This window comes from Triticum aestivum, chromosome 3A (assembly GCF_018294505.1).
Source record: "Triticum aestivum cultivar Chinese Spring chromosome 3A, IWGSC CS RefSeq v2.1, whole genome shotgun sequence".
In the NCBI taxonomy this organism is placed as follows: Eukaryota; Viridiplantae; Streptophyta; class Magnoliopsida; order Poales; family Poaceae; genus Triticum; species Triticum aestivum.
Genome location: NC_057800.1, coordinates 727,130,125 through 727,202,213, shown reverse-complemented (window position 1 = coordinate 727,202,213; position 72,089 = coordinate 727,130,125). Strand labels below are relative to the sequence as shown.

The 72,089-nt window shown below is 45.8% G+C and overlaps 1 protein-coding gene across 1 annotated transcript; it reads left to right on the top strand.

The window, feature by feature from the left end:
• The first annotated feature begins 20,488 nt into the window (after nucleotides 1–20,488).
• On the top strand, nucleotides 20,489–50,286 carry LOC123057283 (polyubiquitin-like). Its single transcript, XM_044480351.1, has 3 exons — nucleotides 20,489–21,155; nucleotides 41,526–41,531; nucleotides 49,616–50,286. Exons 1-3 carry the CDS (start codon nucleotides 20,489–20,491, stop codon nucleotides 50,284–50,286), a joined length of 1,344 nt encoding a protein of 447 aa, XP_044336286.1.
• The last annotated feature ends 21,803 nt before the right edge of the window (nucleotides 50,287–72,089 follow it).

Below are 72,089 nucleotides of genomic sequence, written 5' to 3'. Positions count from 1 at the left end.
ACTCCGCCTCCACCGCCTCCTCCTCCAGCGAGTGACGATCAGGGCCCTCGGCCGGCTCCTTCTCCGGCGCGTGGCGGCACTCCGCCCCCTTCTTCGCCTGTGCCGACGCGCCCGAGCAGCCAGCCTCCTCCTTCTCCGCCTCGTCAGCAAGGGCGGAAGAGACCTGCCGCCGCTCCAGCTGCTCCGGCGCGTCGTAGTCCTTCTCCTCCGCCTCTTAAGCAAGTAAAGAAGACAACCGCTCCGTCTGCTCGGTCGGCGTCTAGCAGTACAACCAGAGGCGGGAGGACATACAGATTCGGTCCTTCTCTGAAGACTCCAGAGAAGTTACCATATGAGAGGACCCTGGAGGAGAACGCCGAGATCGCGCGAGAAGAAGTGAGGAACTTCTTTGAAGGGGTGAAAGCAAAGAAACATCCACCTCCGGAGGAGAAGGTAGATCGGGTGAAAGTGAAGCGCACTCTGGCTGCCCTGACAAAACCACCGAAGTCTGATCCGCTAAAAGGAAACTATGACCGCATTATTGGAAAGGAATTTGCCGAGCGGAGCGGTCAGGAAGTATTGTCAGTGATCAAAGGCTGAAAGAACGACGAGCTGGGAAACAAATTGCCTAGCTCGGCGAACAAGCGAAGCAATCGTGCCCCCCGCTCAAGGTGCCTAGCCACAACGTCGCTAATGATCCGAGGATGGTGCCCGGTTATAGCAATCTTGCAGATTACCTGCCTGCCGAAGTACATTATGAACCCATGGACATCCAGATACAAAGATACGAGTACGGGAAGCCTCTCGTCAAAGATGAAAGATCTCTATCAACGATGATGCGAAGATTGCATGATTGGTACTTGAAAATCTGCAGAGACTCTGGGGGGAGGAGTACTTTGTATGTGAAAGTTAAAAAGGAGCATGACCTCGTTGGAATTGATCTATTGCCGGTTCCATTTGAGGAGTTCTATCAGTTTTTCAATCAATTGGCCCTCGATAAAACAACGGTCGCCTGCTACTGTCTGTAAGTAGTACTACTTCTGTCATTAAGTTTCTCTATATAGCTTAGCTCTTTCATTGCATGTATTTATAATCATCCTCACTATATTATGCAGATTGAAGATCGCCGAATTGAAGAAAAGACAAGTCGGTGATATTGGGTTCATTAACACATATCTCATAGATGCAACTCAGGTTAAACTTCATGCTGCAGCTACCGAGGCCAACTTGCTACGATGGTTCGTAATAAATCAAAACAAAGATATAATACTCTTTCCTTACAACTTCAGGTGAGCGGGGCGGGTACTCTAACAAACAATCTGAAGTACGTAAATAACAACATTCACAATTTTATTTTATTACCATCATTTGTGTTGAGTTTCATTCATTCATATATATATGTATTGACCCCCTTCTTCAAATTAGATGTTTCGGAAGCGGGATGAACTCCTAGCACCAGCTCGCATGCGAGCAATTCAAGAGGAATTGGCGGCATTCTTTCTTGACCACGTGATCCCTGAAGACGGAGAATACTATGTGGACCCTGAGTCCGTATGATTATATTTGTAAGAGATAATTATTGTATATATGTAGCCGGTAGTGTCAGATAGATATACGAGAACTTGTTGTTCGACCAATCTCTCGGAGAAGGAGAGGTGGTCGATATCACTTCTCTCTGTATGCATATATGTTCAAGACGATCTTCTGTTTCCTTCGTTTGCTTACTAGCTAGCCAGCGTGTCTAGTCCTCTCTATACGTATGTATAGTACGTAGCGTCGACCAAGCACAGACATAAGAGAGGTCACTTCTCTCTATTAATTATAGCTAGCTAACACAATATATGAAACACCTAAATTAACCCCCCAAAACCCCCAACCCCCCTCCCTTTCAAAAAAACAAAAACCCCAGCCACAGAAATGCTGATGCGTGGATGCCTATTGGTCCCGGTTGGTGCCACCAACCGGGACCAAAGGGTCTCCTGACTGGGCTCTGCGCACTGCCCACGTGGAGGCCCATCAGTCCCGGTTCTGGATTGAACCGGGACTAAAGGGTCGGGGCATTAGTACCGATACTTTAGTCCCGGTTCAGGAACCGAAACTAAAGGCCCTTACGAACCGGGACTATAGGCCCTTTTTCTACCACTGCAAGGACACTAGCCTAAATATGAGGCAAAAGAAGAAGAGGAAGGCGGCAGCAAACTTAGCCGCGGTGTCATTGCCGTCTCTCTTCCAAAAGTGGAGCGAGTTGGGGCCAGATGTCCGGAAGAGACCAGGGCCGGACGGGGCTGCTGAGAAGATGACACTACTAGGGAAAAGCCTATACACAGAATTTTACCAGTAGCGCTATACAAAATCAAGCGCTGCTGCTACTTAGTAGCAGCGCGCGTAAATAAACCGCGCTACTGCTATGACTTTAATTAGCAGTAGCGCGTACTAGCGAAAAGCGCTGCTGCTATGTTTGAACTGGGCGCACATGGCTAGCCCAACCTAGCAGTAGCGTGTATAATGGCCCAGCGCTACTGCTAATCTCCTTAGCTGCAGCGTGTATTCCAGAACGCGCTGTAGCTAACGTAGCAGTAGCGCCCTTTCTGGAACACGCTGCTGGTACTTCTGACTTAACCACGTGGTTCGTCCTTCCTCGGCCACTTCATCCTCCAAATCAACTCCACGCTCGCCGCCGCCGTCGCCCCTCGGCCGCCGCACGCTCTCCCCACGCCGCCACCGACCCCAGATTCAACGCCAGCCCCGCCCCCGACCTCAACGCCGCCCGGGACGCCGCCCCTGACCCCGACCTCAACGCCGCCCCGGACGCCGCTCCTGCCCCCCCCCCCGACCTCAACGCCGCCCCAGAGCCCCGACCACGACCTCGACGCCGCCTGCCCCTCCCTCGTCACAGGCACCCGAGGTGAGCACGCCTACTCCTCCCTCTCCCCTACCTCTGCCTAGGGTTTGTACCTCCATCAAATTAGTTAGGGTTTCTACCACTTTCCACCCCTATAGGTTCATCAAATTAGATGGTAATTAGGGCAGTAGTTCTTAGGTACTAATTAGTTAGTAAGAACTAGGTACTAATTAGGTACTAGAATATTTTTATTTATCATAAGTTTATTTTTAGTAAGAACTAGTTGAGTTAATAGAACTAGTTAGTAAGAACTTGTTGCTATTTTTTTAGTTAAAGCAGTTTTCCCGCATCGACATGGACGATGCCTATCCTGCATCCTCGTCGTCGAGTCGGCGGAGGACGACACCTGCTTGACCAGATGGGCCATGTCCGGGACTGGGCACCGCCGGGGTGGTACTGGGAGGCGCTACCTACCGGGGGGCGCAGGTTGGTGAGGAGCCAGCCTGTCGTTGACCCGAACCTTCTTTGGTGGCGGTTGCGTGGGCCAGTAATGGTCCAGAGGCTCGAGGACTCCGCGGAGGTGGTGCGTCACCGTGTCAGTGAGGAGGACGCGCACGTCCGTCGCTACTTGTTTGCGTTGGAGCACAGGTTCTCCAATACCTGGCAGGTTCTCCAGAGATCTCACTGGAGCTATGATCCCGTGATGGTTCCTTCTCTGTGGGTGTCCACCGCCCGCGCCGATACCCATCGTGTGCTAGGGTTTTAGTTGTACTAGTGATTTTATATGTATGACACTATTCGGGATGTATTTGTGATAATATTCGACGATATACGGACGCATGAGATGATTTACTTTTGCTTATCGAAATCATGCTAATTTGAGTCTTATAAGATATTTTAAAATGTATATCTTGTGTTGCTCAATATCCAAATGGCCGGTCATGTTTGCAGGTTACACCTCCGAGTGGCCTATGCTTTGCCGGAGTGTTGATTCATTTCCGTTTCGGCAAATTTCAGGCGCTCGATATATCCTATTTTAGCAAAGGTCATGCCGGATTTTTCCGTGAATTTTGACATGACTTTTGCCAGAATATGTAGGAAATATCGAGTGCCCCGGATTTGTGTGTTGAGTATCCTGGTAGTTGTCTTTTATCGATTTTCAATTAATGTTTTAACTATGAACATAGAAAATGTCTGACGACAAAAAGGATTTCGGTATTTGCAAATACTGCGAAGACGAGCGCGGCCTGTGCGACGGAATCTTCCTAGATGATGATAGGCGCTTCAGCATCAAGCTGGACGAGAACTTCGAAGTGGATACAGTAAGTCACAACGACAAGTCTTTTTTCGTAATTAAGCATGACATCTGCTTCATTTGCTTCAACTTATATTTTTTTTACTATTCTACTAGCGTATCCTCTGCCATGCAAGAGTTGTTGTATTGGATACGATAGGTCTCAGTCATACTATGGAGGTAAAGAAAGTTTATTTGAAGACCGAGCATGGTTATATTTTCCACGCAAAATTATACAATTCAGACGACTACACCTATTTTGGATGCAAAACATGGTGAGCACTATGCAAGACTTATGCATTTGAGCCTGATATGGTTATCACCTTTGATATTCGTTCGAAAGATGATATTGAAGGTAATACCGACATCTTGGTCGATGTGCAGACGCCTCCAGTTACACCAAAATGTAAGTTTCTCAACCATATTTATGTCTTTGATATTGTTTATTCAAAAATAGTTGACAACTAATTTGTATTGTCAGCTTATTTCGGTGCAAGCAAACATGTCCAGCACTTGGTAGACAGGACCTACTACTGTTCCGGGGCTGAACTAAACTGCGAGGAGCTAAGTCATTATGTTTCATGGCTTGAGGATCTTGATACCGTCAAGACAAATTTTCTTTCTCGACTTAGAAATCTTAGTACTGAAAACGTGCGACCAATAGTATTCGTCATGAACTATGGTCACATCTATTTAGGAAGGATGGTAAGATTTTTACTATTTGTCCTCAGTGCATCTTTTCCATACATTATTTGTGAAGCTAAAATTCATTACTAAGTATGTGACCATACGATGTTCTTCAACAGGGACTCCCGATGAATGTTGTGCCTTATGGGATCGAGACTAAAGGTACCATGAATATTATTAGCTTACGGCCAAAATATCCTACATGTTACTTTAGTGCATTCAAGATCAGCGATGAATGCTTAATAATGCAAGACTGGACCAGATATGTGATGTGGGAGCGCAGACAAGTACTAGGGGGCAGCAAACAGATGTGCTACCCAAAATTAGGAGACAGGTTCATCTGCATGCTCCAACTTGATCAAGGAGGAGAGCTACACATATTTTATGTTGTTTTACCTAAGAGAGAGCAGCAGGAGTGATTAGCTAGAAATGAGTTTGAGGATGATGATGTGCTACACTATTACTATGATGATAAAATAGCTAGTGTTGGTGGTAATGACTGATGATTATTATTAGCTAGTGTTAGTGGTGATTAAATAAATATGGTTGGTGCTAATGATTATGATGATGATTAAATAGCTTGTGCTGGTGGATTAGATTCAAGTGGAGGCAACATGTGATGCACATCGAAAGTACTACTAGTCCAAACTAGATCAAGTTTGGATTAGTAGTATACTTTTGACATGCACCACATATTGCCTCCACTTGAACCTAATCCATCTTCATTTAACACACTGTTATGGACATGATGATGTAACCTCATAACTGGTATTGTACCAATATTTGTACGATAGCGCATAAATACACTAAAAATAAAAAAATAGAAAAATAGAAAAACAATACTAGTAGCGATGGAAAGAAAACACGCTACCAGTAGTTACATTAGCAGCAGCGTGGGAGTAAACAAGCGCTGCAGCTATTTGTCCTAGCAGTAGCGCGTGCGGCACGCGTTACTGCTAAGCAATAGCTGTAGCGCCTTATTAGTAGCGTGCCTACCCGCGCTACTAGTGAGCACAAAACCAGCGCTACTGCTAGGGTTTTCCCTAGTAGTGAAGCCCTTATGCTTAGGCATCCGGAAGATTGGCTTGCCGGTGGAGCCCGGGTTCCTGCTGGTTCTGACCCAAACTTGCTCCTCGTACACTAAAGGTGCTGCCTACTCCCATTATTTTAGCACGTATTTTATTTTAATAAATTATTACTTTGGATTGTACTCCCTCCGTCCCATAATATAAGAGCGTTTTTGACATTATATTATGGGACAGAAGGAGTACTTACTTTTGTGTACACAAATCACATGATCATTCTGGCGTACGCCCTCTCACTCTGGCGTACGATCCTCGTCGCTCAACGTGCCGACTTTGTCGCTCCGCACTTCGCCGCACCAATCTTATCACACAGCAACCTCGCTATACTGGCCTCGTCGCTACGTCGACTTCAAACACAGTCGACCGACTCCAGATGCAACACGACTGATGTCGACTTGGCCATCACTAACTATGTGTTCTCCGCGGCCGACTCCTCCGAGGACTCCGCTTCGTCGTGTCGTCGCTTCACAACTCGAACCACACCACCAACGCACAGGCATGAAACAGCTAAGTCAATTTTCGTGATTAAACTGCATATTTACTTCTTAGCGAGTTTGTTTTTTTGTCACTTCCGAGTGTCACTCGGGAGTTGCTCCCCACCCGCACCCGAGTCAAAATCGATGAAATAAAATTTATTAGTTCCTCAACTATATTATTTTCGTTAATTTATGACCGGTCTATCTTTGAGCGTTGCAGTACAGTAGTACACTCGGGGGCTACTCCACACGGGAGGGCATTACCTGCGAGAGTTGCCGCTCATTCGAAATTGCATTTACTTTTTTGTTTGGTTTTCTATCTTTTTTGCAAGACGTCTAAATAAATACGCTCGATACCTAACGCCCACTCTTCATCTCCAAAACCGGTCGCAACCTGATTGTCTGGTCACGAAGAGCACAAGCTAATGGTCTGCCAACTCACGAAAAAGCTTCCCGCCTAAATATATTTCAAAAAGGAGTTTTTACATGCGAGTTATGGGGCATGAGAAGACATGTAATCACGCCACAACCCGGCGTGATCCCTCACAATACCAAGCTTCAACCTATGGGACGAAAGGGTGAGGTCCAACTTTTGTTTTAATAGCCATTGTGAAGTTATGGCACCCACTGCGCGCCGACGTGCTAACTTGACTCTCTGAGGTCATACCCGGGCTACATCATCTCTTATCTCCTTGAGACATCACCCAGGGGCTGCATCGAAGCAATTTAAATTAATTAAACATGCATAGTAATGTTTACTCGACATCGCAAGCACTTGGTGAGATGTAGTAGAAAATTTTACTATGTTCTCTTTGCCTAACAACCATTGTCCAACGGAAGTCCTAGGAATATCACCGAGATCCTCCATCAGACTCACACAGTCTGTTAGAGGCTCGGGGACTACACCCACTAGGTGCACTGATCGGACTTCCAGTGGCCATGAAGAATTTGAACCTTTGGCAGACTTATACAGTCTGACAGAGGCTCGAAGACTACACGCATTGGATGCATTGATCGGACTCCCGGTGGCCAAGAAGAAGAAGAACTTGAACCTCATGTATGTTGCATTTCACTTGAGGAGATGTTCCGTGTTCAGTCACGATGAAATCCAAATGACTTAACTCGAGCATATATTCCGTGTTCTGGCACGATGAAATTCAGAGCGACTTGGCAAGCACCTTAACAAGGTTTGCCAGATTGCTCGGCAACACCCTTGACAAGCGCAAAAAAGAAAAATATGGATGGTAATTACTATTGGCAGTTGTTTCCTTTCCCCACAAAAAACCTCTCCTCTCTTTTCCCTTAAAAAAACCCCTCTGCTCTCCTCTTTTTCTTCCCTATATACTCCTCCTCCTCCTCCGCCACCCTTGACATAGGAGTATATTATAAAAGGGGCGTGCTAGGCGTCTGCCGGCTGATCTTTTCAAAAGATCAGCCGGGTCGCGAGCCATCAGATCTGTGATCTATGCCGCATCGAGCGCTTGGACGTGCCTTCATTATTGCAACCCAGGCCTTGTTGCAGGATTATTTCTGCAACACAGGTCTTGTTGCAGGATTATTTCTGCAACATAGGTCTTGTTGCAGGATTTTTCTGCAACATAGGTCTTGTTGCAGAATTTTTCTGCAACAATTGTTTTGTTGCATTTTTTGCAACTGATTGTTTGTTGCAATTTTTTTTCAACCGAGGTCTTGTTGTAGAAAAAAATTCATACGAGATATTTTATTACAAAACGTAGACTTGTCATAGACCATTGCAACGCTATATATGTTTCGGAAACATAGCTTCTGTTGCAGAAGCGCGTTCGACAGAGGATAGTGTGTGGAATCTCACTGGGACACGTGTGAGGCAGGGGAGGCGGCGGGCGTGGACACCGCGATCCGCCGGGGATCGCCGGGTGATGGTAAGAGTTTCCCATTATAAAATAAAGAAGAAAACCCTCTCTCGCTTCGACCGCTCTCCTTCCTCCTCCTCCTCCGCCGTCGCTGCAGCGCCGTGCGCACGCAGTTCCTACCGGATTCCAGCGAAGATCTTCCTCCTCTCCTCTCCTCTCAGTAAGCCCTAATATGCTCCATCTCCCTTCCATCTTCTTCGCCTGCACCGTGAAATTTTGAATCCACATCCTTCCCCGAGCTGAGCAACCCGTCGCCAAAACCCTACGTACCCGCCTGACCTAGCTCCGAGTCTGATGACGAGAGAGACGGTGATCTTGAGAGCCCCTGCTGCTCTTGTCTAGTGTAGGCTATCGTGATGCATCCGCCCCTCCCCTGCTCTTGCATCTGCGTTTGCTGCGATGGCTCCAACCCCCTGCCGGTGTTTCCTCAAAAACAGCCTTGCTGCTTTGGTTGCGGTGCCCTGTGTTCCTGCTAATAATTAATCGTCTCCTGTTGCTATTGTGGTTTGCACAACTGTATGATCGATGATGTGTAGTGTGGCAATCTTTTCATGATTGTCCTCTGCCACCGCTCAATTACTCGCTTATGGATTGGGTGAATTTGAGTTTTTTTTCTTATTCACACACAATGCTCCATAAACTGTATTGTTGTATAACAAATTTAACTGCCCCCATCCCCCCCCCCCCACATCGAATCTACCACCGCGTAATCGCACATGGATTGGGTGAATTCTACCCCTCTATTGAGCCTTCTGTCAGTGTCCCATAGATAGGAGCAGTGGCGGATCTACAGGGTGGCCAGGGTGGGCCGCGGCCCACCCTGGGATTTTGAGACAGCCTATATACATATGGATTCAAAATGGACCAGAAAAAAAAAACCAGCCCAATAAACAGACCAAGGGATTCTGAGTCCAGTCCAGTCCAGTCCTCCCTGCCTCCTGTCGTGGTTCTAAGTCTGACAGTAAGAGAGGGGTATGAGAACGGAGCATGATCTATCGAGATGCATATGGGTGACACGGTGGTTTTAGCGAGTTCGGGCCTCTCACGGTGGAGATAACAACCCTACGTCTCGTGCTCCGGAGAGGCTTTGTTTTATCTGAGTATATATCCGGAGATTACAATATGTGTGTGAGAGAGAGGAACGGATCCCCATGCCTGAGCTAAGTCCTGAGACTAATGGTGAAAAGAGAGAGAGGTGGAAGAAGAAGCCCCCTTGTCTAGTGGTGGGGGTGGCTTATATAGAGTGCGCCACCCCCTCACCTCCTATGTTACAAAGTGGGGTATGAATGCCATAATGCCAGCCCGCTATTAAGCCCTCACTATTAGAAAGATGCCGACTGCCTTGCTGCCTGCTGGTCTTCGTATATCCGAGTGAGTCGTACGGTCGAGTGGTGAACCGTCATCCGAGTGGATGGTATGTTGCTTGGTCGAGTGGATAGTATGCTGCTTGTCCGAGTGGATAGTGTGTCTGTATGAAATTGACCTGGACCCACATGTTGTGTGGGCCCCATGCTTCATGATATTTCGACCATTCGTGGGCCTACCTGTTATGTATATCCCCAACATTAGCCCCCGAATCGATTGCGATTTTGCAGAACGAGTTGGTGTAAGACACAGTTTGGTCCGAGTGATTACAGAAATACTCGGTACATGTCGCCGCGCTTTCAGACAACCAAGGTTTGAACAAAATCTCAATGGATTCCGGCACCATGCTTCCCGACTAATCGAGGTAAGCGTCTGTGAGGAGCAACTTGGTGACATTCGTTCATCTCTCGGGAGAGGTTTAACTCGTGATCTGAGTATGGGCGTGTCATTAAATCCGTGCAACCAGATTGACACATGGACTGCTCTTTTAGAGAGATGCCATTCTTATCCCGGAGGAACGCCAATACGAGTCGGTTTCAGATCCACACTTGTGAGTTTCACGCTTTGAGTCCTAGAAGAAGGTTCAAAACAGGTCCATGGAGGAGCGTTAAACTCGCCTTATAGAATTTTTTGGAGTGATTTGGAGCTGGGCCTACATCGAGTAACTGATTACTCGGAATTTCTTCACGCCTGGAACGTGTCTTTTTTGTTGTTTGGCCGTCACTCGGGTTGGGCGGACCGTTCCGAGTGGATACCATTCCAGTGGGGGCACGCTGAGTGCACCCACTGGGTGTAGTCCCCGAGACTGCTGTCGACTGCGGGCAGTCGGCGGGAGTCTTAGAGCCTGTCTTTTTGTTGTTGTTTGGCCGTCACTCGGGTTGGGCGGACCGTTCCGAGTGGATACCATTCCAGTGGGGGCACGCTGAGTGCACCCACTGGGTGTAGTCCCCGAGACTGCTGTCGACTGCGGGCAGTCGGCGGGAGTCTTAGAGCCTGTCTTTTTGTTGTTGTTTGGCCGTCACTCGGGTTGGGCGGACCGTTCCGAGTGGATACCATTCCAGTGGGGGCACGCTGAGTGCACCCACTGGGTGTAGTCCCCGAGACTGCTGTCGACTGCGGGCAGTCGGCGGGAGTATGAGAGAACTAAAACTCTTCTTAGCTGGTACTGATCGAACTTGTTCTTCTCTGACTCGGAGGTCGAGTAATACTGGAGATAGGTTTGCATCGAGCAAAATGTTTCTTTCTGAGTCCTCTTCCAGTGGGGGCACGCTGAGTGCACCCACTGGGTGTAGTCCCCGAGCCTCTGTCGGACTAGATGAGTCTGGCAGAGGGTTTAAGTCTCTCGGTAAACCTCCATGCAGTTGGCATGGCAAATATCTTTGTCTGGAATTGAATCAATCGGATGGATGCGTAACGAGGTGGTTGTACGAACGATGAGTAAGGTCGCCTGTACGATTCAGCGATGGCGCTTCATTTTTACCCTTTTGCATGAAAAGGGGTATTTATCCAAGTGGACGTGCTTCACTTATAGATCTTCGGCGAACCGAGCATGTATGGTCAGAAGAATATCTTGATGTGATCAACAGGTTGACCAAATGGGCGTAACCCCTGAGGGTGACATGGCCAACTGCCGCGCGTAGCCCCCGAGTGATGCTCGAAGGAGGTAAGCTTGCTACAGAGTGTGATATGAGGTTTGACCATATGAGTAACTTAGCCGTTCCCGTGCTGGGGGTGTAGAGGTAAAGACATGTCCAACTGATGGTGACGCGCGGGGCGGCCGAGGGGCGAGGACGTGTATAACCGAGTGGCGACGCGCGGGGCGGCCGAGGGGCGAGGACGTGTATAACCGAGTGGCGACGCGCGGGACGGCCGAGTGGTGAAGACGTGCAAAACCGAGTGGCGCCGCGCGGGGCGGGCGAGTGGTGAAGACGTGCAGAACCAAGTGGCGATGCGCGGGGCGGCCGAGTGGTGAAGACGCACACAACCGAGTGGAGACGCGCGGGGCGGACGAGTGATGAAGACGTGCGCAACCGAGTGGCGACGCGCGGGGCGGCCGAGTGGTGAAGACGTGCAAAACCGAGTGGCGCCGCGCGGGGCGGGCGAGTGGTGAAGATGTGCTGAACCAAGTGGCGATGCGCGGGGCGGCCGAGTGGTGAAGACGCACACAACCGAGTGGAGACGCACGGGGCGGACGAGTGATGAAGACGTGCGCAGCCGAGTGGCGACGCGCGGGGCGGCCGAGTGGTGAAGACGTGCAAAACCGAGTGGCGCCGCGCGGGGCGGCCGAGTGGTGAAGACGCGCACAACCGAGTGGCGACGCGCGGGGCGGCCGAGTGAAGGACTAAGTGTCCAGCTGAGTGGCAAAAATGGTCCTTGAAGGAGTTAGCCAGATGCTTTTGAAGCTGATGTAGCGACAAGGTCGGTGTAGTGTGGCTGTGGCGCAACAAGACCGGTGCGACAACTGAATTTGAGTAGGAACGAAGATGGCACGCAGAGTGTCTGGGTGATTATGAAATTTGTCAAAGTGACGGATCGAATGTACTTGTTGAAGTGAAGGGTCTGATTGGTGATGAAGTACTCGACCACTTAGGAGAGTGTCATTCCAAATGAGATGCAGCCCCCGAGTGCGGCGTAGCCCCCGAGCATACTACAGGCTTCGACAACGGACATGTCGGAATATGAGAAATATAGTTTTGAATGGATGATTTGTAATTCATCGAGTCGGATTTGGGTAAAGATGAGGAGAAGCTTCCGAGTGATGCTCGGAAGAAGCAAACTCGCAAAAGAGTGAAGTGTGAAGTTTAATTATGAAAGGGACTTATCTGTCTCATGCCCGACGAGGTCTATATCATTGATACGATGAAGAGAATTCCATAGAGGGGTTGGCCGGACGTGTTTGAAATCAACAGGGCGACAAAGTCAGTGTTGTGGTGCGCTAGGACCAGTATGGAGACCGAGTCCGAGCAGCGATGAAGTTGGCGCGTAGGACCGTCGAGTGATCGCGGTAACTTGTGTAAAAAATGGCACAAGTCAACACAATAATTTCTTGAGGAAATTTGATGTGTGCTGAAATGATTTGTGTGAATAACACCCATAGACACCCGCTGGGAGTGCAAGGGGCTTGCTGGTTGACCAGCAAAAGTTTAAAAGAGCGAAGGATTCGTTCGCACTTGTCGAAGCGAGAAATCCTACTGAACTTGTTGGAATACTGGCTAAAATAAAACGGAAGTGTAGTGTTTTGACTGAGTTGCAGCCCCGGAGGACCGATGCAAACTCGAAATGAAGAACGACACATGGCGTTCGTGAATGATATATGCGAAAAAAAGGAAGTTGGACTTCGGAGTCACATAACCAGTACTAAGCAAGTATGTGAAAATAAGCAGTCGAGCGTAGAGGTACACTCGGTGGTGTGGCCTCCGAGTGAACCTGATGTGTGAATTATGGAATACTCGGGAAGACGAAAATAACAGAATGTAAAATGACTTAGCTGTCTGAAGGCGCGCAGGGCGGTCGAATGGTGATGAGGTGACCAACCGATTGGCGACGCGCGGGGCGGCCGAGTGCTGATGAGGTGATCAACCGATGGCGATGCGCGGGGCGGCCGAGTGGTTATGAGGTGACCAACCGATGGCGACGCGCGGGGGTGACCAACCGAGTGGCGACGCGCGGAGCGGCCGAGTGGTTATGAGGTGACCAGCCTGTGGCGACGCGCGGGGCGGCCGAGTGGTGATGAGGTGACCACCGAGTGGCGACGCGCGGAGCGGCCGAGTGGTGATGAGGTGACCAACCGAGTGGCGACGCGCGGAGCGGCCGAGTGGTGATGAGGTGACCAACTGAGTGGCGACGCGCGGAGCGGCCGAGTGGTGATGAGGTGACCAACCGAGTGGCGACGCGCGGAGCGGCCGAGTGGTGATGAGGTGACCACCGAGTGGCGACGCGCGGAGCGGCCGAGTGGTGATGAGGTGACCAACCGAGTGGCGACGCGCGGAGCGGCCGAGTGGTGATGAGGTGACCAACCGAGTGGCGACGCGCGGAGCGGCCGAGTGGTGATGAGGTGACCAACCGAGTGGCGACGCGCGGAGCGGCCGAGTGGTGATGAGGTGACCAACCGAGTGGCGACGCGCGGAGCGGCCGAGTGGTGATGAGGTGACCAACCGAGTGGCGACGCGCGGAGCGGCCGAGTGGTGATGAGGTGACCAACCGAGTGGCGACGCGCGGGGCGGCCGAGTGGTGATGAGGTGACCAACCGAGTGGCGACGCGCGGGGCGGCCGAGTGGTGATGAGGTGACCAACCAAGTGGCGACGCGCGGGGCGGCCGAGTGGTGATGAGGTGACCAACCGAGTGGCGACGCGCGGGGCGGCCGAGTGGTGATGAGGTGACCAACCGAGTGGCGACGCGCGGGGCGGCCGGGTGGTGATGAGGTGACCAACCGAGTGGCGACGCGCGGAGCGGCCGAGTGGTGATGAGGTGACCAACCGAGTGGCGACGCGCGGAGCGGCCGAGTGGTGATGAGGTGACCAACCGAGTGGCGACGCGCGGGGCGGCCGAGTGGTGATGAGGTGACCAACCGAGTGGCGACGCGCGGGGCGGCCGAGTGGTGATAAGGTGACCAACCGAGTGGCGACGCGCGGAGCGGCCGAGTGGTGATGAGGTGACCAACCGAGTGGCGACGCGCGGAGCGGCCGAGTGGTGATGAGGTGACCAACCGAGTGGCGACGCGCGGAGCGGCCGAGTGGTGATGAGGTGACCAACCGAGTGGCGACGCGCGGAGCGGTCGAGTGGTGATGAGGTGACCAACCGAGTGGCGACGCGCGGAGCGGCCGAGTGGTGATGAGGTGACCAACCGAGTGGCGACGCGCGGAGCGGCCGAGTGGTGATGAGGTGACCAACCGATTGACGAGGCCCGGAGCGGCCGAGTGAAATAGACGCGTCCCGCAGAGTGACGATGCACGGGGCGTTCCGCGGAGTTACCATGTGCGGGGCGTCCGAATGAATGTAGAAGTTCCCGTCCAACAGAATCAGTCGTCGATCAGAAGAACCTCTCCATCTGCCGAGTAACCTTCGCCGGTGAGAGGAGTGTGTCCCAACGCCGGAATCCGATGCGTGTGCGCTGTGGAGGCCGCCGTGTCTGGGACGCGGATCGGCGCCCGCGCTCGTGGTACGTTCGGTCTGCACTTCACCGCGGAGGGAATCATCACACGCTGTCGACTGCTGGAGCCGCCGCCTGTGGGGGCATGGCCAGTGCTGGCACTCCGCCACGGAGACCGCGGTTGAGCAGTTGGGTGGAGAAAAGAGCCGCCGTGTGCTCACGCGGCATCGGGCAGTCGACGCCTGAGGGAGAGGTCGCCGAGTGGGTCGCGCCCTGCAGTCGACCCCGGTAGATGGAGCAGCATTGCCGGCTGCTACGCTTCGTTGCTCTGTGGAGCCGGGTTGTAGGCTAGTTTCACGGACGCTCAGCCCACGGCCAAGTGCTGATGTCGATAGGGGAGTAGCACTGCTGGTTGCCGTGCCTCGTCGAGCCCGCGACTCTACCATGGGGGCCGTCGCCAGTCCGCGACCGAGTATCTGTGCAGGAGAGACGAACTGCCGCGCGTGCGGGGATACGGCTAGCCTCCGCTTCCATCACATCACGGGAATCACTGCAGAGCCTCACTCAATCGGACGCGTCTCCGCGGCCGGAGCCGTTGATCAGCTGACTCGGCGGAGGAATCCCACGCTGTCGATTGCTGCGTGTCTCCGCTCGAGGAGCCGGACCGCCGACCGAGGCTACAAGAAAGACAAAGAAGACATTAGGATGCATTGATGGAGTTGCCCACGTCTAGGACACGTCCGTGCATGCAGGAGTGGTTAGTTAGCGGTAATTAAGCAAGATGCTTTACCGTTCGTGCATGTGAAGGAAGTTTCCTTCTTCCACAGGCCATTTATCTCCCTGCCGGTTTATTGCCAGATCGTGGGAGGTCCACTGCCCGTTTAAATCCAGCGATGTGGACCAGGCGACGTTGGTGGAGATCACATGCAGTCGATTGCCTTCGTCTAGTATTTGTGCGCACAATCTGCATGAAAGAGGTATTAGTGCTAATTGAAAATAATTAAATACGATCCTGCATGTAATGGGAGTTTCCTTTTCCCAGGGATTGTTTCTCCCACTGCATGCAGGGGCAGCCAGAGGAGAGCTTCGCTGCGGTGTAAACTGCCGGTCTGGCCGGAATCGGTTGGCAGCCGAGAGGTGGCGACGAGGTCGACGAGCGATTGACTGTGGCCCACCGGAGATGCAGGCCGGTGCTGCGAAGGGCGAGACTGACGCGAGCACTGGTGGCCGCGTTTTACTGCTCAAGGAGCTGGAGTTGTGTGCCGGTCAGAGCCGCGCTTGGACGCCCGCGGAGCCGGGCCGAGTGCAGGCAGCCGTGCCTCACCGTCCGAGGAACCGGGCCGAGCGTTGGTCGCCGGGCTCTGCAGCCCGAGCACAGGACGGGCGTTAGCAGCTGAGCGTGTGTGGACGCTGGGTGACGACATCGCAGTTAAAGCTGGAGATGACGCCGGGCCGGACCGCGACGGGACCGTGCGTGGAGGCGCGGTTAGCTTCTTGCTCCAACGCCGGGACCGAGCGGGTGCCTCCACGGGAGAGAATTCTGCCATATGACCAGCGTCGGAGGGAGGAGGTGCCGCTCGTGGGGACGTCGCAGACGAGGCCAAAGACGACGCGGTGGACCGCGCCGGAGGGCGTTTGTACGAGCTCGCTGACAGGTCGTAGACGAGGACGGAGATGACAGGACGACCCGCGCCAGTGGCAGTTTGTGGTGGTTGCCATTGATGATGATCCCGTGAGAAGGCAAAAAAGATGGAACGACTTGTTCTTTTCTCTTCTCCTCTGCTTCACGACCGATCATGCATGGGTGTGTCTGATCCTACAGGAGAAAAAGACAAACTCATTGTTAGACAATTTATTGTAAAAAGACTAGATCGAATGAATACTTCCCTGATCCTTTTGTTTGTACGAATGGCATGATGGCCAGAACTTCAGCGACCAATTTCTCTGACGATGGTAGTTGATCCGCTGTCGAAGATTGAAGAAAAACCATTTGCACCATGGCTCGATAGACGCCATGCCCCACGGTGGGCGCCAACTGTCGTGGTTCTAAGTCTGACAGTAAGAGAGGGGTATGAGAACGGAGCATGATCTATCGAGATGCATATGGGTGACACGGTGGTTTTAGCGAGTTCGGGCCTCTCACGGTGGAGATAACAACCCTACGTCTCGTGCTCCGGAGAGGCTTTGTTTTATCTGAGTATATATCCGGAGATTACAATATGTGTGTGAGAGAGAGGAACGGATCCCCATGCCTGAGCTAAGTCCTGAGACTAAGGGTGAAAAGAGAGAGAGGTGGAAGAAGAAGCCCCCTTGTCTAGTGGTGGGGGGTGGCTTATATAGAGTGCGCCACCCCCTCACCTCCTATGTTACAAAGTGGGGTATGAACGCCATAATGCCAGCCCGCTATTAAGCCCTCACTATTAGAAAGATGCCGACTGCCTTGCTGCCTGCTGGTCTTCGTATATCCGAGTGAGTCATACGGTCGAGTGGTGAACCGTCATCCGAGTGGATGGTATGTTGCTTGGTGGAGTGGATAGTATGCTGCTTGTCCGAGTGGATAGTGTGTCTCTATGAAATTGACCTGGACCCACATGTTGTGTGGGCCCCATGCTTCATGATATTTCGACCCTTCGTGGGCCTACCTGTTATGTATATCCCCAACACCTCCCTCGCACAGTCGCACTACCAGATCGGTTGACCCCGATAGCCGCCTCGTTCCCTCGTCTCCTCGCTATTCCTCACCGTCGCTGCCGTTCGCGCCCTGCACCCCTGCCGTCGTCCAGCCACCGAGGAAGCTCTCGCCTATTCTCCTGTTCTCCAACCCGCCCGTCCGGCCCTCTCTAGGCGCGTCTCCCTGCGCGCGCGGCGAGCCCCTGTCTCAGGCTCCGCGTGGCTGCGCCTCTGCGGCTCTGCCCTGCCGGAGCGCCGGTTGCCTGCGCCCCTGCCGCCGCTCGCCGGGCGGCCCTGCCCTCGTCCCCCTCCAAATCCGGCTGCAGTACTGGACCCAGTGAGGTACCCCAAATTTGTGATCTAGGGTTTGCTTTTTTGCACTATGTACATAATTCTGCACTCATTTTGGCCTCAATTAGAATCATTGTGATCTAGGGTACATAATTCTGTACAAAATTCTGCACTCATTCCAAAGTAGTATTCTTGCAGAATTATTGAAGAATGAAGAGGGCAACATACATTGGTTCTCTTTTCCAAAGATAAGCTATGAAGATAGGGAAGAAGAAGAAGCCAGAAAATATGCCGGATGTGGCTGAAGTGCAGACCCGCGAAGTTGTGTGTATGCCGGTTGTGATCGAAGAGCAAATTGAAGAACCAACATTGTCTATGTCAAATGTGACCATAGAGCAAACTGAAGATGTGTCACCGCCATCACCACCGGTTTATGATCTTAGTCGTCTTAAACATGATCCTGGGGAAAGGCTACCCATTGCAAGTTATCCTATCAATGATCAAGACGCAGTTCGAAGAGCATATATTCTTAAAAAGCCATTCAAACCTTATGCACATGACTTTTAAAAAAGAACAATTGGGAGTAGAGATCGTTCATTCAATCATTTGTGGCTTCATAATCATAGTTGGCTTGAATATAGTATCAAGAAGGAATCTGCATTTTGCTTTGTATGTTACTTATTCAAAGAGAAAAAGCTAGTGGTAAGGGAACTAATGCATTTACTGATGGTGGTTGGAGTAATTGGAATAGAGAGGATGCTCTTCTTAAGCATGTTGGTTGCGTATCAAGTGTGCATAATGCAGCTCAAGAGAGATATGAGTTATTTGGGAATCCTCGTGCAGCGATTGATGATATTTTTGTGAAGGTGAACAGTGAGGATTTACGTCTTTCCAAGATGAGGTTGAAGTATTCACTTAGATGCTTGCAGTTTCTTCTTCATCAAAGATACCCATTTACTATGTAGGCTTTTTTATGCAAAACTGAGATTTAATTGAGATTTTTACTGTGTTTGTAAGACCATATTGATCTATTTCTATGTGCTATTGGTAATTAGTTAGAATGTTCACATGTCATATTAGTTATCAATTTTTTTTAGAGAGGACCACCCTGATGTCATATGCTAGCTCCGCCACTGGATAGGAGGAATATATTACATCAGAGGATTGCCTGGCCTCATGGAATTTGTTGCTAACCTCATCATCCTCTGCTAGATCTTAGGATTATAATTGTTAATCATGAAACTCTTTATCTGGAGATCGATGGAGCATATATCAGGTACACCTGATCGAGTTCTTGTTATATGTATGTATGTCCTCGCCACTGAATCTAATAAGCTAGATACTTCATATTTTTATAATTTTTTGTTTTGCTTTATATACATAAATAATAAATGAAATGGTAATAAGTCAATAAACAAGATAAACAGCAAAGATAGTCCAAAATCGTTATGTGTTGTGACTATACATCTCTCTTGATGCTTCTATGACCTTACCTGTTGCAAACGTTAACGTTTTTTGTGTGTAAATAAAGGCTGGACCGCTGGACTTCGGCATCTGCATGCTGTTAATTTTTATTAGTTAGTAAGGATGCATATTCTATTTTCTTTTTGTTAAGATTGATGCTTTGTAGGGTAGTAACTCTGAAGGGTGCTCTAGCTAGCTAGCTTGTGTAACGGTGAGTCTTGTTGGCTGATTTGGCATTCGCCTGACACCGTTGATACCAATTCTACCCCTCCCCTCAACCCAGCATGCCACACCCCTATCGTGCCTTGATTAACATGAAAAAAAATCCAGTACCAATTGCTGCTAGGCTGACGTCCGCGTGGGCTCCCGGGTCAGCCTACCACCAGTAAACCTGTGTTCATGTTGTCAAAGGTTATGTGGAGACGCCATGCTCTCATGGCAAATATCATTCACGAATCACGACCATCCAGCCCATGTAAGCTCTTCTGATTAGGTTCCTTCCATAATAGGCCACCATCGTCTGGATTGGGAACCTCTTTCAAGTGTCCGCAAATTTCTTGGTCATGAATTGTCCTGTCGTGCTCTCAGTATCTAATTGATTGTACTGTTGCTATCCTGACCCCCATGACTCGGATAGCTCTTAAGCTGGTGCCTTAAATCTCTTTTGTGCATTCATTTCTCTTATCCACCTGATTATGCACAATTTACCTTTCATCAGCTGTCTTTGTAAATCTTTACCCGGTACTGAAATTCAGAGCTGTTTCAGTGAATCTTTCCTCGCTACTAAAATTCATAAGCTCACACATAGATTGTTGTTCTTTAAGTTATATAGTGCTAGTGATATAAAATGAAACTAGAAATTTATATTTATCAAAAAACAGCAGCAATATTCTCCTTTAGTGCATCACTAAGTTTGCGCAGGGTATAATACAATTTGGCGAGTATATATACTGATTTGATTAGGGAAAGTAGAAAAAACGGCAACGTTTGTTGCTACCCGGTGAAAAATTGCACTTGACAGGCATGTTCATAAAATAGAAGCATCACTTGATTGATAATACCATATATTGTGTTTTATTCCTAGCAACTCACGGGCACCTAACTAGTCTCTTCAATTTACAGAATTGAGTGAACCGTGCATGTATATTATTAATGATTGCTCAAGACTTAACTTTGCAAGCTAGCTTTAGTGTGGCACTTTTTTTCTGTATAAACGAAGTATTTATGCAGTAGATTTCTTTTCTTGCTTCTACTGTTTTAATAATGGGCCCTTTCTACGTTCTTCTGTATTGTTCTACAGCCTAAATATATTGTCTAACAATTGTTGATGTTTGTGTCTGTAGCTCATCCAGAATGCATATCTTTGTCAAGAACCCCACCGGCAGGACAATTCGGATCAAGGTCCACTCATCAGACACCTTGTACACCGTCAAGGCAAAGATCCAGCAGCAGTACCACCTCGTCTTTGGTGGGTTGCAGCTAGAAGACAACCGTACATTGGCCGATTATGGCATCGAGCATGACTCTACGATTGACCTCCAGGAAAAGATGCAAATTTTCGTTACGGAGACGCTGTCAGGCAGGACCATCGCCCTCGAGGTCGACAGCCTAGACACTATTAGCAACGTGAAGTCCAAGATCCAGGACATGGAGGGCTTTCCCAAGGGCCAGCAGTGCGTCATCTTCGCCAGCAAACAGCTGGAGGACGACAACCGCACCTTGGCTGACCACAACATCTGGAAGGAGTCCACCCTCCTCCTTGTCCTCCGCCCATGTAGGCCAGGAGAAAGTAGGATGATGCACCTCTTTGTCAGGACCCTTGATGGGAGGACCCTGGACCTTGACGTCAGGAGCTCGGACACCATCAACACTGTCAAGGTGAAGATCTACGAGAAGGATGGCACTCCCCCTATACAGCAGCGCATCATCTTTGCTGGCAAGCGGCTGGAGGATGGCCGCACCCTGGCGGACTACAAGATTGAGAGCGAGTCTACCGTTGATCTGGTGCTCCGCCTTTGTGGTTGCTGAGCTGGATGGCCTGCCATTCAACAACTAGTTTTATTCTGCAGGAGCCTTCCTTCCAGTAGTGGTGCGTTATCAGTAAACTATCATTCTAGTACTGTACGTTAGGAAAATCCATCCTATCACCCGGTGGTAGTTACCCCACATGTCTCATATACTACCATGTGGTACTATATATACTATTTTATTATTTTAAATATGTTCATATACTATATCTAAGATATTTCAAAGCAAGTTAAATGAAAAAATTGCATATGAGCCCATAGTTTTTGTTATATTTGTAAAATACATACATATTTGTATGTAAAAATGAGCATACTCAAAAAATTGTACATACTACCTAAAAATTAGTATATATACTACATAATCATTGTTATGTACTACATACTACACGTACATACTCTCGGTTCCGACAGATACTACATACAACATACAAAACGCAAGGTGGTGGTAACTACCACTGCTTGTAGGAAACATTTGTCCGTTATATATATATATATATATATATATATATATATATATATATATATATATATATATATATATATATATATATATATCCTCCGGTATTGTTCCTTCACAGTATAAGTGTGGAGTGTTATCATCAAAACTACGTACTAGCGGTATCATTTAGCAGTTTGTTATAGTTTGTTAGTGTGTTGAGTCTGTTTATCCATCTGTCATGCCGAACTACTATTAAGAGTCCCTGGATCTGTATTGTCATCAGTTGATTGAGAATAACAGTCTGTATGCAGTTTGACCGACAAATAGCCTCCTTTCTTTACTCATTTATTTCCTTTCTACATACCCAAATATTTGTATCCATGTTTTCGATCATCTATGACATGACAGTCAAAATTTGAAGAACCCACATGAATGTCACTTTGAGCTGGCATTGGGTAAGAGCTGGAATCAAGTTGTCCTCGTCCTTGCCTTTGGAGGAGGAGGACGGCAGCGGGAGGACCGGGACGGGGGAGTGGTGGAGGATGAGAAGGAGGCTATGGACTTCCACCATCCCCCCACACCCCGGAAGGGGCGTCTTCTGCCCGGTGGCCATGTGGTCTTGTGTCCATGGCCGACCGGGGTGGCTCCGGACTCTCGGCATGGCCCGGAAGCTGCGCTCTTTCCGGCTCATTCGGCTTGCCTGTGCCTTGGTGCCTCCGCGCCCCCACCCTGCTGGTGTCCTTGGTGCTCGTCCATCTCGATGCATCCTCGATTGTGGTGCACTCCGGGAGCTGCATCCCCCCTTTACGGCTCGCCAGCATCCTTGTTGCTCTGGCCCCGTTGACCTAGATCTGTGCTACCCTCCGGATGCGGGCCTCCGGCCATCGTCCAATTCCTCACCGCCCCTCATTATGCCCAGCCGCCCACTCTTTTGCTCGCACTTCCAGCGGCGCCCGGCGGGCGTGGTTCCGACCTATGCCCGACTCCCTCTTATCCGACTCGTGCTCCGACGGCTTGGGACTGCTCGGACTCTGGACAGGGAGAAATCGCTGCATTCTATGCTAGCAACGATGACACCAACGGTGGCCATCCCCTTCTTGGAGGCGTTGTCATGGCCGTTACCTGGTTTTCCGGATCGGACGGCAACGGCGTCTCGGCGCTGTACTCTTTCGTGAAGGCGTTGTCTTGGTTGCTCGCAGTGTCCTCGGGGCTGGATCTGAAGATGTTGGTCGTCGTGTTGTTGGTCTGAACTACTTCTTAGGATGGCGGGTTTAGTTGTGTTTGTTTTCTTGATTGGGTCGAGCATCTCATGTCTCCCTGCTCCAGACACCATGTTCACGCCTCTTGCGTCCGTGTCATGTGTTGTATCTCGCCTTGTACTTGTTCTAACTTCTTCTATCAATGAAATAATACGCAAGCTTTGCGTATTCGTGGAAAAACGAATAGGCCCACTTCAGCCACCATGGAGCATTGGGAGCATAGTCACCTGTATTGCAGACCATGGTGGGTGGGTGGGTGGCGTGGAATTGGGGATTTGGGGGGTAGCGTCTAGGGTTCGAAGGTGGTTTGGCGTTTCGGGGGACGATGGCAGGGTATTTATAGGAGGACGAGAGGCTAGAGGGCCGTGGGGTGGCCTAGGCAAGTGGAACGACGCCGGTTTTTAGAGGGGTAGGTAGGGTCTGGGGATAAAGACTATTTTGGTCAAATTTGAACTAAACGAGTAATAGTAGTTTCAGGGGTAAATTTTTGAGTTGTTCTACTTTGTAGGGGAATTGTCTAGTAAACAGTGGGGTAAGTGGCTAGTGGCCAAGAATAGGGTTGCACAAATGGCGCAAGGTGAGGGCAGCGACGGCAAAACTTTCAGGAGTTATAGAAGCTCTGGTCATGCAAGAGGCCAGGAGAGGCTGTGGTGGGGCTCCACGTAAACATACATCTAATAATGCACGACTGGAAGACGATGATGATCTTGATTCTTGCAGTGCTCTTGCGCCCGACGGAGTTGGGTGGATGTGTCGGACAACGAGTTCTAAAGCTGTAGAACTTCTTCCTCAAGCTTCTTGCAGACCTTGTTGCGACTCCGGAGCTACGTCTCAAGGGTTCCGGTCTCATTACGAAGGCGACCCTGCTCGCTCTTGCTAGGGTTCGTAGGGCCTCACACGCATCCCGCTTCGTCTTCACACTGGCTTCGAGGTCGTGGATGGCCTCCTTCAGAACACTAGCCTCCTCCCCAGCAGCACGCACGACGTCTTTGGCCTCGTCACTCACATGGTGGGCATCCTCGAAAGTCTGTCAGAGCTGTGCCGCTTTCTCGGGGGCTGCAAGGCAGCCCAAAACCAGAGCTCAATAAAAAAGAAGAATAGCAAAGGGACAATATGGAAAAGGAGGACGGGAACTTACAGATAGAATTAGTGCATGCGCGCTCCAAGCGCTCATTGGCTCACCGCCGAGCCTCAAGCTGTTGGCGCAGCTCCGAATTCTCGGCGGCCGGCTTGCGGTTTTGGCATGTCAGCCCCTGCGAAAAGAATGAACGCATATTCAGTAAACAAGGGGCTGATAAAAGCGGAATGCTCGGTTCAACATAAACTAAGCCCGATTCCATATTGGTACCGCACTTAGTCTTGGGGCTACAACTACCGTAAGCACAAATCAAATGACAAAGATAGGAATGACTAACCATGAACCCGGGGTCCACCGACAAGCCAAGCTTCTGGATGGCGGATCAGAAGAGCTTCAACTCCTCGGCAACCCCGCCCATGATGACCCTGGTCTCCTCCGCCACATCGGCCCCAACTCGCTTCCCTTTGGGAAGAGAGACGACAACGACACCATGACTGAATCTGCCACCGCCTTCCTCTTCTTCTTTTGCCTCATATCCAGGCTAGTGGCATCAGGCTTTGAGGCATGGGCGGCAGGATTCAACGGAGGTATAAGGGCAACAATGGCCTCGATCGCAGTCTCCACCGTCGGTACCACCTCAGGCGTCTCCACAGCTCCAGGAGCGCTAGTCCCAACTTCTTTGATGCCAACAGCGACAACTTTCTTGGCTATGGGAGGCGCATGATCCTAAACCCCCACCTTGATGACAACAAGCAGGTTTGGAACATGTACCCCTGGCACAACCATGTCGGCGGTCTTCGGAATGGCAAGAGAAGATAAAGTAGTTCAACACCACTAAATAAGCAAAACTAAGACAGTATCCTACCACGTACAAGTAACAAAGGAAAACAGAGTCTTGGCGGCCTCCAGCGAAGGCTCCTGCTCATGTCGCGCGGCCTCTGGCATGCCGGACATCAGGTGCAACGACCTGGGCTGTGCCCATCTATGTGTGTGTGTGAGTGGCCTGCTGGACCGGCCCATAGTGGCTTGTAATAACATATAGCCTAGCTCGAGGAGAGACGAGGCATGATCTGTAATGACTGATACTTCCTCTGTGCTTATTCTTCCTCTCCACGCAATTCACCTCTGTCTGTAGCTACCACATCCTGGCGTGACGCAAGGAGTTGATGTGATCCCATAGCACCAGGCGGCAGCGGGGGGCATGACTGAGCTGCCCGCTGTGCTGACCTCCTTCATGGACCGAGCGAGCCTGGAATCGCTAAGGCTCGAGAAGAAACACCTAAAGTTACTATGTAGGAACAATGTCAAGACGCAGGTGGAAGACTTACCGGCCTTGCGCAAGGATGTTGCGCTTCGTCAGCGGCTTGACGGGAATCGCCAGTAGTGGAGGTGCCTCAAAACCTCCCCAACGTGCCTCGCGCAAGGATGGTGCGCCTCCTCAGCGGCTTGACGGGAATCGCCAGTAGTGGAGGTGCCTCAAAACCTCCCCAACGGGTCCTGCCGCTCATCTCCGAACACGCGGGGTCCTAACTTTAGTTACTGTATAAGAGCTTCTACATCCGGACTTGTTAAACCTGTCCCCCTATACGCCCACGGGCGCGTTCAGGCGCAGTTGTGGACAGCGCCCGCCGGCCCCTCATATGCTGCCCCGGACATCCACATATCTCAAATTTCGATCCTCAAATCCATGCAATCCATGCACGCCGATCAAACGATATAAATTGTCGGAATTGAAAAGTTTGAAACAAAGCAAGCAATTCATAGTTCAACGAAGCGGACATGCCAAAATGAAATCAATATCCGAGCGTGACGGATGTCCTCGGATCATTGGCCGAGTGCCTGCTCCAGGGGGAATGTGTCCTGCTCATCCTGCTCCGCCTACATCCGAGCTGCCTGCTCTGTCTGCATCCGGGCTGCCTGCTCCGCCTACATCCGGGCTGCCTCCTCCGTCTACATATGTATCGCAACCGCCCTCACCGCCTCGTACTCTCTACGTTCGTTGATCTCCTTCTTCTTATCCGGAAGCCACTTCTTCGCATGCTCATCCAATAGGGTTTTGTCCGCCAACATGATCCTCGCATCCTCCATGTCCTGTGCGCGTTACAACCTCTTCTTCTCAAGCTCTATCTCGCCAAATGTCCTGGGCTTCTCAAGTTCCCATTTGAATGCCGCTTGTTGCTTCTCCAACTCAATCTTATCCCGCTCAATTTCGAACTTCTTCTCCACCCTCTTCCGGTCCCACTCCACCCTTTCCTTTTGCAGATTCAATATGAGCTTATACCTCTCCTCCTTGTTCTCCCCCGCTGAAAAAATGCTCGTCCATGTGGACGTCATTTTTGTAGCCGCGACGTCACGGAAGGCATGTCCGCCGGCATTTGCATGGGCGGAAAGCTCTCTGGAATCGCCCAGTCGACCGTCGAATCCTCCTTTGTCCCAACGGGGTCGGACAGCGTAATCCGCGTCGACGCTTGGATGGAAAGGGTGCCGGGATCCTGGCACGGTGGAGGAGACAGCTGCTCCACCATGTTCGAACCTCCCTGGGACGCTGCCACCGCCTCCCTCTCTTGCTGCCAGCATCGCCACAACTTCCGGGTGACGTTCTCTGTCTTGCAAGTCGCAGCCAACCAAGGGATCCCGCTGACGAACGAGGCGGACCGCGTCTCCGTCGCGGCGGTTTGGGTCGGGCTGGACGACATCTCCGGCGTTGGATTGGGACCGGTGGTGGGGATTGGGAGCAAGGGGGTGAGGACTGTGAGGGTCCGGGCATGGGAAAGGTTGGAGGGCGACGGGAGGAGGAGGAAGGATTTGATGGATTTGGTGCAATTTGCGGTGGGATCGGGTTGTGCTTGAGGTCCGTTTAAGGAGCCCGCCTGGGTCGAAAAATCGTCACCAGGCAGCCCATCCGTATGTATGAGGCGGGTTTGAGGCGGCCGGCCCTAGATGCTCTAAGCCTGCGTATAAACTTGGTTGAATAAATAAAGTGTGTTGTTTCTTCAACTAGAAAAAACTCTCCTCTCCTTTCCCCCCCTATAAAAAGGACTTGTCCTCGGAAGCGGCGATTCGGTGCTCGAGCCCATATGCTCCCGAAATCTTTGTCGTCCGCTCGTTACTCGGGATGCGAACAAATCCTGCTGCCGCGTCTGCTGCGGAACGGGGAAAAAGGGTTGTATTATGTTAGGAGTTAATTAATTAAGTTAATTAATAGGTTAATCCCTGCTATGTTGGTTGTCTCATTGACAACTGCCCCTTTGTAAACCGCCTTTGTATTGGGTATATATACCCCTATTCTTCAATCAATGAGAAGACTGTTCATTCCAATCATTCTCTCCCCTCTCGTTTTTCCTCTCTTCACACGTTATCAGCACGCCTCTACCAAGAGCGAGTTCATCCGAGATAGGAAGAGAAATGGCGCAGCGGCTTCTAGGTGCGCAGCAGCCAATGCAGTGGCGGCGCTCTTCACCGCGGCTTCTCCCGCTCCAAGCGGCGTCCTCCCCGCGCGCTATGAAAGGGCCGAACGACGTCGCCCCCGGCCATCGGCCCGGCTTCCCGGCGAAAAGGCGCAGCAACCCGCGGCGTTCTCAGACGCACATCTGCATCAGCGACCACAATCCCCGGCCAAGTACAGAACAAGAAAGAAGGGGGTCACAAGAAAAATAACGAAGATCTAGGCCACTTTTTCTGCAGGACGATGACGCATTAAATTATGCGAATAGCAAACCCGTGATCTCAATTGTTACTACGACCAAGAACGAGAAGGAGTTCCAAGTAGTACATCATCAGGATTTTTCTCAGAATCTTCATCGGAAGGAGGACCAAAATCTAGTGCAGAAAATGGAGGATGAAGTCATTTGCACTCAAGAATATCGGAGACCTCAGGTAATCTCCTAATTATCCTAACATATTATTAGCCTATACTTGTACTACTACATGTAGTAAAATGTCCAATATCATATCCCTTGGATACAATATTCAATAAATTTGAATGTATGTTTCAATTCATACTCAATATTGTTGCGTACACAATGATTTTCTAAGTATTAATAAATAAAATATTAGGCTTGATAGCCTTAGTCATCCTGGTTTGGGGATGATTAGAAAATTGTTGACAATTCGGTTGGTCACAACTTAACAAGTTGCACAATATTCCCCATATCATCAGATTATATGTGCACCACATGTGCCATAGGGAAAATCAGTTTTAAGGAACTCTCATCTTAAAATTCTAAATGAGCCACTTATTCTTACTTGAACACATTCAAAAGATATATGTGGAATATTGGACCATTGTCTGGAGTAATTTAGATACTTCATGGTACTCATATACACATTCATAAAATATTTTTTAAGTGTGTCTCTTATCACACACAATCATGATCTTACTCATTAAATTGCTTAACTTATCAAAGTAGGAGCAAATTCTCTTGAACAAAGGATAAACCCATTCGAATGGACAATGTCGTTGAACTCATTTCACGAGACTTTTATGATTGCATTCGATACTCTATGTACATACCCAAAATGGTTTAACTAAATTTCTTATCAAAGATAGTCAAATGAATTACATTACCACTTTTAAAGAATTGTAAATTTACCAGCCTCTTGTTGGACACATACGGCCTTACACACCGTAAGTATGATCTAAATCGTACCAACTGCATATCATACTACTTTCCCCTTGTAGTAACTACGTGGAAATCAACAAAGTATTTCTCATCTGCGATAATTCGGTTACATGCCGATATCACCACTCCTGCATACATCAATGGGCACTCACAGAAATTTAGGGATCTATGTGAGGAATAACAATTTATCCGTCAATCAAAATTATTCATAGCCCGTATGCTAATTGCATCAGCAATAAGGATATTTTTCGGCATTAGGGGGAGATAAGTACCACAAAGAATGTCGAGAAATAAATTAGAAATGTTATTGACATTCAATCCTTATATCCACGTACTCAAAGAATCTGAACTAGAAGTTTAGAGAATCATATATTTGCAACACATTGCAAATCAGCCATATACATTTACTCATGACAAGGTGTCACAAATTATATATTCCTGCAGTAAAGTGTCGGAAAGAGTGGAGGTACCTGATAAACCACTCTTCTCCCCAAATGAGAGCAAGAGGGGGAGAAAGCCTGACCACACGAGATATAATTTCTCATATGCTTCCGCGGAAACAGAGGAAATTACATCCTCAACCAGTAAATGTAATTCAACATCAAGTTGAGAGACACCTTATAGGATGCTCATCATCTGAAATCCGGCATAATTGTGCACAAAATTTTGGATGCCGGGACATCGAAACACCTTGACTTTCTTGTTTTAGGAAATCACAAGGAGTTAAAAGGAATAGATACATTTCCACAAATTTCATCGATTCCACCAGAATCATATAACATAAAAGACTACAATTGTCGACATATATTTCTTCTTAAATTACTAAACCTTTTGGGCCCTGAACCAAAATCCATGGTAGAGTGCCTCTTGCACTCATATTGGTTCACATAAAAGGAAGCAAGTAATGAAGAATAGCACTCGCTCTGCAAACGAGTGGTATTTACCGCAGTAATACCTACTCCTCATAAGTATCTTCCACATGAAATACTAAAAACTTCTCATTCATAGACAAAGTTAATGAGGTGGTGAGAAAGTGAGGCTTGTAGCAAAAGGGTTCCCGCAGAGACCCGACATCGATTACAATGTAACATACCCTCTTGGTATGAGTGGAATTATGTTTCGATACTAAATATCATAGGGAATAAAAATAATAATATTGTCCATGCAGTTGATGGATGAAGTGGCTACATACTCATATGAGTCGCTCATTTCAGATATCTCTATTGAAGTCCCTGAAGGGCTAAAACTTCCGAATCCAAACGCAAATCGTAACAAGTTTTGTGTAAAACTTCATAAGTCACTCTATGACTTGAAATAGTCAGAAATCATATGGTACTACTGACTAAATGAGTTCCTTCTTCAAATAGGATTACTCAAAGAATGATGATTGCTTATGTGTTAATAAGGGAATCCCAAATTTGATTTCCTTATATCACTTAGTGTATATCAATGACTTCATCATCAATGTCTATAGTCTATACAAGACCTAAACATACACAAAATCATCTCAAGGCGGAAAATTTGGATTAAACCAAATTTAGCTTAAGTTTACAACTTGAGCATTCTCTCAAGAATACATATCAATCAACATATATCCAAAACATATATGAGAAGTTCAATGTGGATATATCATACGAACAAAACTTATATGGTCGATGTGAGGAATATTGAGTTATATCCCAAGTTCACAATAAATCTTAGACAATTCCATCAGGAAAAACAAGATTTGACCATGATATGATATATGATATTGGCTCTTTACTTGATCCCAACAAAGCCATATCAATGACTGAGTTTGATGGAATAGCCTTCTTATGGAAGTCGTCTAAATAGAATTTAACGGCTACTTCCACTTATCATTCTGACATAATTGATTTATATAAAGGCATTGAAAATATGTTTTGCTTAGCAGAATGATTAATCACACTTAAAACCATGTGGTTGAGATTCATCAGAATAACATAACTTGATTTATCAAGATGCTACCACTTGTGTTACTCAATACATACAGGTTATATGAAGAGCAATATCACAAAGCACATTGCTCGAGGTCACTTATCCTCATGAATTATAGAAAGCGAGGAAACAATTTGCAAACAAAATACTGGAAAATCCAATGGATTATTCCTAATGTCATGATCATGTCAATGTAATTAATATGAGACATCCTCGAGATTGGCAAAGTTCAGGGGGGGAGTAATCTCCCAAAGTATAACCCATTAACAATCATTAGATTGCATATATTGTACTCTTTTTCCCTTCATGAGTTTTTCCTAATGGTTTCTCATAAAAGGTTTTTAACGAGACAATACAACACAAGTGTATGTATATGCCATATCATTTTTCTCCTTATATTTTTCCCACTGGGTTTTAAGGGAGTTTTCAATGGCATATCAGATTGCACTCTTTTCCCTTATGAGTTTTCTCTCGAAGTTTCTCATAACGGTTTTTAATGAGGCAATATCTTTTAAAGATCATATGTTATACTTTCAAGTTTTTTCCCCATCGGGTTTTTAAAGGAAAGTATACAAAGCATATTTATTGTTCTCTAAACTCACCAACGAGTTTTATCCTTCCTCAAAGGTTTTTCTCATATGAGTTTTCAAGAGACAATAATCATTATATGTTGCATCATTTTTCTCCTTATTATTTTTTCCCAATGGGTTTAAAGAAGTTTTAGCAACATATCTACACTATTCTCCTCATATTTTTCCCACAGGTTTTTTGGAGGAGACTTTAAAGATTATATAAGGATTTCTCAAGATGAAGATGATGAATATTCTTAAAGGCAAAGACATACAAGGAGTATTATTTATCAAGATGATGCATACTCACCAAGACAAGCATTGATTAGGGGGGGTGTTAGGAGTTAATTAATTAAGTTAATTAATAGGTTAATCCCTGCTATGTCGGTTGTCTCATTGACAACTGCCCCTTTGTAAACCGCCTTTGTATTGGGTATATATACCCCTATTCTTCAATCAATGAGAAGACTTTTCATTCCAATCATTCTCTCCCCTCTCTCGTTTTTCCCCTCTTCACATATTCGATATACAGTAGGAAACAGTGGAGCTTTTGTGGGCCCAGATCGTACGCGGGGAAAGGCCCGTTTCGCTTGCCAGTTATGTGGTCCGTGGAACAGGACGTTTGGTTTGCACCGAGCCACGAATCAGAAAAGTGTGGAGCCCGTTTGGATAAAACGGCGACGTTTGGAGTCGTCTCCCCCCCTCTACCCGCAGAAATCACCTCTGTTCCGCCTTCATGGATTACGGGAGGACAGGCGGCGGCGCTTGATCTTACCAGAAACTAGAAGATGGAAGATTGTGTGCTTGAGTCCATGCTTGATGCCGTGGATAGGTTAGTTCCCGGGGGATCTAATATGTTTCTTGGGGTAAGCAGTGTCAGTGGGCACGCCGGGAGAAATAAGCTAACGCTGGCCATGACCGGCGCTGGTTGCCACTTGAAATCAGGTTCCCGCTCCGGGAGGAGTTCGTCGATAGCTTGGATCACACAGATCCGGTGCCTCTGGCCTTTCTGCTGGAGAGCTTGACCAACGGTGGAGTCCCGGGGGACTCAAACAATGGGTCTGGTTGCGGGCAGCAGATCGGCAGCGCTGTCCCGGAGAGAGCACACGGGGTGGTGTGCCGTCGTCCGGATGCTTCTCCTACTTGGTCGGCGCGGTCAACTGACAGAATCAACCGGCAAGGCCCCGCTGGACGAAAAGGTCTGAACCCCAAACACTGTCATTGTAGAATTGCATTTGTTCAGAGTGTTTGCCCCACGTTCATGTAGCCAAACAAAAAAAAAGAATATCTGAGCTCACAGTAGCACGAATGAAAAATGCAGGAACTGATCTATGCAGCAGTAGAAATGTAAACCATGGTACGCGATCATAACAGTATAGCTGCTGTAACTACTTTTATGCAAATTCAGCTGGAAGTATTTTACTATTGAAGGCCGGTTTGTAAATTTAGGTTACGACTCGGTAGTGCACCACCAGACAGGACTCCATGCCCATCACGGATGAGTGCATTGGAACAATCTATTCGGAAGTATGCGGAACCTATGAAAAGTTTAGTACATCCCACACTAGGCCTAAGTTTCAATTCATTGTGAGAGGCGACTTCTATAAGAGCCGGCTAAACGCCGAAAGGACAAAGTCAATGCAAGAAATTGTCTGCGGCTGCTCGGTAAAAACTGATTCATGTAATTATCGTTTTGGAAAATAAGTGGCAGCCATGGGTTTCGGTGCTGCAAGTGTGTTTAAATGATGGCATTTGTGTTTTTATCAAATTATACAGGGGAAACGAGAGGCAGAGAATAGTAGGTCATGCCACTATGAGTGTCCTGCATTTATAAGGCTGCTGCGCACGACCCACAACAGCTGGTACATAATAGAGCAAGGACATGGCCCATGACAAATATAACAAAGGCTATCTGGAAACAATCTTTTTCAAGCTTGCTGGAATTCTCGTTGATGTCGCGCAAAAGGAACTCTTCTGCTCCGCGCAAGCTGTGAACCCCTATCTTATTCATTTCAAGTGATACCTATAAGAACTAAATTGCTTCAGGGTTTATGTTGGCATCCGTGCCTTTGATTTTGCGATGACTGCAAGGGATCCCAAAAACCTTGTATACATCTCTCTCCAACTAACACTTACCCTGCTCATTATCCAAGAGAAGGTAACAACCGAAGCTGATAATGCATGTATTACATGTAAAATAGGAGTGGAAGAGGTGCTGTCTAGATACATGAAAAATTGTACTGTTCAGTTAAAATTCGAGGAAGAGAATAAGAGATACGGTGAGTTCCTATTCAATCCATTTTTGTTGCCTTGCCTATCATGCCTTCATTGAACCGAAAAAATGGACTACGACAAGAATAGACAAATTTATATTTAGGCATTTCTGCAAAACAGAAGACACAACTTTGCCAGCTCAGCTCAACTTTGCCATAGGCCACGATCATCACAAACAGCATGAGAACCACTTGATCTTGGACTTCTGAAGATGCGTCTGGCCTGCGCAGCTCAACTTTGCCATAGGCCAACTGGCATCCGCTGGCGACAAAGCATAGGCATAGTCTGGTCTTGAAGCTGCTCGCATGACTCATTGGCTTCCTGAGCTTCCCGTCACCGCCTAGACCCAGCAGTTCATCTTTTTTCGTAATAGCCTGATCATGTCCATTGTGGCTGCTTGTAAAGTGATGGAGGAAACGACAGTCATCGCCGGAGCGGTAGTCGCTGCTGCTGCGCATTGACAAAAAAAATAGATCCACCGCAAGGAAAATGAGAGAAAATAATCCAGCTGTTGCAAAGTGATTGCAGGCAGCAACTTGTTGTTGTAGATGCATAAGGTTGTTGTTCACAACATGCCATCCTTTGAGAAAAAGATTTGCTTTTCGAATGGAACAGCTTGATATTTATGACCGCAGAAAATTAACCTGGAGGACCTGGTGTATATCTTCTTTGATTTGTTAAATGCCAACAAAGTCAGTGTATCTTTTAACTGAAGGAACTGGTTACATGCTTCCATACTACTCCCTCCGTCTCATAATGTAAGACGTTTTTTGACATTACACTAGAGTCAAAAAACAACTTACATTATGGGATGGAGGGAGTACTTTCAAATGCAAAAAATGTTTTGAGACATCAATGCATGATTCTAGTTGTTCCCATGGACTGTTGGTGTGGAAGCAGATTGAATGCCGAGAGGACAAAGTCAATGCAGGAGATCGTTTGTGGCTGCTCGGTGTGTACTTAAATCTGTTTTTTCGTTTGTTAGAGAATATAAAAGTCCCGCTTCGGTACAACCCCCATCCAAAACGTATAAAGCGCAATATGGACTTTTGACATGGTATACCCACTTTATACGTATGATAAGTTGCCCGCTAGAACGTATACCCTCTGCGTACCACCGATTGGGCCGGCCCATGAAGGTATCTCGTAGCGCTCGCACCTACGGCAGGTATATAGTTGCAAAGTGATTGCAGGCAGCAACTTGTTGTTGTAGATGCATAAGGTTGTTGTTCACAACATGCCATCCTTTGAGAAAAAGATTTGCTTTTCGAATGGAACAGCTTGATATTTATGACCGCAGAAAATTAACCTGGAGGACCTGGTGTATATCTTCTTTGATTTGTTAAATGCCAACAAAGTCAGTGTATCTTTTAACTGAAGGAACTGGTTACATGCTTCCATACTACTCCCTCCGTCTCATAATGTAAGACGTTTTTTGACATTACACTAGAGTCAAAAAACAACTTACATTATGGGATGGAGGGAGTACTTTCAAATGCAAAAAATGTTTTGAGACATCAATGCATGATTCTAGTTGTTCCCATGGACTGTTGGTGTGGAAGCAGATTGAATGCCGAGAGGACAAAGTCAATGCAGGAGATCGTTTGTGGCTGCTCGGTGTGTACTTAAATCTGTTTTTTCGTTTGTTAGAGAATATAAAAGTCCCGCTTCGGTACAACCCCCATCCAAAACGTATAAAGCGCAATATGGACTTTTGACATGGTATACCCACTTTATACGTATGATAAGTTGCCCGCTAGAACGTATACCCTCTGCGTACCACCGATTGGGCCGGCCCATGAAGGTATCTCGTAGCGCTCGCACCTACGGCAGGTATATAGTCGCTAAAAAAAGAATTACAAAGGGACCGGCCTACAGGGATTCGAACTCTGCAGCTCCAACTTAGAGTGTTGCAGCTACCTACCAATCAACCTGATAGACATTAGTGGAAAATAAAGAGCGTGCCACTTTAAGAACTAACTACAACACATAATCCTGGCAGCTTTTGGATTTTTTATCTTTTCTTGGAAATTATGAATAATTTTTTCTCAAAAACCGAGTAATTTTTTTAAATCCAACAATTGTTTTCCGACAACTCTAGAAAAGGTTTAAAATTCAAATTTTTTAAAAACTTGCCTTTTTGAAAATCCTAAATATCTTCTGCAAATACGTGGACATTTTTGGAATTTCGGAAATTCTGAGCAATTTTTCAAAACCGTGAACATTTTAAGTAATTCCGAAACATTTTTTGAGTTTTGAGAAAAATTTGAAAACTGGAACAGTTTTCAGAAAACAATAACCTATTCTGAAATTCTCGTATATTTTTAGAATTTATGAAAAATAGGTAAACATGAGCATTTTTTAAATTTTTGTACAAAAGCTCGAACATTTTGGGAAACCACAAACAATTTTAAAAAACTAACATATTTTTAAATTTCCAAACATTTTTGGGAAAGTGAACATTATTAGAGTGTTGAGAAAAAATTGTAAACAGCAAGATTCTTAACATTCAAAACAATTTCTAGAAAAAAGAATATTTTTTGGAAATCCTGTACATTTTTTGAATTTATATTTTTTTTAAAGGAACACGTTGTAAAATACTGAATTTTTTTGCACAGGTTTCAAAAAGAATAATCTATATCTATAACAATATAAAAAGATCCAAAGAGGCAGGTCCAACTGACCTCGGCCATCGAACTAAGTCAATCCAACGACCTAGACTGCTCCAATGACGAGCACTAAACGTGTTTGACGTGCAATTAATATCATACCAAATATTGCACTAATTACGAGATTAATATACAAATAATAGCACACCTAATATCCGCATGCAATTAATATATTGCTTAAATATTAACGTGCGTTGTACGTGCGCATTTACTTGTAAAGTTCAAGAAGGAGAAAATCAATTAACCAGAAGAGAAGAAAAAATGCTTAAGCCCTAGAAAATAAATAAATTCAAAAATTATTCGCAAATATGAAAAAACGCTGGCAAATTTGAAAAAGTGTTCACATCTTCACAATGTGCATGCCCACCTGTTGACCAAAGTTGATGCCTTTTTTGAATGTCCAAAAAAAACCATGTACAACATAGGGTGCCTAGATATGTGACAAGGCTGCACTGAGAGCATGTTGTTTCTCAACATCCGTTAAATGAACTCAATTTTTTTCATTGACTTGTATGATCAATTCAAGGCACCGTGCCAAGTTGTATTGGTTTTCTAGAAATTTTCCGTTTTCTGGTGTTTTTCTTAGTAAAAAAAAGGCGATAAATGGCCAGATGTGACGCAACTTGCATATGGTGTCGGAAATAATTCAAATCTGGCGTGGATGCCTACCATGAGCATTCTCACCTGCTCGTAAAAGTCGGGGTCAGTTCATACATGTCCGAAAATAGACCATGTTTAACAAGGTGCTCGGGCAGGCCAAAAGGTTCCGTATGAGAGCATGTTTTATTTGACATCTTTAAATGACTCCAATTTTTTCCCATAAGCTTAAATAGCCAATCCAAGGCACCATGCCAAGTTGTTTGAGTTTTTAACAGTTCTTTCAATTTCTATAGTTTTCTCGATGAAAAATGGCTATACATGCTCGAACATGATGCAACTTGCATATAGTGTCAAAATTCGTTCAAACCATGAGCATGCCCACCTATTGGCAATAGTTGGGTCATTTCATGCATGTCCAAAAAATGGACCATTTTCAACGGGTGTTGTTTGGGTAGGCGAGATGGGTCCGTATGAGAGCACGTTTTATCGGCATGGTGAAATGACCCAAAAAATTCCATGAGCTTATATCACCAATTCAAGGCACCATGCCAATTTGTTTGAGTTTTCAATTTGTTTTTGCAATTTATGGAGTTCTCTCGATGAAAAATGGACCACAAATGGCCGAACGTGACGCAACTTGCGCATGGTGTCGGAAATCATTCAAACCTGGCATGATTGTCTGCCATGGGCATGCCCGGGTCATTTTATGCATGTCCAAAAATATATCATGTTCAATGCAGGGTGTCCGGGTAGGCCAGATGAGTTCGTATACGAGTGCTTTTTTTGCATCTTCAAATGACCGCAAATTTGTCCATGAACTTTTATGACCAATTCAAGGCACCATCCCAAGTTGTTTGAGTTTTTCGGCAGTGTTTGCATTTTCTGGAGTTTTCTCAATGAAAATGATCGATAAATGGCCAGACGTCACACAACTTGCATAAGGTGTTGGAATCGTCCAAACCTGGCATGGATGCCTACCGTGCGCATGCCCATCCGCTAGCAAAAGTTGGGGAGGTCTCGAGAATGTCCAAAACTAGACCATGTTCTAAACACACGAATTTATTTTCCTGAAAAAAACCCAGAGTAAAATAAAACAAAAGCCGGTTTTAAACACATGAATTTGTTTTCCTGAAAATTTGTAAAGTTACATTAGCCACATAAGAAGCTAAAAGGAAAGGAAGTGTTCAAAAAACTATTCAAACTGTTAGTTCTAAAGTTTGCATGCTCCTCATATTTCTGTAAAAGTGTTCAAAATGTTGCTCGGAAAAAATGTTCTTAATATTTGGAATTAACATATCTCCTTAAAAATTTGAAATGTTCATGCTTGTATAAACTATTATTCAATTTTTTAAAATATTTTCATGCTTTTATGAAAAATGATTTTTTTAAACATGTTCAAGTTGTTCAAAAAAAATGTTGGATTATGAAACATTATTCAATTTTTAAAAATTCATTCAGAATTTTCTTGGTGTCACTCTCTCCATTTGGGTTTATTGGGTCCAAGAGCCACCAAAACTTGTACCATGTTTACTAGGCTGTTGTATAGTTTATAAAAAAAACAATTAGGCTGCTGCATTTAAGCACGTCACTTTATTCCCTAGTCTCTCCATGAAAGCTAGCGCATGGGTTTCCTTGATTGGATCATGCAGCACCATTGCATGCACATGTTAGTTAATATGCCTAATTAATAGCGGCGATTAGCTAAGAGATTTATTTCCATTTTTTCCTGTGCGTTTTTCGTGGTGTTCCCGTTTCGGCTCATGGGCCCAATAATTCCGGGGGGAGGGTTTCTTAAGTTTGCACGTTCCTAACCATTCGCAAACGCTAGTCAGGTCAACTGGCGAGCCTTTTAACTTAATGTATAAAGGTCTGTGGTTCGATTCTTAGCGAAGGCATGTATTTTGTGAATTTTTACATCTCGTGTCGCCCTCTCTCCAGCCTTCACCAATGGGCCGGCCCAGTTGAGGGTGTCTCCCATCCCATATACATGTTCGGGACGTATTTTAAAAAAAGACTATCCTGCCCTTTGTTATGAAGGGGTATGAAGAAATCTCGTGCGTTGATGTGTTTAGGGGGGTTGTACCGAAGAAGAAGTGAATATAAAATAGTTGTGTTTAGGGGGTTGTACCGAAGAAGAAGTGAATATAAAATAGTTGTGTTTAGGGGGTTGTACTGAAGAAGAAGTGAATATAAAATAGTTGGAAATGTAATTGACAATGACTCGGTTTTGCAAAGCAGGGTAAGCCAGATGCAGAGAATAGAAGGTCGTGTAGATGGCGACTGACCTGCATTAATACGGCTACTGTGGGCGGCTGACAATAGTTGGTACTCCCTTTGTAAACTAATATAAGAGAATCACAGCCAAGCACATAGATGTGTACACGAATAATCTGATACAGCCAGATGAAGCAGCGCAGGATGATGGCGAGGTGAGCACTGCAAACTCAGAGCAGGCAACGTTCGCCTTTGGTTTTATGCGATTGCTCCACGGTGATAAGTGTTCCAGGGTGAAGTTGTCCTCATGGATGGCAAAGGCGGAACGAGCTACAAGCAGGAAGTGGGCGTGGACTCAGGTTGCGGTTCTTTTGGAAGAAGGTTTCGGCGATTTCCCAACCTTCGGCATGCAGGTCAAATAAAGTGTTGCTATAACTGATGTGGAAAATGGATCCGACCATGTATGTGCCGATTGACTTTAGTGACACTTGCTCACACGAAGAGGGGGTCAGTAGCATCTCCTGTAAGCGTAGGCAAACAAAGAGTTGGTTTTGTTGACCGTCTGTGTCGCTGTGTTTTTTCGGTCTCGCATGTAGAGCTTTGACTACTAGCGTAGTTACTGGGGTTTGCATTTTGGGAGCACTTGTTGAAGGTAGTAGTCTGATATGCGTGAGCCAGCTTTTTTGATTGTCGAAACCATTGGTGTTGTAATGTAGGACCTTGTTGCCGGAGTGCATCTGTTAGTACATTTCTAGTCGTAGTTTTTTGGTCATGACTGGTGTGAGGTGGTGCGTGCGTGTAAAAGATGCAAATCATGCCTCAGGAAATAGAAAATGGCATTCGTATTATTTCGTTAATGACAAATCATGCCTCATTGCCATGTGTAATACAGACGAGCCGGATGTGTGTCCCTTGCAGCAGCTAACCAACCAAGACGGCTCAGCGGGGTACAGGACTGAGCCGTGCACGGGTCATCTGTTCCAGCTGAAGGTGACGGTGGCCGTCGCAATTAATGCACGCAGGAACATACCATATTTGAGTGCAATACAATGTCTATACCTGACGCAAATACAGTCACATGCACAGATCCAGATGGTAGCGAATGGTGCTGATTTCAGGTTCAACTGAGCCCGAGCTCAGAATGGAATATCCGCTTGTCCTCTCCTTTTCTATATATATAATAAAAAAGAAACCCTCCATCGCCAAAAAAGAAAAAGAAGAAACCCTCTCCTCTCCTCTCTATCTCTCGCTTGGACCGCTCTCCTTCCTCCTCCGCCGCCGCCGCCCACCCGCAGTTCCTACCGCACTCGGGCGGAGATCTTCCTCCTCTCGGTAAGCCCAGCCCTAATCCGCTCGCTCTCTCTTCCATCTACTTCGTCTGCGCCGTGGATTTTTCAATCCTCATCCTTCCCCGAGCAACCCAACGCCAGAACCCTACCCGCCTGACCTAGCTCCTCCAACTCCGATGACGAGAGAGACGGTGTTGTTGAGAGCCCTGCTGCCCTAGTGCAGGCTAGCGAGATGCATCCGCCCCTCCCCTGCTCTAGTGTTTGCTGCGATGGCTGGCCCCCCTCAAAAACAGCCCTGCTGCTTTGGTTGTGGTGCCTGTGTTCCTCACACTAGTTGTTTTTTGATGCTATTGTAGTTGGTGTACCACTGTTTTGTTTTTTATAATGAATGTAATTGATTTCCAGACCTCGGATCTACAGCTGTGCAATTGTTCACATATGGATTGGTCGAATTCTAGCATCTCTAGATCCTACTGTCAATATCATCTTATATGTCCGATCTTAGGATTATAATTCTCCATCAAATTGCTTCTCGTGGAAGAATCTCTTCATCTAGAGATCGGTGATATACATGGCAGTTCTTGTTACATGTATGTCCTCACTACAGAATCTAATGATTTTTGAAATTTTGTTTTGTTTATTTGCACAAGATAAACAGCAAAGATTGTCCAAAATCGTCATATGTATTCGTTCGCCTTTGTGACTATATATTTCTGTCATTGCTTGTACGACCTGTTGCAACTTGCAAGTGTTGACGTTTTTTATGTAAATATAAAAGCTGGACGGAAGCATGTGCATGCTGTTAAGTTTAGTTACTAAACCTGAATATTCTGTTTTCCGATTAAGATCGATGCATTGTAGTGTAGCAACTCTGAATGGTGCTCTCTAGCTAGCTAGCTGGTGAGTCTTGTTGGCTGATTTGGCATTTGCCTGCTAGCTATTGATTCTATTCTAGAATGTGTTAGTAAGTTAATTGAGAACTTTATGTTTACTTTTTGGCCCCCCGCACCCCAACTTGCCGCACCTGCATCACGTTTTGACTAACATAAAAAACAAATCTTTCATTATTAGCAATTAATTGGCATATCAATTACTGATTGTCACAGGGATGCCTGCGCAGAATCCTTTACTAACATGAAAATGAAATCCTTGACAGACTGCCAGAATGCCCCTGAAGAAGCGCCTGCACCTGTCGCCCGCTGGTCCCAAGCTGGAAGACCATGTCGAGGAAGCTGCTTCTGCTGTCTCTACCTTTGGCACGGAAGGTAGCATGCATGGTGAGTTTTACCGACTCCTGCTCGCAATCTGCACGATGCATAGTACTCATCACATTCTTTGTTCTGTGCGGGGTTATTGAGTGGCTTGCATGTTTGATGCACTTAGCAGATTCCGAGGAGGAAGTTGGCGATAGCGGCAGCAGTGGCGGGGACAACAAAGACGATGGTGGCAGCCATTCATCGCAGATTGACGGTGCCGACATGGACGAGTAAGTGATCAGAGTTCTCTTTTTAGACAGTTTTTCTATTTTGTATGCATGTCTCCTGCAGTTAATACTCCCTCCGTTCCATAATGTAGTGCCTATAGATTTTTACAAAAGTCAAACATTACAAACTTTGACCATGTATATAGAGAAAAGTAGGTACATCTAGAATACCAAATGCATCTCATTGGATACATCGTGAGTGATATTTTCAAAATATACATGTTTGGTATTGTAGATGTAGACAATTTTCTCTATACACTTGGTCAAAGTTGGCAAAGTTTGACTTTTATAAAAATCTATAGGCACTACATTATGGAATGGAGGGAGTACTAGCTAGCTGCAAGGTGCAAGTCAGCCCCTCGGTTGCTGTTACGATCAGTGCATTATCCTGTTATTAGGAATCATTTTGTTCACTGGATAAACTCTATTATCAGATTCTGGAACACATACTTTGTCAGCTTAGATCCCTCAGCTCGCTAATTGGGTCAAAAGATCAAATCGACTCTTCTTCGGCCTGTCAAATATGAGTTTCGAGTGTTCAAGTACTCAAGTGCTAATAGTCCCATTATGAACACCTGAACTTTATATTGTAGCTACACATTTCTTTGAAAAAGGAACTAAATTATCACAGAACACTTGTAACTGTTCTATAAATAATTGGTATGCCAATCCGTAATGGAAGATTTGATTTTCATGTTAGTCAGTGCTTATAAATTGTTTATTGATCTTGAACCTTGCAATGAATGCAAGTTGTAATCAAACCTTTTAATCGTTTATTGTGATCTGCTTGTTATATCCACGGGAACAAGCTTATGTCTATTAGTTGGTAATTTCTTTGGCCAGAAGATTACTTCGTTATACTGAACTGTAGTTTCACATTTCCTGTTCACAATGAAAAACATTTGTCATAGCAACAAGCAATAGTTGGTCCATTGGATTAAAACCAGAGATGTTTTCTACATGTGTGCTTTTTGCTTCTTATCCTGCTTTATTTATTTGATCTGTTGATTTCTTAGAAAAAGAACATATGAACAACCCCTTCAATCAAATAGTGGATATTTTATTAAGGTTTTATTTTGAAAAGCTTCCAAATCTTCACACGGAGCTAGACGGTTTCTTCGCCATGAATGTTCTTCTCCAGCTATACTAGTAGAGCGCCCGTGCGTTGCCACGGGCCAACAGATGAATCTATCACAGGCCTCTCAACTTCAGCTCTTCGATCATTTGTGTAATAATTTGCTATGTTGTCACCCCACTTCAAATCTAACAAATGAATAGCAGACACTTGGCTTCGGCTCTACATTGCCACCCGGCTCAAATTCGCATATGTTTTCTTAAGTTCGCCATATTGCCATAAGCATTCCCATCATCTCTAACTTTGAATGTCTTCCAACATTCATCATCATGCACTCCCTATAAAAAGTTCTGACAGTTAAATAAGGTCCTTGTACAATTTTGCAATGTTATACATCAAAAAACCTAAATTGCTCTCATTATTTTCCCGTGTAAGCATTGCATGAGATACGATAGCTCCACTCGTACGAACCCTCCTACCTCACTATTAGAATCACCCCATACAAAGAAAAATATCTAGGATCATATCACATGCACATAATGATCAAGGCGTAGCACTTTTGTTGTCGAATTAGGTGTTGTGCAAACAATTTGTTTCCGCTTTTGGCCACTACAAATCACATGAAACAAGTTCTTCTCACTTGAATTGATGACTCATCCATCATATTTGTATTTTGTTATGGAACTGATTTCATGCATCATCGTCCCTCTAGCTGGTTACTATGACACAACTTCATAACGGGCATCTAGTCCCTGCTCTCTGCACTACACTATTTCTCTCATATGCTCGTGCTCCTTGCCTCTCCCATGGACACCACAACTTTCACCAAGTAGGGGATCCCTATGATGTAAAAATCCTTCATAGAAAACAAAATAAATGTCATATGCGTATATTTTTCTATCTCAACCATTTACAATCCCTGGAATGATTCTCCCCGTTTCTCCTACAGCCTACATTACCAAACTTTGTCGTCGTTCAGCAACAATGCATGCCCTTGTTTCTTTGATACGCACCCAAAACAATTAAAAACTCCGTTAATGAGATTCTTCGTATTTATCATAACACGGTTAATCAAAATAGAAGAACTAATAACCTTCTCACTGAAAAAGGAAAAAAATATAGTGCCCTACTGTCAGTGGCAATGTAGGCAGCCTCGACTTGCAGCCACTGATGCAAACCCACAATCCAAGGAAAGAAACCATGACTTCATGCAAAAATCATAATAAGTATTGTCTTGTTGTATAAAGAATATTTTCTTTCGAGAGAGACTTATAGTACTTGACATGAAGAACATGGACTTGTCCTCTTGACACCATTAATATATTATTAAATAGATACAAAATAACAGGACACATACACATGTTCATCTTTTCAGAGCATGCACACATACGACATTTCCAACATGTAAGTTCTGAAGTATCCTTCGTTGAAATGTTGCCATCGCTGATAGAAGTATCCTTCACTGAAATGTAAGTTTTGAAGTATCCTTCACAGCCTGCACATAAATGACTTTTTCAGAGCATGCACACAGACACCACATCAGGTTGGCCACCTTAAATGTTGACTTCGCTGAAAGAAGTAACCTGGAAGATATGGACAAAACTATTCATAAAAATTGAATTGTTTTTCATTACAATAAAAATTAGCATATCCATGTAAGCATGTATTGAGATTAATTATGAAAGGAGGCTAATTATCATAGTTCTAGTGGTGATTAAATTTTGGCCTTCACAAGAGATATGAATTACCATGTGAATGCTATCCAAAAGGGAATGCTAGTGAAAATGGGCAGATCAAACGATCTCATAATTTCACATCGTGAGCTAGCCTACTAAATCATTTTACAGAAGGATGATATTGATGAATGGACTGGTTATTAGTTATATGATTGCATTGAAATAGTAGGACAAGCCCCATGATCTTATTGATCTGCTTCGATGAGTCTTGACTGCAATCCGGACCGTGCTAATTATGGTGCTAAGCGAGGCACGGCAGCGAAGTCATTCCTAGAGAGCTTCCAGCACAGCGAGACCTGATGCAACACCTGCTCATAGTGGTCATGGGTAAGAAGGTTCTTGAATAACTTTGGGTCCTTGCGTACTTAAACTAAAAATGAAACGACATTAAAATCAACACAATTTTGAACAAAATTGAACTCTTGCCAATCCTTCTATGTCGAAGCAAAAGCATGTCAAGTATTTGCGCACAACTATATGCAACAACTGAAAATGTTTGGGGAGAAATCAACAAACCTGTTATAGATGTGGTCCTTATAGATGGGATAGTTGAGATCTCTCCCCTGTGCCTTGATTTCAATTCTCGACCATCAACTACTTCACACTTGGGCGTGTCAGCTGTTTTCGATTTGAAAAGAAGGGAAATCATTTCTTCTGTAATACAAGCAATATAATGAAGGATTATTAACTGTAACATTGTACTTCTTTAGAAAGAAATGAAAAGGTGGCATTTTATCCGAAAGTGGCAGCATGCAGAGAAGATAGGTAGTCAGGTAATTGAGATGCCAGTGCCTTCTGGGTTAGTTATGTACTTCAATTTGTAAGTAATTAATAGTTCAAAAGTCCAGAGCCAAAACTACCCCTTCAACTAAGCATCATTTTCTCTGAAAATTTGAAGTTGCACAAAACTTGCTATTTCGTTCTGGCTAGACATATCAGTTAAATCCAGAGCTCACAAAAATTATATACATAGCTAGCTGGTTGACATATCTGACATCATTGTTCACAATTTATTTGACAAATGAATTGATTGTCAAGCATTATTGACGTGGATGAGAGACCTAGTTTCTAGAGCTGCAACACATCATTATCAGAAAAAGGATAATATACTAACATGGATGGTTATTCATATTGCTAGAAAGGTTCAAATATATAGTTGGGACTTATATCAGTAAGAACCTTAGTAAAAAATTATTGTGTGCATAACTGATGCATTTAGGAAGTAAATACAGAACTTAAAAGAACTGTTTGGTGCAGCATTGTTATTTCTTTGTTGAGCAAAATAAGAGGTGTTGCAAAACCACACAATTTTAAATGTGTCTTCTAAATTGAATGGTCGTTCAACGGGCCATGTGAAAAGTTAAAACATGCTAGACAAAGGGATTGTTTTATTCCATGAAATTACTACTTGTGTGGTGGTATCCCAAGAAACAAAATATGATGCCTTACAATTTTCTACTTTATACCCCATGTATAATTGATTCTACTATATCTCATAAATAGTATAACTATTTACTATCAGGTGGAAGTCACATACTCCCTCCATCCCAAAATAAACTGTCTCAACTTTAGTACAATTTTGTACTAAAGTTAGTACAAAGTTAAGAGACACTTATTTTGGGACGACGGGAGTAATACCAAAAAACTAACACAAGCTGCCTTAAGTATATTACATTTTCAGAAAAGCATATTTGAAAATAAGGTGCATCTAGTACTTTGCATGGCGCTACTTCACTACAAGTCTGCAATATGCTACAAATAGGCATACTGAACGCTAGGGATTTAAAGTGCACAAAGCAAAAAATAATTGAAATGCTCTGGACACTTATTGATTATGATCAACACCAACTATAAAGCTAATTGTAAAATGTAATCTTGTTAAATCTGGAACTAAGTTCTGTGTACGCATTTAACAACATAACCTTAAGGCCTTAAATTAACAAAAAGAAAAAAATAACAACTCTTGTTGATCCATAACATATATGTACTATATAGCAGTTGCCAGCCAACTCTTGTTGATCCTACCTATTACATGACCCTGTTTGCAATTGGCTAAGCGTACTAAATTAGCCTACTTTAGAAAATAAGCTGGCATTACATGAATGGTCATGCTAAAACCAGCTTGATGCATTTCACCAAAAGATTCAATGGCTCGAGAATAAAATGTGCTTGCCCTAACTACCAGATAACCTCTTAGCCAAGATTCAACTGAATTAGCTATACCCAGACCTGTAGCATCCAATGGTTGTTGAGAAAATAGTTCTCAACTGAATTGTATGCCTCCATTGAAACAAGTTCAGATCTTTAAGAACATCCCATTGGGCACACAACCTAGTACCACCGAATTGTAGAACATGAAAACAACTACATCACATAATTGAGCATGTGCACTCACCAGACCTTAGTGGGCTACAGAGTCAAAGGTCAGGTACTAAACAAAGCACGCCTTAGGGTGGTTGAGGGCATCCCCAACCAGCTGGCTAGGGATAGCCCTTTTTCAGTTTGGTTGGAAGGGTGCAGTTATCCCATATTTTTTTTGGTTCAAAAGATGAAACGTGGTTGAGGATAGCCATTGTAGTGTTTGGTTCGAGGGATAAATGAAGGATAAGGGTTGTGGTAACCTTTTTGACTTGAGATGGTGAGATTACCCTCATAATTTTCAATTTTTCAATGGAAGGAAAGAAAACATGTTATGTACAGTCATAATTTCGAAAAATTATACTGTTTCATAATAGACCAAAACAAAAAAGAGTGCAAGAACATGGCTACTTGCTGCTCAACAGTCAAGTGTATTGTGTCCTTTAGCAAGTTGTGATTCCTAAAGATTTGACAAAACCTAAAGAAAGGTTCTCTCCGAAGCCTAAGCATGTTCAGACAAGTTGTGTCATTCTTCCATATTTTGTTGTCAAAATACTCTCTTCTCATCCTATCTCTCTCATCAAATGGGGCGTACGTAATTGCCTCTCTTCTTTTTCTTTTTCTGGATTGAACAACCAATGTTATCATGTTGACAAACACTGGATTGCAGACCACATAAATTAACATCTTTGTTTTTCTGTCTATCTACAATGCAATTACAAATGATACTTTAACATGTGAACAAGAATAATTCAATAGCACACAATCTGTCTACAAGAAGCCAATTATTCAGAGGTAAATCAACGTTCTCTTCTAGTGTCAAATATTTCAGAAATAGAAAAGGGGGGTAGGCAGTGGGGTGTATGTTTTACCTCGGATTAAAGGAGTTGTGCTGCTAGATGTGCTCACGGTGACCTCAAATATCCTGCAACAGTAGATAATATACATTAGTTCCCGCAAAAAAAACAGATAATATACATCAGTCTAGCACACGCACACATGAGCAGACTCTAGCACATGCACGCATGAACACTGTTCATCAGCCTACAGCAGCAAAGCATCAACCGCACACACATCAGATGATCAGAACACACACACGCCGACACAGCCGAGCGGACGCAGCCGTTCACAGCTCCACCGGGTGCGGGGGAGGAGCCGCGTAAGGTGCCCCATGGCATCAGCAGCAAGAATGGCCCCATGCAACCATCCACCCTACAAACTGTGGAGCCCTGACCATGCCGCAGCCTGGACAGGTGTGTTTGGCTCTGCAATGACTGCCGGCACGACACCGAAGCGGATGGAGATGAGACTCTTCGACTCTTCGTTCATTCTGAATAGACTGGTTCTTGATCTCGTGCAGCGAGGGCGCTGTGTCGTGCTCCCCTCAGCCTCATTTGCCTAGATTAAGATTTGTTATTGAGGAATATCTCATTTTGTTTTGGAAGGTTATTGAGGAAAATATTACGTCTATATTTTAGGAAGGTAATCTCAAGTATATGGTGAGAATTCTGAATTCTGAATTATCTATTTATTTACGTGATTGGAATGAATCAGAACCTGCCAAAGTAAGCACGAAACAAGATATCTCCTTCAATAAGATTTGGTTTTTCATGGAAAGGAGAAAAACCAGTTGATGGGGGTGGTGGGAGGTGACGAATAAAAACCGGACGAAAATAAAACTGGAGTACCAGGCTACCAACTGCTCCATTAGGAGTAGAGATTAGTCATGCATATTCGTTGAAGTTTGGGATTAGTGAGCTGTCTTTGTATATAGTTGTACCTTTTGTTTTTATATATGGAGGATAATCAACAAAATAGCTTTTCTCCTTTGATTTGGTTAGTCGCATGTAAATTTGCCTCAAGCACATCTGACAATATGCATCATCATATTTTGAATACAATTGTGGCGAGAGGGAATAGAGGTGTAGGAGTGTGCGATGATTGACAAGGAGGAAATTTGGAGAAACTTGATGTTTATAGCTACACGATAGGTAGCAAAGCTTGCTGAAGATTAGGCATCATACTTGGAGAAGAATCTTGTTTGCCACTGTCGCATGAATCAAATGATGCACCTTTGTTACCACACAGTAGGACATGTGTTGAAGTTGCCGCATGTCCTATATGAGTGTCCATATACTAAGATGCCACCATCCATTGCTGGTGGTGATTGGGAACATGCTTGAGATCTGCTGGGCACACACATGACATCGGAGTGGGATGAAATGGTGGAGCGGGCCATTAGCATAATGGAACTGTGAGACTGATGGGGAATGATGAGGGGTCAGTGGGTGATGACGCAGCTGTAGTGTGGTAAGTTTTGGGCAGAGAGAGGTGAGGAAAGAGATTGTCTTCTCCCTTGAGGAGGTAGAAGATGGAGATGCCTAATGGGGAGCAAGACAACACCGCACATGGTGGTGGCTGTAGAGGGGGGGAGTAGAGAAAGATGGAGATGTTTGTTACTACACGGTTAACAACTTGTGTCTCACTTGACAAGTTTGTTAACCGAATAGAAGTATGACTTGATGAATAATTCTATATGTTCCCTTCTATTTTCTAGCAATGTATGGGCACCTAACTAGTCTCTTCAATGTACAGAACTGAGTGAACCATGCATGTCTATTTTTATGGTTGCACAAGTCTTGAAATGTTTGCATGCTAGGCTTAGTGTGAAACCATGTTTTGTATAAACAACGTATTTACAGAGTATATTGTTTTTTATTTAGGTAGCTGCTTGTACAAACTGCTGGAATTGTTGATGTTTTTTGTGTATTGTTCTACAGCCTAAATATTGTCTAACAATTGGTGGTTTTTGGTTTGCTAGTCCATCCAAAGTGCACATCTTTGTCAAGAATCCCGCCGGCAGGAAAATCTGTCTCAGGGGGGTCCACTTGACAGACACCCTTTACACCATCAAGGCAAAGATCCAGGAGCAGTACCGCCTCGTCTTCGATGGGGTGCAGCTGGAAGACAACCGTACATTGGCGGATTACGGCATCAAGCATGATTTCACGCTTGACCTCCAAGAAAAGATGCAAATCTTTGTGACAGAAACGCTAGAAAGAAGGACCATCACTCTCGAAGTCGACAGCCTAGACACCATTGACAAGGTGAAGGCCAAGATCGAAAACACTGAGGGCTTTCCCAAGGTCCAGCAGTGCCTCATCTTTGCCAGCAAACAGCTGGAGGACGGCAAGCGCACCTTGGCTGACCACAACATTTGTAAAGGGTCCACTCTTCTCCTCATCCTCCTCCCGTGTAGCCCAGATGGTGTGATGCAAATCTTTGTGAAGACGCCGGAATGGAAGAGCCTCAACCTTAAGGTTGGGAGCTCGGACACCGTTGACAGTGTCAAGGTGAAGATCTACGAGAAAAACGGTGTTCCTCCTAGACAGCAGCGCCTCGTCTTTGCTGGCAAGCAGCTGGAGGACCACCGCACCCTGGCGGACTACAACATTAAGAGCAATGATACCTTTCAATTGGTGTACCGCCTTTGTGGTTGCTGATGAGCTGAATGGCCTGCCATTCAACAACCTGTTTTATTTTGCTGGAGCCTTCCTTCCAGTAGTGGTGTACTATCATCATTCTATTACGTTAATATTGCTCCACTCTTGTTCCGTTGTTCTGGTAGTGGTGTGTTAATTAGCAGCAAAACTATCATTGCTAGTACGTTGATGTGTTTGAGTAGTTCTTATCAATCAAGGAAAGAATCTACTATTAAAGAGTCCTTGGGCCTGTCTTGGCATAAGTTAGTTGATTTAAAAATACAGCCTGCAAGCAGTTTTGCCGACTGCTAATTTACTCAGTGCGGTTAATTTCTGTGTTTATCCTTGTTTTTTTATCTATGCCATGACAGTCAAAAGTTGAAGCAACCGGAATCCTAACGGGTAAAGTCATTGCTTATGCTTGTGGTGATGTCAGGCTAGTAGGACATAAGTGTTTGTTCATTAATATTCAGATTTTTTTTATTTGACCTTGTATATTTGTAGGTTGCATCAATTATTTTCCAATTATTATATGAACAGGTTGGCGTCTTTTTAATACTTGTAAGAATATCTCCAGATCGGCTTTACTCAGCCCACGGTTCCTCTCATGGTTCAAGGATTGCTAGGATGTATCTACCTTTTAGAAACTATGTTTGGTTGTTCGATACGTAGGTACCAGTATGTTTCACGCCAGCTATGTGTCTTCTAACATGTTCTGGGATCTTCCGATGTGAGACCTATTTTTACTTTTACTGTATGAAAGAAAAGCTTATTTGCAGCTTGATCTCGTTCAAATGTTACTACTTATAAGCAGAGTATTATGATCTGTGTAAAAAAATAATGAATGACATTGGTTATGCACATTTCATATTTGCTTTACTCCCATTTTAATTTTTTATTTTCTTCAATATGTTTGGCAACATTAACTAACACAATAACTTTGTACTACCGGTTCTTCTATAATTTAGTAGAATGAGTTTTAGTGAAGTCTCAGTCAATTCCCTGGCAGTTAGATCTTTTGCGTTGCTTTAAAATGCATGCAGCTCTATTGTCTTTTGTAAATAAGCCCGCATAGGGGACGGACTGGGCAAGGCTGTTTTTTCATCTCGGTGTTTTTGTGTGTGCGTGTATGTGTGTTCAGTGGTGGGCTGAGCCTGGAGGGGGTCTTTTCTCTGTCTATAGGGATTTATTTTGCCAATTGCTCTACAAAGGTTTGGGTTGGTTTCACCTCTTTTTTTGGATTTTTCCTACAGTAGGTGATGAACAGATAGAGTGAACAACCTTGTGTATGTGTTTTTCTGTTCTTAGTTAGTAGAAGTATAAAGCATTTAGTTCAGGTGCCTTCTAAATTTTAGGTTTTTAGGTTTTTTATTTTTATTATATTTTCAATTTTTGGTTCATACAGGATTTTTAAATTAACCCTATTTACTCTTAGCCAAGTCTCGGTCAACTCCTTGTCCATTAGATCGTTGTTGCTTCGAGATCTATGTAGCTATGCATGTGTTGTAATGAAATCGGACTATTTAGGCGTGCGACCGAAGTATCACCTTTTCTTCTTCTTTTTTTCCTCTCGTGTCTGCCTAGTATGATAGATGGGATGGGCTTTGTGAGTTTTTTTCTTGTCTGGTTTTGTGTTTTTCCTTTTTGTTTTTTCGTGTTGCAATTTTTCGACGTTGGGAAAACCATCCAGAGAGGGAAAACAAGCTATTGAGAGCTATCAATGGTAATTATTTTCTATTTTTTAATTTTCTTGTAATTGTTTTTAATGTTTTTTTTGTCTAAGTTGCTTTTGATTTTTTATTTATTTTCCTGTGTTTTGTATTTTAACTTTAGTGGAGGCAAAGATACGCCGTCGGACAGGCCGGCAGTGGAGAAGTACGGCGCAGACCGACATCCAACTCCTACAATGGTCAAGTCCGCGCTAGTAGCTACCTCACCATTCGAAACCGAGGGTGAACATTTCCAAACATGCAGTGTGGAGAAAGAGAAGCGCCGTCACAATACTGTTGGGAAATCATTAACTGGTAACTGCTTAGGTGGCCGCTGAGTAGAGGATTAATAGGCCAATCGGCAAGTTAATCGGTCATTTAATTAATTAATCGGTCAATTTAGCTGTTTATCGGTTACTCGGTGAACCGGCGAGTAGGGATTTATGTGCAAGTTAACTGGTTAAGTGGATAAATTCGTGGACATGAGTCACAAGCACAAATCAGTAAGCATCGATTGATGTCCACAAGATGGGAGGCCATTTGTCTCCTCAAGACAGGAAAAGAAAAGAAGACTCATTCCGTCATGCACGTCTCTGGAATTCTAAGTTTCATTCTAACAGAATGTCGTGGTGACAATAATAAGCATTCTTCTTGCATGTTTACAGTTGAACAACATCCATGGGGAGAAAACTGAAAACAAAATGTGGTTTGTAGAAAATTATCCGTCTCCATGTAGTGTACGGGTTTAGTAACCATCAATGAATATTAAGAAAATAGGAGGCAAGGTGCATGTCTCCACAACACAGAAATTTCCTCATACTGAAGACAAATGGTCCCCGGCTGTCTAAATGCAAATAGTTTGGTCATGCACGTGTACGGATTTTTCAGAGAGAAACCCATCATGCCTAGCTTTATTGATATTAAATAATTGTCACAGCGAAAAGGCCAATGCGTTGATCACTCCAAAAGATGAAACAACAAAAGATGGCAGCCAAGGATCAAAGAGCGCGCGCATACGGTGCGCACCAAGGATCCGTCAGACCAGTAGGTGCTCCCAGTTCGTAGGCTGCGCCTTGGTGAGGCCACCGGATTTCATGGTATGTGCTAATGCAAGGTCAGAGCACATCATCAAGCTTGTCGGTATGGCGATAGTGTTTGTCAAGATGGTGGCTTTGGGTCGTTTCATGTTTTTTTTTATCAGGCCTTGGTGAATAATATAATATAAAGATGGCTGAATGCATCGATCGATGCAAAGGCCAGGGATGATCCTCCTTTTCGCAAAAAAAAAAATCACAGCGGCGACTATGAACTTTAACAAAAAAGCTAAAGTGCTAAACTACCAAGATATAAAATTATAATAAGGAAAAGGAACAGGTTATTTCACGTGTCAGGTGCTTCCTCCCATTTTGAACTATACCGACCATCTGTTAGAATATATAACCGTATTAGTTTTGTATAGTTATACGGTTGTATATTTGTAGTCCTTATATAGGTGTCCATATATTATACGATACGAACTTCGCCTTGTATCCTATATATATTGATCAATACAAGGAACCACAACGTGTGGTTTCCCTAATCTTACATGGTATAGAGCCTAAAACCCTAACCCTAGTCTGTGCCGCCCTCCTCCTCTTTCCGCTGCCACCGAAGCCACCACCCCGATCGCCTCCGCCGCCGCGCCCCGATCGCCGCCTCCATGTCGCAGCCCGTCGCGGACGCCACGAACCAGGCACTGGCCGCGGCCAAGGAGCGCCAGGATGCCGAGGCCGCCAAGGCCAAGCTGCCTCTCGCGACCGCCCCCGATGGATCTGGGACGAGCGTGGGGTCTTTCTCCCTGACCTTGCTGCACGCCCAGGCCGTCGGCCTACACTCCATCAAGGGACACGTTCCCGTCGAGCTCGCGCTTGACACCGGCGTTCACCGTCAGTGGCGCACCTTCTTCCGCGCCGCTTGCCGCAAGTACGCCCTCCTGGATCACCTCTACTTTGACGCCCCCGACGCGCCAAACCCGGAGTGGTCTCTCCTCGACGCCACCATCGTCTCTTGGCTCTATGGCACTAGTAGAAAAATGGTCAAACGTGAAGCACATTAGTGCCGGTTTGTATTTGAGCCGGCACTAATGTACACATTAGTGCCGGTTCCAACGGATAGCCGGGCCGCTTTCATTAGTACCGGTTCGTGGCGAACCTTTAGCACCGGTTCGTGCCACGAACCGGTACTAATGAGAGTGGTGGCAGGATGTTGCCAGAGTGGGGCCCCTCCAGCACCTTTAGTACCGGTTCGTGCCACGAACCGGTACTAAAGGTCGTCCTATATAAACCCTTCGTCCACCAGCACTCTATTCTTCCCCCTTTCCCCTCTCCGGCCCTCTCCTCTGTTCTTCCCTTCTTCCTCTCGAGTTCATCACAAAATTTGCCCAAAATTTGTCAAGATTTGAAGGCCCTCATCCATTCAAATGATCACAAAGGTTAGCAACTTTGTCCTTTCATCTCTCATTGCTAGATTAGCTCTTGCATTGGTTTATATAGTGATTAATTTGTGAGTTTAGTAATTTGGGAGGATATATATATATATATATATATATATATATATATATATATATATATGTGCTAGTATTTGATTTATATGCAATTTGAGGTCAAAAATAACACTTAGTTTGCATATGTAGGTGTGGTTTACTTAGTGCCTTCTAAATCTCCATCGTAGCCACCGTCGATCGCCCGCACCGTCCCGTCGCCGGCACCACCTTGTGGTGAGCCTCTTGTTCATGAAATTTTATATAAAAATTGATGTTTGTGTGATTTGGATATATAGTTACTCGTATAATTATCTTACCCGTACGTTGTTTGTTATACATATAGTGCCATGGTTTTGATATCCGTCCCCGTCGGCCCTAGTCCTTGTTATGATTCGGATGTGGTATGTATATTCTCTTTTAAAACTAGTTGCATTTCGTGTTTATGACAAATTATGCCCATCAAGTTGACATAGAAATTTTTTCTAGGAGGTATCTGAACCGGAAATTCCAACCGACCCTATTGCCGAGAGGTTAAATTTAGTTGAAAGAGAAAACGAGTACTTGAAAGAAAAATTGAAAAGAATTGAGGGGGAGAAGATGGAATTGGAGTTGCATGTTGCCGATGTCGTCGATGATCACAAGATCAAGATGGAGAAAATGCGCTTGAAGATTAGAAAGATTAGAAAATATGCCATCGATAGTGAGGCTTGGTATCATTATGCTGTTGGATCCATTGTTACCTTAGTTGCGATCTTGATCGTATTTGTTGTTGCATTTAAATGCTTTAGCTAGAGAGTTATTTGTTTGTTGCATTTAAGTGTTGTATGAACTTTATGTATGAACTTGTATTAATTTGGTCTATTCGGTGTTGTGTAATGAAGATGAGCCGGCAATGGATGTACGATGACCGATGCTCTCCCCAGTTCGTTGAGGGCGTGCGTACTTTTCTGCTTGCGGCTGAGGCAAACAAGCGGGCGGATGGTTTTATGCCTTGTCCATGTGCTCGCTGTAAGAATGGTCACAATTACTCTACGTCAAGAACCATTCACGTCCACCTGTTTAAGACCGGTTTCATGCCCCATTATAATGTTTGGACCAAGCACGGAGAAAGAGGGGTTATGATGGAAGACAATGAAGAAGAAGAGGACGACGACAGCTATCCTGGCCATGGGTTCCCTGAATACGATGATACAACAATGGGGGAAGAAGCTGAGCCGGTAATGCGGGAAGAAGCTGAGCCGGCAATGCGGGAAGAAGCTGAAGAAGAGGCATCAGATGAGCCCGTTGATGATCTAGGTCGGGCCATTGCCGATGCAAAGAGAAACTGCGCAAGTGATTTGGAGAAGAAGAAGTTGCAGCGCATGTTAGAGGATCACAAAAAATTGTTGTACCCGAATTGCGTAGGTGACAAGAAAAAGCTGGGCACCACACTGGAATTGCTGCAATGGAAGGCAGAGAATGGTGTATCTGACAAGGGATTTGGAAAGTTGCTGGTAATGATAAAGGATATGCTTCCAAAGGACAACGAATTGCCCGAGAGTACGTACGAAGCAAAGAAGGTTGTCTGCCCTCTAGGGTTAGAGGTGCAGAAGATACATGCATGCCCTAATGATTGCATCCTCTACCGCGGTGAGTACGAGGATTTGAACGCTTGCCCGGTATGTGGTGCATTGCGCTATAAGATCTGCCGCGATGACCCTGGTGATGTCGAGGGCCGGCGCCCCAGGAAGAAGATTCCTGCCAAGGTGATGTGGTATGCTCCTATAATACCACGGTTGAAACGTTTGTTCCAAAACAAAGAGCATGCCAAGGCGATGCGATGGCACAGAGAAGACCGTAAGAAAGACGGAAAGTTGAGAGTACCCGCTGACGGGTCGCAGTGGAGAAAAATCGAAAGAAAGTACGGGAAGGAGTTTGCAGATGACGCAAGGAGCGTATGGTTTGGTCTAAGCGCAGATGGCATTAATCCTTTTGGGGAGCAGAGCAGCAACCATAGCACCTGGCCTGTGACTCTATGTTTGTATAACCTTCCTCCTTGGTTGTGCATGAAGCGGAAGTTCATTATGATGCCAGTGCTCATCCAAGGCCCTAAGCAACCCGGCAACGACATTGATGTGTACCTAAGGCCATTAGTTGAAGAACTCTTACAACTGTGGAATGGAACAGGTGTACGTGCGTGGGATGAGCACATGGGGGAAGAATTTGACCTAAAGGCGTTGCTGTTCGTGACCATCAATGATTGGCCTGCTCTCAGTAACCTTTCAGGACAGACAAACAAGGGATACCGCGCATGCACGCACTGTTTGGACGGTACTGACAGTATATATTTGGCTAATAAGAATGTGTACCTGGGACATCGTCGATTTCTTCCGAGCAGGCATCCCGTAAGAAAGAAAGGCAAGCATTTCAAAGGTGAGGCGGATCACCGGACGAAGCCTCGCCACCGTACTGGTGCTGATGTACATGATATGGTCAAGGATTTGAAGGTGGTCTTTGGAAAGGGTCCTGGTGGACAACCTGTTCCGAATGACGCTGACGGACGCGCACCCATGTGGAAGAAGAAATCTATATTTTGGGACCTGCCCTATTGGAAAGACCTCGAGGTCCGCTCCGCAATCGACGTGATGCACGTGACGAAGAATCTTTGTGTGACCCTGCTTGGCTTCTTGGGCGTGTATGGGAAGACAAAAGATACACCTGAGGCACGGGAGGACCAGCAACGTATGCACGGAAAAGACGGCATACATCAGGGTCATGCAAGCTACGCTCTTACCAAAGAAGAGAAGGAAATCTTCTTTGAATGCCTGCTCAGTATTAAGGTACCGTCTGGCTTCTCGTCGAATATAAAGGGAATAATAAACATGGCAGAGAAAAAGTTCCAGAACCTAAAGTCTCATGACTGCCACGTGATTATGACGCAACTGCTTCCGGTTGCATTGAGGGGGCTTCTACCGAAAACGTTCGATTAGCCATTGTGAAGCTATGTGCATTTCTCAATGCAATCTCTCAGAAGGTAATCGATCCAGAAATCATACCAAGGTTACAGAATGATTTGGTGCAATGTCTTGTCAGTTTCGAGTTGGTGTTCCCACCATCCTTCTTCAACATCATGACGCACGTCCTAGTTCACCTATGCGAAGAGATTAACGTTTTGGGTCCTGTATTTCTACACAATATGTTCCCCTTTGAGAGGTTCATGGGAGTCTTAAAGAAATATGTTCATAACCGTGCTAGGCCAGAAGGAAGCATCTCCAAGGGCCATCAAAATGAGGAGGTCATTGAGTTTTGTATTGACTTTATTCCTGACCTTAAGCCGATTGGTGTTCCTGAATCGCAGCATAAGGGCAGACTGGATGGAAAAGGCACGCTAGGAGGGGAACAAATAATATGTATGGACGGACATTCTCTCACTGAAGCACACTACACAGTTCTACAGAATTCCGCCTTGGTGGCTCCGTATATGGATGAACACAAGAATTTGCTACGCTCCAAACACCCGGAGCGGTCTGATGACTGGATTACACGTGAACAAACCAGGAGTTTCGCCAGCTGGTTGCAAGCACGTACCATGCATGACACCTCTATTGAAGATGACCTGTACTTGCTGTCCCAGTTACCATCTTCGAATATAATGACTTTCAAAGGGTACGAGATAAATGGTAATACATTTTACACGATCGCCCAAGATAAGAAGAGCACCAACCAAAACAGTGGTGTCCGCTTTGATGCAGAAACCAAGACGGGAAAGGAAACATATTATGGTTATATACAGGACATATGGGAACTTGACTATCGACGTGGTTTGAAGGTCCCTTTGTTTCGGTGCAAATGGGTCAATATGACACGAGGCGGGGTAACGGAAGACCCGCAGTACGGAATGACAACAGTGGATCTCAACAATCTTGCGTATGCAGACGAACCATTCGTCCTAGCCAATGATGTGGCACAGGTTTTCTATGTGAAGGACATGTCTACCAAGCCAAGAAAAAGAAAAGATAAGGAAGCGAATGCATCGTACGATGAGTCAAAGCGGCACATAGTTCTTTCTGGGAAGAGAAACATCGTGGGAGTGGATGACAAGACAGACAAGTCAGAAGATTATGAAAAGTTTGATGAAATTGCTCCATTCACAGTGAATATTGACCCGAGCATCCCGTTAAATGATGAAGATTTTCCATGGCTACGACGCAAAGGGACACACGCGAAGAAAAAGTTTCACACCCAAAGATCTGGGATGTGATCGGCTTAACTATCATCACTTTCTTCTGTGTTTCACACCCAGGAGGGAATCTCTGTAATAGTTAGGGTAGCTAGTTATGTGTTTTGGCATTTGAAACGCGAAGAAATTTTATGTGCAAGCAAATTCTTTCATGCATTTATTGATTTTTTCAGCTAAATGACCCTGAAATTGAAAAGCATTTCAAATGAACTCAGAAAAGGATGAAAGTTGGCATGGTATCATAATTTCACCCACATAGCATGTGCAAAAAAGTAGAGAGGGTTACCGCAAAAACTGGATGCACTTCGTGTACAAAATGGACAATCTGTTTCGAAGTATCAGGGTTTCGGACGAAAACTCATCCGTTACAAAGGCATTTCATTTTTAAATAACTTAAGCATTACCAAATTGAATATAATGATAAAACACACTAATATTAAACATAAGAAAAAAGAATCACTGGAAAATGTATTTTTAAAGTTAAGTTATTCACAAACTAGTGATTCACACAAATTTCAAATAATTCAAAATTTAAACTATTCAAATTTAAAAACTACCGGCACTAACTGAAAGTTTCTAAAAACTATCAAAAATATTCACAAAGAAACTCTAAATACAGCAAAAAACAACTAAAAATAAATAAAACAAATAAATAAAGCAGAAAAGAAAAAACTAAATGAAAAAAGCCCACCTACCGGGCAACAGCGGCCTGCATACGACTAGAAACCCAACCTGTTGTTGGGCCAGGATGCAGGACCGCAAGCCCAATAGGCCCCACGGGGCAGAGTAGCAGAGGTAGGCCCAGAAGGCCTGCTTTAGAGAGGAGCTCGAGACAGCAGCGGCGGCGGGGCTTATAAGCAGGTGTGAGCGCCCTTCGGCTAGCGAGGTGGGACTAAACTTCTACGCCCCTCGCCTGGCAGCGCACCCCCTTTAGTACCGGGTCGTGGAACCAACCGGTACTAAAGGGGGGCCTTTAGTACCGGTTGGAGCCAGGAACCGGTATTAAAGGGGGGTGCTTCCCCCCGCTTGGCCTGGCCAAAACAGGCCTTTAGTACCGGTTGGTGGCTCCAACCGGTACTAAAGGTGTCCCCTATATAAGAAACACTTCGAAAATTTTCAGTTTCTCATCTCCCACTTCTCTCTGCCGCCGCCCCGTCCCGCGCCGTCGCCGCCCCCGTCGCGCCATCCCCGTCGACTCCGCGACGCCCCCGTCCTCATCGCGTCGTCCCCGTCGACTCCGCGGCACCCCCGTCGCCGTCCCGGTCGCCGATCCCCTCGCTTCGCCGTCGCCGTCGCCTTTGGATCGACCTCGCCTCGCCGTTGCCGTCGCCTCGACCTTGCCCGCGCGCGCTGTGAGCCCCTCCCCCGGCCCCTCTCCTCCCTCCAATCGATCGTAGCGCACACCGGCGCTGGCGCCGGCGCCGACCATAGCACACACACACACTACATGCACACACACACACTACATGCACACACACACACACACTACACACACACTAGACGCGCACACACACACAATTTTTCTGTTTTTAGCTTTTAGTTTTTTCTATTTTTCTGTTTTTCATACAAAGTTTTAGATGAATTAATTAATTAGATTAGATAATGTCAAATAGTATGTAGAAATGTTAGTTATAATATATATAATGTCAAATGTTATAGAAATGTTAGTTATATAGGAATGTTAGAAATTTTGGAAATGTTAGTTTTAGCTAGCTAGATGAATTAGATTAATTTCAAATTGTTAGACGATGATCGATGTTTTTTTAGTTTCTTATATTTTTAGTTATAAAATTTAGAATTTGCATATATGAAATCATCACAATCCATCATTTAAAAAATGTTACTTTACTTTTGCGGCATATAGTATTTTGTTGTCGACGATGCCCGGCCCGCATCCTCGCCGTCGACACGTCCGCGACGACGTCCTGCTTCAGAGGACCCATGTCCGGGACTGGGCTCCGCCGGGCTGGCACTGGGAGGTGCTACCTTCAGGGGCGCGACGCTTGATGAGGAACCCGGCCCCGGGTCCCGTCGTCGACCCTCATCTCCTTTGGTGGCATTCGCGTGGGCCACTTTCGGTGCGGAGGGAGCCGGCCCCGCCGGAGGTGGTACGTCGCCGTGTCAGGGAGGAGGACGAGCACGTCCATCGCTACATGGCTGTTATGGACGTCAGGTTCTCCAATACCTGGCAGGTTCTTTGGGGAGATCACCCGAGCTATGATCCAGTGATGATTCCTTCTCTTTGGGTGTCCACCGCCCGCACCTCAGGAACCGCGAGTGGCCTAGATTACTCTGTAGTATTCGATCTTTATTAGCTTGCTAGCTAGCTAGCTAGTGATGTATTCAATATTATATCTATTATTCGAGACGATGTATTCGAGATTATATCTATTATTCGAGATTATACTAAATTGTTTTATATTTCTTTTGGCATAGTTAAATAAAAGCTATCACGGACAATACCGACAGAGAGAGAGAACAGACCATGTTCTATATCATACGCGGGCCAGATGATGATCAGAATGAAGAAGATTTTGACGGCTCCGAATTTCTAAACAACACCGGAGAGGGTGATATGATATTCGATCGCGACGACCGAGAAGATGAAGTCATGAACTACGACGAAGAACATGTTGATCCTGAAACAACAAACACCGGCGAGGTATATATATTTATATAAGCAGGAATCTGGTGATCATCGCATGTTTTAAATGAGTTGAAGATATATTAACAAATCGATCTTTCTTATTTCAGCCATCCGGATCGAGCAAATCTTGAGGCAAAAGGACGAAACGAGGCCCGAACAAAAAGTTGAAGGAGGGCGTAAAGTACAATATCGAGGCATTCAAACCTAATGGCGAACCATTAGCGCCTAAGAAGATTGCGGACAAGTTCGTTCGTCAGTGCGGAGTTCTTGTGAAGGACCAACTCCCGATCTCCCTTCAAGAATGGAGAAAGCCAGCAAATCCACGTCCAGATGTTACTTTTGTCGACGAGAATCAAAAAAATCTGCTTTGGGATACTCTCATGGAACATTTCACCCTACCAAATAATTTCACACAGGCAGATGTGCGGAAAGTCAAGGACGCTGCTTTTAGGAAGATGGCGGTTGCATTCAAGAACCACAAGAAAATGACGTGGGAGAAGTACGTCAAGGGAGGAAGGAAGACTCCAGTATTCGAGGGGATACTAGAGAATCAAAGTGCTGATTGGGACGATTTCGTGAAATTCAAGGATTCAGAATTAGCTAAGGAACGGTCGAGAATAAACAAGAAGAATGCCGAAAAAAGGATAAGTTCCATAAGCTGGGGCCAGGTGGCTACGCGATGGCAATGCCTAAGTGGGATAAGTCTGAGAAAGAGATGGAGGATGCAGGTGTCACTCTGGTTACTAAGAGCTGGCCCCCCAGGTGCAGGACTTGGTTCTATGCGCATGGGGGGAGTTGGACCCAAAGACAGGCAATGTTTCGATGAAGGCATGCCTGAACGGAGCCGGCGATGCGCTACTTGTTGCAATAGAAGAGGCTCGGTCGGGGGTGTTCCAGCCCAACAGAGAGAACGACGAGCTTACGCGTGCCTTGGGAAATCCTGAACACCCGGGAAGAACACGAGGCAAGGGCGCTCTTCCTTGGTATGAGGGGTTTTCGGACTGGAACGCCGACTACAGAACCCGTGCGAGAAAGAAGATTGCGGAGGAGAAGAAGAGGAAGATGGAGGAGGAGCAGAGGAAGCGGGACTATGAACGCCTTCAAGGCCTAGAAGCAAATCAAGCGGAATTGGCAGCTAAATTCCAGCGGCAGCAGGAGCAGATCGACTCACTTAGCCAGCAAAGGGGGTCTCAGCATCTGCAGCAGCTAGCGGATGATCCAGCATTGGATACCACCGCCCCATCCATGCCGAGAAGCAGCGTGGGTTCCATCCTGGGCGACGCAGTAGTGCTGGATAGATACCCCGTGGATGACATCACGGAGAACACTAACTGCGAGCTACACTTCAAAATGAAGAACATATCCATGAAGGTGGCGGACGCCGTTGCTTTTACAAATTCCCCCGAGGCAACCTTCCATTGCAACCCGATTCCAGCGGGCTATGCTCGTGTCTTGGTTGATGAGGTGGTGGACCCATATTCGGAGCTACAGCTTGACATTCCTGGAGGTGACGACGAGCACACATTGGGAGAGGCCATACATCGTGTCATCCTATGGAGAAAGGATTGCATCATCTTTCGAAGGCCACCGACACCGCGTCACCCGACTCCTCGTCGAAGTCCGCCACCGAGTCAGTAGACTCCCGCTCCTCCAAGTCCACCAACGCGTGAGGCCACTCCTCCTCCTCCAAGTCCGGCAAAGTGTCAGGCCACTCCTCCTCCCAGTCCGACACAGCGTCAGACGTCCACTCCTCCTCCAAGTCCGGCACAACCTCAGGCCACTGCAAGTTCGGCACAGCTTCAGGCCACTCCTCCTCGTCCAACTCAGCCCCGTCAACCGTCTCCGCCGCCTCAGCAGTCGCAGAAGAGACACCCCGCAGCTATGGTGCGTAGCGGTACGAGTCGAGGTCATAGTACAGGAAGTACATGCGGAGGCAAGCGATATAAATATGGTCCAAACCTCACTACTCCTCTTCCTGTGAGGGCTTACGACAGGACCGAGGAGCAAACCAATGCCATAGTGCAGGCAGAAGTCGACGCCCATTTTAGACCGAAACCGCCACCGCCGCCAAGGGAGAAAGTGCCTGTGGAAGTAGTTGACCACTTCATTCGTATGGCTCAACCACCAGCTCCTAAGCCTGTTGACTCAGACTATGAGCGCCACATCAGGAAGTTACATCGACGACGTCTACAGAAGGAGGCGAGCTCGAGCTCGAGCAAACAACAAGCAGCTGTCAAAAAATGCGGGAAAACCGTTGCCCAGCTGGGAAAATAGGCGGCGCAATCGATCCCCCCGATTGTTGTGCCGCCAACAACACGTGACAGTACGCGCGCTCAATATTATTGTGGCCAAACAGTTTACGTTCCCGAGGTGGGCGATGTGGTAATAACCCAGGAGCATATAATGCAGGCTGAAGAACTCAAGATCACTGTTGGATAACTCCTCGAGATCGAGGACATGCCTGGGATTACAGAGGAGGAAATAAAACGGAAATATGTCCGGGGCCAACCTTTGGTCGAGCCAGAAGATGTCAACAAGCTCCCAACGAGAATGTATGAATTGCATCAATGGTACATGGACATTACCAAGAGATCCAATCGAGAGTCCCTCATGGTGAATGTCAAGAAGGATGATTACTACCATGAGAAAGTTGTGGCCGTTGAGTATCCTGAACTGTTTCAGTTATACAATCAAGACACACTCGACAAATCTATCGTCAGTTGCTATTGTCTGTAAGTGATTTCTTTCTGTAATTTAAGTCTCAAGCTAGCTGTAGTGATCCTTTTGATCAATCATTACCTGTAATTATCCTCACTATATTCTTTTCTGTGGTATTATGCAGGATGAACATGTATGAAATGAGAAAAGGTGGACGCTATGGCATTAGGTTCATTGACCCAAACACCGTTAATGAATACACATGGAAAATGAACAAGCATCAAGAAAAAGAGGTAGAGGACAGCATGCTAGAGTTCTTGAAGCGCCTCAAATACAATGAAGATATACTACTTCCTTACAACTTCCAGTGAGTCACACTTTCTTGTACTACAACTTCTCTGTTTTTGCCTACTAGCTAGCTACATGTTTTTGCTTACATATGCCCGCTTAATTAAGACATGCAAACGTGTGTGCATGCAGATTTCACTGGATCTTGTGTATCATTAAAGTTGACGCCGGAACAGTTGAAATACTGGACTCGCTACTCAAAGCAAATAGTGACTATAACATCTTGTTTGGGATAGTCAACAGGTAATTTCAATCATTATTAACTATATATCTCGGCCTATTTAGTTCGTCATTAATTTCATGATATGAACTATTTAGTAACCCATTTATTCATTTTCTTTGTCGGCGGGCAGGGCTTGGGCAAGGTTCATCAGCGTCACGAAAGGCGAATGGAAACCAAAGCTGAAATGGTTTCGATCCAAGGTAAGTAATTAAGTAGTACTAACTAGCTAGCTAGCTGCCATCTCTTTAATTATCATGCTTGATTAATTATTATCTGATCAAATTAAATTCCATTCTCGTAATAAAGGCCCTGAAGCAGGCGCAGGGGACTGATCTGTGTGCATTCTGCGTTTGCGAGAACATTCGCATGATGGCGTCCGAAAGGAGCAGATCTCAAAGACAGGAATGGGCACGCTTGTCAAAACACTATTCACAATTTTTACACCATTAACGATATCTAGTCACACAACTAATACACATGCATATTGATCTCCTTCTTAACAGTTCAAAGAGGTGCGGGACAAGCTCCTACCAACGGAGTGCGTAGAAGCACTTCAAGAGGAAATAGCGGGATTTTTGCTCGATCAGGTCATAAATCCGAAGGGAGAATACTATTACCCGCTACCGCCCCCATGAACCACTTCCAATTGTCATCGTGCTCCGAAGGCACCAATTAGGCTAATGCCACTGGCTCCGAAGGCAACATGCATATGTAGGAGAAATTGTATATAGCTATACATGTGTGTATGTGTAAATTAATATGGTGGTTTGTGAGACATTGATGATATATATATATATGATTGGTTCTACTAGAAATTCTATATATATATATATATGCATAACGTGTACAATGTGTAGTACCGTAAAATACCAGCAAACGAAAAAGAATTAAAATGGAAAACACAAAATTAAATGAAAAAGAAATCATAAAAACAAAAACCCCACAACCATTTAGTACCGGTTGGTGTTACCAACCGGTACTAAAGGGCTCCCGGCCCCCGGAGCTGGCTCGTGCCACGTGGATCCCCTTTAGCACCGGTTCGTGCTGAACCGGTACTAAAGGGGGGGGGGCTTTAGTGCCGAAACTTTAGTGCCGGTTCCATAACCGGCACTAAAGGCCCTTACGAACCGGTGCTAATGGTCCGTTTTCTACTAGTGTGCGTCTGTCTCACTCAGCATCCTCGACGCCGTCATGACGCCCGGTGACGATCCCCTCGCCGTCGATCTCTGGAACAGCATCAACGGTCTCTTGAACGACCACAAGATCAATCGTCAGCTCCACCTCACGGCCGAGCTCGGCGATGTCAAGATGGGAGAGATGAGCATGGCCGACTATCTTCAGAAGGTCAAATCCCTCGCCGATGGGCTTGCGGATCTTGGCGCCCCCGTTGATGTTGCTGAGATGGTGGTCCACTGCCTCAACGGCCTCTCCGAGCAGTACGAGGCCGCTGCTGATCTAATTTCCCTCATGCCGGGCATGACCTTCACGCAGTGCCGCTCGTTGCTCGCGCTCCAGGACATGAAGCGCAAAAATCGCCGCGCCCGCAACTCCGACACGGCCCTCTTCACCAACACCGCCGGCAACCCTGGCAACACCGGCAACCCTGGCAAGGCCTCTGGAAAAGGGAAGAAGAAGAAGAAGGCCGCCGCTGGCGTCGCCAAGGAGATCATCCCGGCGCCCGCGACCCCACCGACTGCCACTCCTTCCTGGCCCTCGCCACAACACCCCTGGAACGGTGCCATCCAGATGTGGCCCTATGGCCAGGGGGGCCTGCTCGGCCGTGCGCCGCCCGCCTACGCCCCGGCTCCAGGCTACGCGCCCTGGAACACCCCGTCGCCGCATGCGTTCTATGCCCAGAGCCCGTACGGCATTGCCCCCTACGGTTACGACTACACCCCTAGACAGTCCTCCTACGGACTCCCCGGTCCGGCTCCGTCATCACTGGCATCAACAACTGCTTCGTGGGACCAGGCCGCGCTCATGCATCAGTTCCAAACCATGGGGCTGCAAGCACCCACCAGGGAGTGGGTGATGGACACCGGCGCCTCCTCCCACTTCGCCTCCGATCCCGGTATGCTCAACTCCGTGTCTCCCCCCTCCTCCTCTCAGCGTGCTGTCGTTGTCGGTAATGGTTCCACCCTTCCGATCACCGGTACCGGGCATGCACGTCTTCCTATTTCCACCACCTCTTGTCCTCTTTACCTTCGTAATGTCTTAGTAGTTCCTAACATAGTAAAAAACCTTTTGTCTGGTCGTCAATTCACCATTGATAATCGTGTATCTGTCTAATTTGACCCCCTCGGTTTTTCTGTGAAGGATCTTCTAACCAGGACCGAGATTCTCAGATGCAATAGCCTCGGAGCTCTTTACTCCATCCATCCTTCCTCTACCAGTCAGCCACACGCCTTCCTCGTCGCCGATGCAGCACTCTGGCACCGTCGGCTTGGGCACCCTGGGCGTCCCGTTATGGAGTCATTAGCTCGTTCCTCGATCATCCCTAGGGAAAAGAATAAAAGTAGTTTGTGTCATGCTTGTCAGTTAGGTCGTCATGTTCGTCTTCCTTTTTCCTCCACCAATCGTGTAACCACTACTCCGTTTCAAATAATTCACTGTGATTTGTGGACATCTCCTGTTAAGAGTATTTCTGGCTTTAAGTATTATCTTGTTTGTCTCGATGATTTCACTCAGTATGCATGGGTTTACCCTTTATGGATTAAGTCTGAAGCCTTCTCGCACTTGTCGTCCCTTCATGCTTTAGCGCTCACCCAGTTTAGTGGACACTTGCAGGCTATTCAGTGTGATAATGGTCGTGAGTTCGATAATTCCCTCCTTCATTCGTTTTCCCAGCACCATGGAATTGCACTCCGCTTTTCATGTCCATTCACTTCGCAACAGAATGGCAAAGCCAAACGCATTATTCGTACTCTTAATGACATTACTCGTACACTCCTTATCCAAGCTAGTATGCCACCTCGTTTTTGGGTCGAATCCCTTCACACCGCCGTTATGTTGCATAATCGGCTGCCTTCCAAGGCAACCTCGGATCGTATTCCTTTTCGTGCCTTACTTGGCATAGATCCTGCCTATGCTGGTCTTCGGGTTTTCGGATGTCTATGTTACCCCAACACCACAGCCGTTGCTCCGCACAAACTTGCGCCTCGCTCCGTGCCATGCGTGTTTCTAGGGTACCCATCACGGCATCATGGCTATCGTTGCCTTGATCGTTCCACCCAAAAGATCATCATCTCTCGTCATGTAGTGTTCGATGAGTCAACCTTTCCCTTTGCCTCCACTCCATCTTCGTCAACTCCTACTCCTTCCCTGCACACTTATGATTTTTTGCAGGGTACTGAGCAGCCGGTCTCGTTGATGCCGTTCACCGTGCCAGGCACGGTGACCCCGGACGCGGCCCCACGATCGCCGCCACGATCGCCGTCGCCACCGCCACGGCCCCCTCCATGGTCGCCGCCACCGACCTCGCCTCGGTCGCCGCCACCCACCTCGCCCCGGTCGCCTCGGGCACGAGCTTCTGCCGAGGGCCCTGCTGGGAGTCCCGATGGCGGCCCTGTTGGGAGTCCTTCTCCTACTGCAGCCGCGTCACTGCCGGCAACGCAGTCGCCGGCTCCTGCTGCTGTGGATCCACCTCGGACCCACCGACCGCGGGCCCCTCCACCGCCACCATCCCACGCCATGGCCACTCGTGCTATGCAGGGCATTGTGCATCCAAAAAAGATATTTGATCTTCATGTTGAGGGTTTATCTCCAATACCGAAGACTTATCGTGGTGCTCTCAAGGATCCAAATTGGCATTCCGCTATGGTTGAGGAGTATGGTGCTCTTCTCTCCAACAACACTTGGGACCTCATTGATCCACCTCGCAATGCTAACATTGTTACTGGTAAGTGGATCTACCGTCACAAGATGAAGTATGATGGTTCTTTGGATCCCTACAAAGCTCGTTGGGTGCTTCGTGGATTTACTCAGCGGGAAGGTATCGACTTTGATGAAACTTTCAGCCCGGTCGTTAAGCCAGCCACTATTCGAACAGTGCTCTCTCTTAGTCTCTCTAGTGACTGGTCCATTCATCAGCTTGACGTCAAGAATGCATTCCTCAATGGCACTCTCATCGAGATTGTTTATGCTCGTCAGCCTTCTGGGTTCACTGATCCTCGTTTCCCTGATAAGGTTTGTCGTCTCAACAAATCACTCTATGGTTTGAAATAGGCGCCTCGAGCATGGTTTCAGCGGTTTGCTTCGTTCATTGCATCGGTTGGTTTCATTGGCTCCAAGTCCGACAGCTCATTGTTTGTCTATCGGCATGGTGCTGACATGGCCTATCTCCTGCTCTATGTGGATGACATTATCCTGACTGCATCTTCCTCGACATTGTTGCGCAGCTCGATTGCCTCTCTTCTTACCAAATTCAGTATGAAAGATATGGGTGATCTTCATTATTTTCTGGGCATCTCTGTCACACGCAGCAAGGACAGTTTGTTCCTCTCCCAGGAGAAGTATGCATTGGATCTTCTTGACAGAGCTGGCATGTTGCAGTGCAAACCCATCTCTACTCCACTTGATACTACCTCCAAACTTTTAGCCAAGTCCAGTGATCCAGTTGCAGATCCCACCGAGTATCGTAGTATTGCAGGCGGTCTTCAGTACCTCACGTTCACTCGGCCGGACATCTCTTATGTTGTGCAACAGATTTGTCTTCATATGCATGATCCTCGGGCTAATCATTTGCTCCTTGTGAAGCGTGTGCTTCGCTATATCCGCGGTACTACCGGCCATGGACTCACTTTGTTTCGACGCAGCTCCAACAAATTGCTGGCCTATTCTGACGCTGGTTGGGTAGGTTGCCCTGACACTCGCCGGTCTACCTCAGGCTATTGTGTATTTCTTGGCACTAACTTGGTGTCATGGTCTGCTAAGCGGCAGCACACGGTCTCTCGCTCCAGTGCCGAGGCCGAATACAGGGCAGTTGCAAATGTCGTAGCTGAAACATGTTGGTTACGGCAGCTTCTTCAGGAGCTTCATCGACCGGTGACTGGTGCCACTGTGGTGTTTTGTGACAATGTGAGCTCTGTTTACATGACACGGAATCCCGTTCATCATCAGCGCACCAAGCATGTGGAGATCGATTTACACGTTGTGCGAGATCGTGTCACCACAGGCGAGGTCCGGGTTCTTCACGTTCCAAGTTCTTCTCAATTTGCGGACATTTTCACCAAAGGATTGCCATCTCCTCTCTTTTTGGATTTTCGGGACAGTCTTAACATTCGCCGACGCCCGTTTACGACTGAGGGAGGGTGTTAGAATATATAACCGTATTAGTTTTGTATAGTTATACCGTTGTATATGTGTAGTCCTTGTATAGGTGTCCGTATATTGTACGATACGAACTCCACCTTGTATCCTATATATATTGATCAATACAAGGCACCACAATGTGTGGTTTCCCTAATCTTACACCATCCTCATGGATTAAATTTAGAATAAGAATATGGACAACGTATGAACCATACCGTCCCGGTTGATCCAGCTTATTCCACACAATCTTTAAAAATCGATTTTGCTTAATTCCAATTGCACGGAGCTACGTGCCAACCCCACATTATATTTGTCAGGACCAACAAACCCCACATATTGCTTGCGCTTCTGCAAGACTGCAATCACAGCGCTTGCGATATGCAGTAGGAATCAGTAGGAAGCTGGCATAGATCTTTCGTTAACATTCCATGAATTAGGTGAAAGTTTGAAAATTACTATATTATAATTACATATAGCTATAGAAATTCCCACAATAACCCACAAGAATAAGAATGCAAGCGTCAATCTCGTGGAACAAAGTAAGTAAGGCTTAGATAAAAATCTAACAATGTTTTTTTGGCATCTAAAAATTGATGCACGAGATCTTTTCAATTTATAGCAATTAAGTGAGAATCAATGCAAAAGATTAATTTTATTTTGACAGGGTAATTAAGTAAAATATAATGAACGATATTGGTTATTTACATTTCATATTGCTGTGTTCTTTAGGATGCGTGCAACTCTGTTGCCTCTTGTAAATCAGCACGGGACGAACTGTGTGGGGCTGCTTTTTTATCTTGGTTTCTTTTCCATGGTTTTTGGATTTCAGCAGTTGGCTGGGCTGTATTTTGCCAGTTGTTCTATGAAGGTTTGGGTCAGTTTCACAAAAAAAATTCCCTACAAGAGGGGGATGTACATATATAATGAACTGACGTGTGTCTGTTTTTCTTATATTCTTATTAGAAGTATGAAGTACTTTGTTCATAGGCCATGTATGTTTTTACCCGTTGTTTATTTTATTCTATATTCTCTTTTTAGGTTCATATGGGATTCTTAAAACTAGTTCTACTGAGTTTTAGCCAAGTCTTGGTGGACTCCCTGTCCAGTAGATCATTGTTGCTTCAAGATCTATGTAGTCATGGATGGGTTTTGTGGAATCAACTGTTAGGTGTGCGGCCGATATGTTTCATTTTATTCTGTTGTTTTTGTTTCTATCGTTTAGTATGCTATATGGGCTGGGCTTTGAGAGTTTTCTTTTCTTGTTTGAATTTGTGCTTTTACCTTTTTTTTAGGCTGCAATTTTTCAGCGTTGGAAACAAACTGTGCATAGAGGGGACGGGAGCTGGTTGAGAACAATAAGTGGAAACTATTTTGTATCTTTTTTTTGTAAATGATTTTCAAGTTTTTTGTCTGTGTTCTCTGTGATTTTGTTTTTTCTTTATTTTGTATTTTTAAAATTAGCACGGATAACGGCGCTCCGGCGTTATGGCCGGTAGATGAGATGTATGCCCGAGACCGGCACCATACCCCCTTGATCGTCTAGTCCGGGCTACCTGCCGCCTCACCTTCCAGACCCAGACTAAGGCCCTGTTTGGTTCATAAGTCCTAGAATTTTTTCTAGTCCCAACTAAAAAGTCCCTAGTCCCTAAAAAGTCCCTCCCTATTTGTTTCCAGAGACTAAAAAGTCTCTAGTCCCTTCCTAGAGGTTATTAAATGACCATGTTACCCCTAGTATATAGAAAAATAACAATCAAACAACACCATGGGGTGGCGGGCCAATGGGTGCATGGAGGGGCATTGTTGAAAAGGTCCCAAAAAAGACTCTTCTTGAGAGTCTTCTTCATTTAGTCCCAAAAAGCAACTTTTAGTCCCTAGTAGTCCCTCCTGTTTGGTTAAAAAGTCTCTAAGAGGGATTTTTTCTAGTCCCTACACCAAAACATCCCTGAAAACAAACACCCCCTAAAGATTTCCAAACATGTGGTTCGGAGAAAGCGTTGGATCCATTGTTTATGTGTCGCAAGCACATATAACTAAGCATGGATTGATGCTCACAAGATGGGAGGTCACTTGCCTCCACACATGTGTATGTAATTCTTTCTTCTTCTTTTTTGCAGGGAACATGTGTATGTAATTCTAAGATTCAATGTACCTGTTTTAGTTGTACTGTTAAAGGACAATGGACTACATTA

Bases quoted from the DNA above. Each gene is read 5' to 3' on its own strand.
- LOC123057283 (XM_044480351.1), top strand. From the start codon at position 20,489: ATGCATATCTTTGTCAAGAACCCCACCGGCAGGACAATTCGGATCAAG.